Source organism: Epargyreus clarus, unplaced genomic scaffold (assembly GCF_041222505.1).
Source record: "Epargyreus clarus isolate Ecla_fem2 unplaced genomic scaffold, WU_Ecla_fem_2.2 ptg000014l, whole genome shotgun sequence".
NCBI lineage: Eukaryota > Metazoa > Arthropoda > Insecta > Lepidoptera > Hesperiidae > Epargyreus > Epargyreus clarus.
The window spans coordinates 2,415,268-2,486,068 of NW_027332222.1; the positions used below are offsets into that span (position 1 = coordinate 2,415,268).

The window sequence follows — 70,801 nt, forward strand, 5'->3', positions numbered from 1 at the left end:
TACATAGTATTTACAAATCAAACCCAGAGGCTCCAGCAATCGGTGTCGCTTCATTTTTTGGACGTGCCTTATTAGTAAAGGACCTCACCAATGTCCAATATGTCCTTGCGACTGATTTTAATTCCTTCAGTCATCGTGGGATTGAAATAAACGAAGGCGACCTCCTAGCTGACAGTGTAATATTTAACAATGGAAAGCGATGGAAGCTAATGAGACAGCACCTCACCCCGTTATTCACATCGAGTAAACTCAAAAGTATGTACTACATTATGGACAAGAGTGCTCAAGACTTCATTGATTATTTGAAGAAGAACCCCCAATACTTGAAGGGCAATGCTTTTGAAACTCTATCAACATTCTGCAGCGCCGCTATTGGAGCATCTGTATTTGGAGTGGGAACAGAGTCCATATTCGATTCACCATTTCTGAAAATGGCACAAAAAGCTTCACAATCCACACTAAAGACTAATATATTTTTCGCCATATCGAACGTGAGTCCAAAAATTTCAAAATTCTTTGGTGTCAAAATATTCAAGGAACATGAAAGTTTCTTTATTGGTGCCATTAAACAAATTATACGTGCACGAGAACGTGATAATGTCAAGCGACATGATTTCGCAGATATATGTGTGAGTTTGCAGAAAAACGACGTTTTAAAGGATAACGATACAGGGTTAGAGATGAAACCAACCGACGAGTTTCTCGCCGCACAAGCGTTTTTCTTCTTCATAGCCGGAGTTGAGCCCAGTGCGACAACTATGCATATAACTCTTATTGAGTTGGGCAGACATCCTGAAGTGCTAGCGAAAGTGCACGAGGAAATCGACAATGCATTCGAGAAACATGAAAACATAACACACGATGTTCTCTGTGAAATGGAATACCTCGATATGGCGATAAATGAAGCTATGCGTCTTCATCCGCCTATCGGATTCCTTTCGAGGCAATGTGTAAAGGACACCGTCCTACCAGTTGGTAACATAAAGATTGAGAAAGGTACCAATATGTTTATTGCTACATACGGCATGCATCGTGATGAAAAATATTTCCCAGACCCTAATGCATTCAAACCTGAGAGATTTTCTAAAGAAAAGAAACATAATTTCATGGATGCAGCGTATATGCCTTTTGGCAAGGGGAATAGGATTTGCATCGGTATGAGGTACGCACAGCTGCAAGTGAAGGCCGGACTAGTGCACCTGCTACGTAATTACACAATAAGGACTATCCTCGATGGTAGCGAAGTGAAGTACAAGAGAGAATTAGGGCAACTACGAGTAAGCAATGCTGATTTGGAATTTATTCCCCGAATTTAAGGTCTCGGGAGGAACTGACAAATGGAATTTATGTAAGAAATATTAAAGTAGGTAAAAGATTTTTGTGTTAAAATTACAATAAATACATATAATGGTATCAACAATTTTCTGATAATTAATGAAGTTAAAAGTTTAATTACGATTAATAATATAAGTACTTGTACAATGTTTACAATTATAAGGTTTATTTCAAGCAACTTTGTCCCATCACTAATACATATTATATTCATTAAAACTTTTTGCGGTGCATATTTTGATTTATAATAATGAGCTCGCTTATACCATTATAAGTAGTCATCTTATTTGTTATCTTCATTTTTATATAGATAAATTTGATATGAGTATCAAAAATGTAGAGTTTGAAATGTCTATACATTAAATAATAAAAAACGAATATTCACAAACCAGTAAAAACATTGAAATCCTTAATTAATTTAATGTTTATAGTATCAAATCTATATTTTTTTTTGTGTTAAAATTAACCATATTATACACCATTAAAGGCACCAATGACCAATGACGACCAATTACCAGACAGCATGTGTATTCAACTGCGTAATAAAAATAATTGACTTGTATATACTTAATCTTGTATAAATAATTATTATTTAAACTGGCAAAATTTCTTTGTTAAACGAAGTATCGAAGCGAAATCACTTATAAAGAGTTACAATCTAATTATTTTTAAGTGGTGCGAAGTTCACATTAAATCTAGTAAAAAAATAAATTAAATTAAGGTGCGAGTACGACTTACACTTTGCCAATTATTTTCCTATTCCAAACTGTACCCTTACCATGAGTTTTCAAAACATCCAACAATGTTACGTTACGTTGACTCAATCCATTATTCTGTTCCGTTTGCTTCAGTAGACTGAGTAAACGTAACAATAAGTAAATGCTCAAGTCTTTTTGTCTGCCTCACATGTTCGCAAAATATGAGAGACAAAACATAAAGCGCCATTTTGTCAATTGACACTGGGCAAATATGTAAACAAATACTAAAACAGTTATATTTATCAAAACGTAAAATCCCATGGTGAGGGTACTGTAGATCTTTTACTTTCTGAGACCAAAAAAAGTCTATATTTATCTTTTGCTAAAATTCTTTAGACTTTAAGAATAGCAGTTTCTCAACAAGGACCTTAGCTACAAACAAATGCATTTGAAAGATAAAAATATAAATAATGAAGAAATAAAATAACAATTATAATAATATATAAATTTATGTTTAGAGAATCCTTATTCTAAATTACTAAATTATTAAAGAATTAAAACCCCCAAGTGCTAAAAAATAATTAATTAAAAAGAGAAAACAAAACAACTACACTAATGAAATAAGTATGTTAAAATAAAAATTTGAATTGTTAAAATAAAAATTTGAAAATATTAGGTACTGCCATATATCCCCGCAAATGTAACTTAAGTATGTAATTTTTTAGCAAAATTCAGTTATTTCACTTTAGACGTCATTCAAACAGTAGGTTAGGAACATATTAATCGAAAATGGTGGTATTACTTAAATTAATTATATATTATTTACATATACATCCCAGGGATATCAATTTGTATGTATCTTTTTATTATATGTAATTTAAAATATTGTTATAATATATCATTTTTCTTTTTTATATTGTTTCAATTATTATTATTGTAAGGTTTTGCTTTGTAATTATTACTATAACATAAATTAAAAAAATACACACATACATACACACATGCACACATTTATACACATTAATACAGGACCTACTGGTGGTTAGTTATACATTAGAAATATAAAGTAATTAGTGTTAGCAAGTGATCGTACTTCATTTTTTTTTTTGAAATATAAATGTAAATCCTTAATTGGCTGTAGGTAGATTAAGCATGAAAATTGTGTTATACTTTGAGAGCTGTGGATTTAAATAAATAGAAATAAATATTTTTTTGTAGATAACCGACTCTCTGAAGGGTAGCGATTATCTATTCATTGTTGGCCCCCTACGATTAGAATTGCGGTTAAGGTCGGCCACAGATTCTAAATTAAATTAGATCTCTACTTTACCATAAATTTCAAACTAGGACACACCAACATTTAGTACTAAGTATAAAGTATTAATGTATAAGAGAAGTCTTCTCTTATATAATAAAAAATATACCAATATCTTAATATCAAGGTCAAACAAGTGATTTCAATAAAATATCAATGAATAATAACAAACATATTATATAAAATAATTGTATATTGATTAGAGAACATCGACATCTGAATGTTATGCGAGTATTTATGTAACAACATTAAAAATATTTGATAACCAGTCCCGCCGACAAGATTGTAAATGACTACGCTATTTATATACACCAACACGCGAAATGATTTATTCCGTGCAAAGATCTTGAATCGAATTGACGACAATAAATATTATTTTTGCACAAAATGATTGTGCTTATTTTATTAATACTAGTGGCGGTGTTGTGTTTTTTATACTTGAATGGAACCTACAATGAAAACTACTGGAAGAAGCGTGGCATACCATTCTACTCAAAAAACAAATATTTGGGACCACTGTTTGAATTTCTCTACGCAAAACAACCGGGATTTCAAATTATGCAAAGCATTTACAAAACACACCCAGAGGCTCCCGCAGTCGGTGTCGTTTCATTATTTGGACGTGCCTTATTAATCAAGGACCTCACCAATGTCCAATATGTTCTTGCGACTGATTTTAATTCCTTCAGCCATCGAGGGATGGAAATAAACGAAGGCGATATCCTAGCTGATAGCATAATATTCAACAATGGAAAACGATGGAAGCTTATGAGACAACACATCACACCGTTATTTACATCGAGTAAACTCAAAAGTATGTACTATATTATAGACAAGAGTGCTCAAGACTTCATTGATTATTTGAAGAAGAACCCCCAATACTTGAAGGGCAACGCTTTTGAAACTCTATCAACATTCTGCAGCGCCGCTATTGGAGGATCTGTATTTGGAGTGGGAACAGAATCCATTTTCGATTCACCATTTCTGAAAATGGCACAGAAAGCTTCACAATTCACTCTAAAGATGAACTTTTTCTTCGCTATTGCAAACGCGAGTCCAAAAATTTCAAACTTTTTCGGTATCAAATTATTTAAAGAACATGAAGGTTTCTTTATTGATGCTATTAAACAAATTATACGTGCACGAGAACGTGAGAATGTAAAACGACATGATTTCGCAGATATATGTGTGAGTTTACAGAAAAACGATGTTCTAAAGGATCACGATACGGGGTTAGAGTTGAAACCAACCGACGAGTTTCTCGCCGCACAAGCGTTTTTCTTCTTCATAGCCGGAGTTGAGCCCAGTGCCACAACTATGTATATAACTCTTATTGAGTTGGGCAGACATCCTGAAGTGCTAGCGAAAGTGCATGAGGAAATCGACAATACATTCGAGAAACATGAAAACATAACGCACGATGTTCTCTGTGAAATGGAATACCTCGATATGGCGATAAATGAAGCTATGCGTCTACATCCGCCTATCGGATTTGTTTCGAGGCAGTGTGTGCAGGACACAGTCCTACCAGTTGGTAATATAAAGATTGAAAAAGGTACCACTATGTTTATTGCTACATACGGCATGCATCACGATGAAACGTATTTCCCAGAACCCAATGCATTCAAGCCGGAGAGATTTTCTAAAGAAAACAAACATAATTTTATGGACGCTGCGTATATGCCGTTTGGTAAGGGAAATAGGATTTGCATCGGTGTGAGATACGCACAACTGCAAGTGAAGGCTGGACTAGTGCACCTGCTACGTAATTACACGATAAGGACAATCCTTCATGACAATGAAGATGAAGTGAAGTACAAGAGAGAATTAGTGCAACTAAGAGTTAGTAATGCTGATGTGGAATTTATTCCTCGCCTGTAAGACCGCGGATGCAACAGGAAAATAGGATTTATGTAAAAAGTTTTAAACAAGGTACATGTGTTTTATGTTCAAGTAACGAACAAAACATGGAATGGAATCAACAAATTTCTGATAAGTTATCATGTAATTAAAAAGATAATTTCTTTTAATCACGTCACAAGTGCAATGTTTACGATTTAAATTTAAGCAACGTTGTCTCATTGCTCATAATATTATGTTCATTAAAATTTTCCACACTGTGTATTTAATTCATTTATTAATGTATAATTGTGCTTATTTATACCATTAGGTTTAAATAGACCGTTAAATCTCATTTATACTAATTAAATATGTTTATTATGAAGTAATTATCATTTTATGTGTTATCTTTATTTGTGTTCTCTAGATAGATATTCAGCAACCAACATGTATAGTTTGATACATTTATACATTTAAATAAATAAATTTACTCAAATAAAATTAAAATCCTCAAGTTTTATATTTATAGTAACTTTAATAATATAACTGTCTGACAGCAGACGTGAGTCACCTGAGCGGTTATTTTTTGTTTTTTGTTAATAAGATGATTATGACCTTGCAGTGTTTTGTTATTTATCACCACTTAAAAAAGCGATATTATGTTTTATTTCAACGCTATTGCGTCGTAATCACCTTACTTCGTCGTAATCACTTGTAGATAATTACTATATATTATAGGAGCATTGGCCGTGACTTCGTATATGTGGATGATAAAATAAAATAATAATACATACTTCCACCAACCCCAATTTTAGCATATTCATCATCAACCCATCACTGTCCCACTGCTGGGCACGGGTCTCCTCTCAGAATGAGAAGGATTAGGCCATAGTCCACCGCGCTGGCCAAGTGCGTATTGGTAGACTTCACATACCTTTAAGTTTTTTTTTTGTAAATCTCTCAGGTATGCAGGTTTCCTCACGATGTTTTCCTTCACCGTTTAAGCAAGTGATAATTAATTTCTAATACGCACGTAAATTTGAAAATCAGAGGTGCGTGCCTGGGATTTGAACCTCGGACCCCTCGATCGAGAGGCCGCGTTTCTTAACCACTAGGCTATCACTGCTTCATTAGCATATTAGGGGTTGATATTCTGAAGACGACGAAAAAGGGATTTAGTTATTTCTATACACAAATCAAAATATAAAATTTCATAGTGTTTGCTTCAGAATTTACGGAGTTTCTAACATATTTTCAGTAGATATTTTACCCCTTTAGTGGTGGGATTTCCAAACTGTGATCTTAATTAAAATATTACTTCTGATACTAAATTGTCATAACTTTTAAGAGAATAGACAAATTTAAATGAAATAGGGACTAAGTGTTGTAAGAGGACACGGCATATGAATATGTTGCTAATCCATTGAATCTAATTACTAGTTTTAGTTTGATGAGATTTCAAACATACATACAGACTTGAATTCAAAAAGTCATAGAAATTGCTATAAATACTTAGTCCTCCTACTTTTTTCTAATAATTATATTCCATGTACAGACATGCGTAGTTTACATTATTATAGTATATATATAGGCACGAAAAATCGTAGCTTCAAGCAAGTTTTCGACGAAACAACAGATTCTGTACTATTATAACAAAAAACAATATAACAATCACATTAATTTCATTTTAATATTAAGTGGATGTATCAGAATCAAAAAGAGTTCCGGGTTCGATAACTGGTGAGCCAATAATTATTAATGTAAATAGCTATTCCTAACTTATAACTAATCCCACTTCTACAATAAACTTAAAATATCTGCAAGTTAGCAGTAGGTATGTCCTTTTATAAACTATAGTTTATAGTTATTTTATATTATTATTGATATATTGTAGAAACTTTCTACAACTCGTCGATAGATGGCAGCACTAGTATTGTGTATCACATTATCAACAAAATATGATGTACTGTTATCCCATCCCTAAATATATTCGACGAGCTTTTGCCCGCGGTTTCGCTCGCGTTACGAAGTAATATTATTAACTAAGAAGATTTATACAAATTTTCACCCCCTAGTTTATCCCTTTGGGGATAGAATTGATCAAAATCCTTTCTTAGCGGATGCCTACGTCATAACATCTACCTGCATGCCAAATTTCAGCCCGATCTGTCCAGTGGTTTAGACTGTACGTTGATAGATCACTATGTCAGTCAGTCACCTTTGATTTATATATATTTAGATTACGTACACATCACTGTATATGTAATCTTTTTTATTTATTATTCAAATTAGCAAAAACTTAAAACTTGTAAAACAAACTTCTGACATAATGATTAAATAACATAAAACAAAAAGTAGTTGCCATCGTTACTTTTTAAAGTAAGGTTTGTAGTAGTTCTATTAATAAAGTCAGAGACCAAAAGAAGATAGTCGGGGCGGTACCTCCGTATTTTAACCATGAAAAGTTCTACCATGAGTAAACCGTCTACGCCCTGTACTTATTTTTGAATGAAATCTACTTGTAGGTAATGTAAATGATATTTGAAAAACCTTAAAAGAAGCAAATGATATTTATTGGTGATAATAATTGAAGTAACAACGGTGGTCACACATCAGAATAAATTACTTGTGTTAACAACCTCTAAGTAATAAAAGTAGGTATTTGATAAACAATCACTCTCTCAGTACATGATATTAGACTTGGACGTAATAGTTAGCGACTGGGATCGCTATCTAATCTAGTTCACGGCGCCTAAACGAACTAGTTAGCTCTTTTAGTTCGTTTGTTCCTTACCGAACAGTTGGGATTTGAGAACTGAGAAATAGATGAATTATTGAGCGAAAGATCTGCCTTTCTTGAATCAATTTGTAGATTTGAATTTTATAGATTTTCTAAAGAAAACAAAAATAATTTCATGGATGCAGCGTATATGCCATTTGGCAAGGGGAACAGGATTTGCATCGATTTCCGGGACTAGAATAGGGCTACGATAACTCCTGCCTGTCGTAAGAGGCGACTAAAAGGGGGCTTCCGGGGTTGCGGGCGGCAAGAGTGGGAGCTCTAGCCGTCCAGTAAGCGATCCCGGGAAGGACGGCGGTATGTGTGGTCGCATACCGTCGTGAACACCAGATGGTGCGGGAGAAGCGAAAACTGCTCTCCCAGGGGAGAGCCCGATCGGGGCATCGCGCTTGGAGAACTCCGGTTGCGTTCCGTCGGAGATCCCGGAGTTCTCCAAAAAGCGTTGAGGACGGCCTCCGGGGGGGTTTTAGTGCGGTAAGAATCCCACATAACACGGCGTCGCTACCACGTCGTCGGGTACCTTTTGAAGGATTCCCCCTCGTTAAGAAAAAAAAAAGGATTTGCATCGGTGTAAGGTACGTACAACTGCAAGTGAAGGCTGGACTAGTAGACCTGCTACGTAATTATACAATAAACACTATGCTCCATGCCAATGAGGTCAATTATAAAAAAAGTTTGTGCTATTAAGAGTTAGTAATGCTGATTTGGAATTCATTCCAAGACTTTAAGATCTTGTAACATCAAGAGTCAAGACCTTATGCAAAATATAAACTTTATGTGTACAAATTACAAACTAAACATAGAATGAAATCAATTTCTAATTTGTTATAATCCGCGTCGCCATAGCAAATTGTATGACTACACCTGCTCGCAACAACGTCAGAGCGGACTAGCATTTAGGCGCGGACTATACCATAATGTGTAAGAATATGTTTTAGGTAATTTTACGCCGTCATTCATTATATTATGTTCATGTCCGGTCTTCATAAATTACTAATCTAGTAGTTGATTATTGATTTATTTACTCATAACGTTTGTTTTCATTGAGCATAATAATTACTAACTACTTCAATTATAAATTTAACTTAATTAAGCTTAATTAAACTCTTAAAATGTCATTTAAATTACGCAAATTTGTTTATTACGAATAATTATTTTCTCGTGTTTTATTTTACGTTTAGTCATATTATTTAGATAAATATCTTAATTATTATTATGTCAGCTGTATCTGTGGACCTCCCTCAATGTGGTGTCAAATATAACTACCTACCGAGAAATAATACTTTTACAGATATCTTATTTTAGCAACAAGTCTTTCTGTAATATTTTGTATAAAATAATGCTTTACAGTGCATAATTAATGTCATCTGTTTATAAGAGTATATCTATATTTATATTCGTTTATGTATAAGAAATAACAAATGATTACGTAACCTTGTATTTTTTTTTTTATATTTAACCTAACGATAAGGCAGACGGGCTACCTGATGGAAAGCAGTCACCGTCGCCTATGGACATTTGCAACACCAGAGGAGTCGCCAATGCATCGCCGGCTTTGAAGGAGAGCTCTTTTTACACCCCTCTTGAAGAGCCCCATGTCATAGTCCTGAGGGAATACCTCAGGAGGAAGTTCATTCCACATTTTGCACGTACGCGGCAAAAATGAACGATTAAACCGAACCGTGGAGGACCGCCACGGGTCCAGTTGATAAGGATGGAACTTTATCCTTCGGCGAGTGGTGCGATGAAGGAAAGGCGACGTAGGCACCAGATCAAACAGTTCCTCAGAACACTCACCATTGTAAAGTCGGTAGAACACGCAGAGGGAACCTATGTCCCTCCGCAGGCTTAAGGGTTCTAACCGATCAGAGATCGCTGGGTCATCGACGATTCGCACCGCGCGTTTCTGTACGGAGTCAAGTGGGTTAAGCTGGTATTGTGGTGCCCCTGCCCAGAGATGCGAGCAGTACTCCATGTGGGGCTTTATAAAGCAGAAGGAGTTGCCCCCCAGTGAAGTACTCCTTGGCTCTGTTCAGGACGCCCAGTTTCTTTGAAGCCAACTTGGCTTTAACTTCCAAATGACTCCGATACTGCACGTCACACGAGATGTCAACTCCCAGGATCCCTACACTTTTACTAATGGTGAGCTGGGTCCTTTGGAACTTAGGCGCTATGACGAATGGGGTTTTTTTAGCGGTAAACGCGCAGACTTGTGTCTTCGTGGGGTTGAACTCAACAAGGTTAAGACGACCCCATTCCGAGACCCGCTCCAGAGAGTTCTCGATTTCAGACACAAGTCGGATTCTGCTTTCTTCCACGAGTGTCCGAGAGGTGTGCGCACGGCCTGCGTACACAGCATCTCCCGTGCTATCATCTGCATAGCAATGAATGCTACCGGTTTGTAGCAGCATATCATTGATATGCAGAATAAAAAGCGTGGGAGATAGTACAGACCCTTGGGGCACGCCAGCATTAATGGGCTTCGTGTCTGAGCAGCACCCGTCAACTACAACCTTAATATGCCGCTCAGACAGAAAGCTGGTTGTCCATGTGCATAACCTCTCGGGAAGACAGTAAGATGGTAACTTCGCGAGAAGGGCCCTATGCCAGACCCGGTCAAAGGCCTTAGCGATATCTAGGCTTACAGCCAATGCCTCCCCGTTGCTCTCAATAGCCTGTGCCCATCTGTATAAACATTATATTTAAATTGGTCAAAACTTGTTATACTTACAGATTTAAACAGCACAAAACAAAAACTTTTCATGGTCACTTTACTCATTAAGAACTATAGAACTGCCAGTAAATGCTATATAAGTGTCTAACGTCATATATTATATGCCTATAGAAGCGCCTGATCTTACAAGAAGATCAAAATTGAAGGCACGTTACGGAACATTGCATGGAAGTTGATATTGCATTGACCACTTATGAGGGACTGAGCATCATGATGCACTTCTTAATTATTCTATTTTTATATAATATTACAATAACAGACGAGCATGGAGTCCACCTGATGATCACCTGCCGCCCGTGGACAGCTCTATTCAACCCCAGATAAAGTTAGATTCCTTCTTGAGGTCGGCTATAGGTGTGCTGCTACCCATGAGGACTAAGCTGGAATGCGTCGGAAAAGTTTCTCTTCCGTACCACTCCATGATGTCATGTCATTTTTTATTCAAGAGTTTAATATAGCACAATATCATAACAAGTCCTTAGAAACTGTTTTTTACTGAACACAAAGGTACACTAAGATTTTCGTAATTTACACGCTAATAATTGTGGATCTACTTTAAACCACACATTTTAAGTTATCATTTATTTTTTATAGCGTTCATTTTCCTTCATGACTTTAAAAAATCCTTCGTTATTCGCAAAAACATACATTATACAATCATATAGCGTATATTTGTTAATATCTTTGACCTTCATTTAGTTTCTTTCAATCTGAGCGCCGAATATTTTGCAGAATATTTATTACCTCTCTTTTGTGGTTCACCCGACAAACGCACACTCTATTAGCGAAGCTATTTACCATCTCTTATTGAAGTTTATGTAAATTAGTTTTTGAGCTAAATAAATTAAACAACAATACTTGGTCGTTATGATGACATCACACTTGGCTTTGAAAACTACCTCCTTATGCAAAATGCACAGACAAGGACATTTTTACAAAGCTATTGTGTCTCTAGTTCTGTCTGAGATTCACATAGATTAGTAAAGATTACTCACTCCTAAGAAGAAAATGTAACCAGTTTGGACAATTGAAATTGTCACTGTCATCTATTTTCGTGTTTGAAAAATATTTAAAAAATGTAGTTTTTAGATCATTTACGAATGAAACGATATTTCTGATTTCTGATGTCCATTTACCAATACACGTAGTGCTACCTAAAAATATCGAAAAATAATCTCACGAGATTATATCGATATATTTTTAAATAAATTTTTCTTATCAATATCCTTTTCAGAAAACCATTTCATTTAATACCCACATCTAGGGGATTCATATTTTTCTCCTACATCTTCGGGAGCTTCGCATCGAAGCCAAACGTGTATGAAAAATTTCAGATCAATCGTTTGGGGCTACTTGTTTTTTTTACAATATAGGAGTATCAGACGAGCATGTAGTCCACCTGATCGTAAGTGACTACTGCCGCCCATGGTAAACTGTAATCCACACCAGGTAGGATTAGATATTCTTACCTGAAGTCGATCACAGATGCGCCGCTGCCCATGAGGACCAAGCTGGAATGCCTCGGAAAAGTATGTCTCCCTTACCAAACCGTTCAAACCGGAAGACCACCTTGGGGGTTGTTTAAAATCCAGTTGCAAGATTAAACTGTCACATACATAGGTACCAACTAACGAATCAAGTTAAATCTTATATATATAATTCTCTTTTCATAATGTTAGTTACTCGTATCATACTCCGCCGAAACGGCTTTACAAATTTTCACCAAATTTTATATGCATATTCAGTAGGTCTGAGAATCGGCTACTATCTATTTTTCATACCCCTAAGTGATAAGACCCCCTTAATTTTTTTTTATTTATATGACAACAGAACGTTTGCCGGGTCAGCTAGTAAAATCTAAGTAAGAACCTTCGCTAAGTACTTATAAAAAATTGACTTTACAAAAACAATATTTATTGTTACTGAACTGAGATTCGTCGACATAGCTGCATGTCATATATTCGTCATAGACAAACAGACAGTTATTTTCTTATTAGAGAGATTGATACTTATCTACTCGCTATGATTACAGCGTTCCGGTCTATACGACCCGTGGGAGTGTCAATAGGTGGCTTAGGCGGCTTTCAAACATACGACATTTAATGAAATGTTACATTATAATATATCCTACAAATTGTAGGATATATTATAATGTCGCTCGTTTGTCATCATCACGATCGGCTTAGTTAAAGTAAAAAAAGGATTACGTTGAATTGAATTTTTACACTATTCAAGGAATAGAGTCTATATAAACATTACAATTCTTACCATTACCGGGTAAATGGATTGATCACACAAACAAACAGTATTTCCCATTCACAAAAACAATAAGGAAAATGAGATAAACAGTGGGCATTTATTAAATAAATATTCTTGGTGTCATTATCAATTACTTGTCTTCCATCCTCATGCAGAAATACACTTATCATGTCACTTACGAGCCCATTTAACATGGTAACTACACATTTGTACCGTGCTACTACTGTCAACACGATTTATCCTCAAGATAAAGTAGTAATCAAATAGACTCTTAATATTTAAACTATTTTACAAATGTCAGACCGTGAACCGACCGTACATACTCGTATGTTAGACATTTGAATTGGGATTGGGAACCGTAATCAAATAACTTCCGCCTGGGAAGTTATTTGATTACGGTTCTATTTCTCGATTTTTCTATTTCTCGACGTATCTATTTCTCGAGACGTGATCCTCCCAAAATGTATAAACCATATAACGTTTTAATATTGCATCTCAGTCGCAATTTGTGGCGGCCTAAACGAGCCTCGAAATCGGCTTGCTTTGAATTTAGCAAGGCGTAAAGGCTGGTGGTACATTCATGTGGTGTAAATTCAACTAGTTCTGTTGATAGCATCGCTGCTATAGTGTCACACACAGTTCGTGATTGACTGCAAGGAAGCGAGACGTGTTCAGCGTGAGTATTTTTAACCAGTGTTAATTCTAGCATACTATGTAACCTTTAATATAAATAAGCAAGCTTTTGTTTTATGTTACATATAAACTGGTGATCTATATTTAAATTGAATAATTTTAAATTTAAAATATCTTTATTTTTCTGGGAAATCATGGTCGAAACCACTTACCTATATTACCTTACCCATGTAAGATAATTGTTAAGTTTAACTTCGATAATGCACATAGATACAGATTCATTAAATTAAATTAAAATAATTAAGTAATCTTTCAATGAAATGTTAGGTTTTGCAGGGTATGTTTATTATGATTTTTATTGAATTTCCTTGATTTAAACCGAATAACTAAATGAGGTCACTGAGGTGTCACGTGAAATAAGCGTTATGTTATTATGCGTATATAACCTTCTCTCTGTATCTCTCGTAGTTACTTATATGTTTGTTTACTTACCATTGTTTGTGTGTGCGAGTAGTGAAACTGAGGAACATTATTAGGGGCGGTTGTATAACTTCGACACTGAAGGTACTTTTAGCAAACTGCAACCGTGCATTTTATCTTATACAGGGCACTGGGGTCCCCGACCCCATATTTATTTAATTCTAGAGATAAGTATAAAATAATCTCATTTCTTATAAAGTAATGCGCTTGAGTGACCTTGTGCGTTGCATTCAGGTCACAGGCCAGCATAGTAACATATTAAAAACTGGTTTGTCTTTAGAAATCATTATAATCACATTAAGAATCTTTTATATAATAAATTAACTTAGACTTTCATCCTAAATGCATATTTATGAGACATGTCGATTTCTTATTTATTTATTCAATTGATCACATTCATTTTTTATTAGTGTTTCTACCGCCGGGGGAAGTTAAACCGGCTAGTGTAAACAATCTCTGTTTTACGATAAACTTCAAGGTAGAGTATAAGAGTGTTACTGCCATACCAGTCAAAGCGGCCCATGTTAATAAATATAGGTACATTGTCGAGATAGCTTCCACATAGTAACATTGCTATGCGATTTGGTTGTGACGTGTGAACAGCATTAAGGATTCTGCTATCTTAACAAGCCATATAAAAAATACGCTATTTAGATAAATAAACAAAACTTGATCTATTTGCTCATAATTAAAACCACTTCAGGTCTTTTTATCTCAAAGTGTAGTAAAAAATCAGCAAATGCGTCAACTTTAATCCCTATTTAAACACAGCATAAGTTTGATGCTTAAATAGTAATATTTAGATACTTCATTTCTGTTGTAAAAACTTTATCTTAATCTAGGTTGAGCTTTATACGCGTTGAATAATCGAGATAAATGCGGTCATGATGACTCCTACGGCCAACGACATTTCTCTTTAGATTTTTCTGTAAGTAGGTACCTATGTAGCGAATTTTGATGCTCAATATCTAAATACGACTAAAAATTAACTTAATACGACGCTAACTGACTTTAAACTTTTGACTTAAGTCATGCTTATTGGAAATTAATGACCATTTTCTCAAATGTACCTATGTAAATGACGAATATTTATAGTATTTTTAGGCCAGCGACAGATATGTATAAATCTTTTCATAAATAAGCCTAACAATAGAAGAGACGATTAGAATATTAAAAATATTTTTCAGGGAAAATGCCATTCAAAAGGCAATGGGATGCCAGCTGCCCGAAGACCTGGGACCAGTTCGAGAGAGACGGCAAGACCTACATCATCCAGGATTTGGCGCCTGAAGACGATGAGCAGGCGTTGGAGATTCTCATCAACTATATGTGTGCTGATGAGGCCCTTTGTGGGCTGAGTGGTATGTTCAGGAAAGACGCTTTGTACACCCACAGTCCCACAATAGGATTCCCTGGGTCGAGAGTGCCATGGTCACGTAGATCCGTAACAGAAATGTAAATTCATCATTTAGATATCTGTCTGGCCGGGGATCGAACCTAGAATCCTCAGGGATCAGACCAGTTTGGTGACCGCTGAATGAAATTGGTTAAATAAATGTGATCTTAGAGTAAATACATTAAAGTGTATTAAAGTGCTATGAGCACATCCTATTAACTAGAAGTACTAGAACACACAATGATTCATACTACCTGCATAGAATAAGCCTTCAAGATGGATGGATGGATGGACTAGAACACATAATGATTCATACTACCTGCATAGAACAAGGCTTCAAGTTTAACATTTTCCACGTCTCCTTTAGCAATGCTGACATCCGTAATTCGACTAAACGACGCAAAACAATTATCCTTTTCCTCTAGGTGCCCTCCGTCCAATCTCAAAGTTCTAGCCTTTAAATCTTATATATAAAATTGTCAACAATGTTAGTTACCGTACTCCTCCGAAACGGCTTTACCGATTTTCACCAAATGTTATATGCATATTCAGTAGTACTGAAAATCGGCTACACAACGTTTGCCAGGTCAGCTAGTAGGTAAAGTATAAATCCAAACACTTGTAATTATAACCTAATACTTAATCAGATAAACAGCAAAACTATTTAGTATAATATATCTTCATACAAACTAAGTACAATTTAAATCAGCAAACAAACCTCTAACTACTTACTACGTTATCAATTTCGAGTAGTTAGTTTAGATAAATATAGTTTTCGCTATCAATTGACACAAGCTAATGAGAAACGATGTTCCAATTTGATTACTTACTAGTCTACTCTCTGTATCCCTTTACACCCGAGATGATATGAGCGTGAGTTTCACTTTTAAAAAAATCCCACGTGATAGCTTCTTATTTTTCGAAACGCAACCGATGCCGATCGATCGTGAGGAGAGTATCGCACGCGCTACCGGCTAAGTGAGCGGGGTGCAGGCGGTCAGTTGAGCTAGGGACTCGTCCAAAGATGGCAGATTTTTTCGACCCGCGCACTGTCACAGGTATATAATTGTTTTTGGTATTAAATGTTTAGTATCTATCATTAATTATAGCTAATTTGAAAGCTAAAAGAACACTAAATACGTGGAATTTAGTAGTTTATTCGATTAACTTGCAATTTAGATACAATTAGGTTGCAAATTTCAACTGTTACGATCGTGTGCCTACGGTTGTTGGTGCAGAATAACGTTTGATGAAAATGCTTTTATTGCTATTACCAGTTATGTGTAAGTTTCGTCAATATCAATTTTGTTTGTTACAATTTTAGGGGTACATTTAAATGACGATCAGATTTTGCCCGTGCGGGGTGAGGAGAAATGTATCGGACATTGAAGATCTTCATGAAAGTGAAGAGCTTCAACCAAATAGATTAGAAGAGTTTCAATTTGAAGAATTGTGCCCTGAAACAGATCCAGAAGCACATGCAAACCCTCAAATAGAAACTGACCTAGAATTGGATCTGCAACTTGAGCCTAAACCTCAATCATCTACTTTAAAATCATCCCTAGAAATTTCGTCGCCGCCGAGCATCTTCACGTCCAACACATCGAAAAAAAGCTTGGAAAAGAATACGTTTTCTGTCTTGAAAAGGTCTATACGTCCCTACCAACAACTCCAGTAAAGTTTCCAAAGAAATTTTTTTCTTAATATTTTACTTATGAGGCTCTTGATATGTAACCAGATGCACAAATTTATATTATCTAAGAAGAACCGGTCGAAAAGTTAATTTAATTGCAATAGATATGGCTAAAGTTTTCTCCATCTGCATTATCATTGGATGTATTCCCTAGCCAAGAATACCTACGCCTTGGAGACCTGGATTGAAGACGGAGGCAATAACGGAAGAAAGAAGAATGTTGATTTTCATAGAATTACGTAGTTTAGGTTTCATTGCCAAGACAGATTTTTTATAAAGACTAATGAAAATAAAGACAGTGATGTTAAATATCTCCAAATTGTTTTAATTTTCTAATATTTTTTGATAAAAAACTATTTTTTTTTGCAATTTTCACGATCGTGAGTGTGACAGTTCCCACCGGAGACTCACGATCGTGCGGGTCGATTTCTGGATTAAGTATAAACTCTGGATTTTTTTCGTATTTTTTGTGGATCCCTTAAGCTATATAAAAAGCCGTAATAAACGTTTTGAATCGGAAATTGCGAAAGAAAATCTTCGGGTGTAAAGGGGTATAGATAGAATTTGTACCTTCTTATAGTTATTTGTCAGGTATGCGTATTCTTTGGTGACAGGAACCGTCTAATTTCACAGAACAAACACACCAACACCAGTAGTGTGAAGCGTTGTTATGTTTAGATTTGAAAGTTATGGTAAGACAGAGATTTACATTACAATGTATGCCATCGTGGTGGACTATGTGTTGGATTGGCTGGATGTTCCTGGGTGGCACTATCCACTTATGTACTACCGACAACTGGGATTAATGTAACATTATATGGTCATACCTACAATCCCTCCTTACCCGGGCAAATCATTACAAGATATAAATGAGAATAAAATACTTTACAGACTTCCGAAATGATGAGAAGAGCCTAACAAGCATCAGAGGGTTCTGGGCGGAGTGTTTGTCTCAACGCATGAGTCTGGCTTGCTACACCGATGTAGACGGGAAGAAGACACTTGTTGCAATGAATGTGTGTGTTGTTGACTCTGTGCATGAGAGTTTCCCTTTGACACCAGTGAGTATTGACGATGAATATTAGGAGTAAGCTGTGGTCAAAATTGGTCAGTTAAAAAAATATAGTCCGCGCCAAACTTCTAGTCCGCTTTGAAGTTGTTGCGTGCAGGTTTAGTTAGCATAAACTCCGTAACTTAAGGACACACCAAGCAGTTATGTACTCGTGAGCGAGAGCGGACAGCGGAGGGTGCCGGGGGGTTCCGCACTGTCATCGTCCCACTAATATCTACAATTTGCTATTGCGACGCGACTCGTTTATATTTTCGGGGCAGACTAGCAATTTGGCGCGGACTATACCTGTATGAGAAAATCACGTCACTCTCACTTGAATTCCGCTGCACGTATGGCGATGAAACACAAATTCTACAAACATGCATTTTATTACGACAATGTATCGTCACAATACGTGAAAAGATCACACTAAAACGACACGGAAACCCACTGCGTATTAATATCTAGATATTTTTTTTACAAGATTGAAGCAGCAAACTAGCATGCAATCCACCTGATGGTGAGTGGTTACTGTCGCCAATAAAACCAGACCAGCTCGTTAAAACAGCTCCTTTTTTTTGTTGACGAGGGGGAAACCTTCAACAGGTACCCGACACCATGGGAGTGACGCCGGGTTATGTAGGATTTTTACCGCACTAAAACCCGCCAGGTGGCCGTCTTCAGCGTTTGGTGGAGAACTCCGGGATCTCCAACGGAACACAAACGCAGTCCTCCTAACGCGATGCCCTTCTATCGGGCTCTGCCCTGAGGGGAACAATTTACGCACCTCTCACATTCCCTGGTGATTACAGCGATATGCGACCACACAGACCGCTGTCCTTCCCGGGGCATATAAAACAGCTCCAATGCGAAAGATACGTGTTTTCCCCTGACAACTAAATTGGAACGCGTGTAATTTATGCTTTATACGCAGAACACAGCACCGTAAACTACTGAATATGGCAGAAATATTCACCTCAGTCGCACCATGAAAGATTCTGCATTTACAATTTGTAGGATTATTAAATGAACAATTTTTCCAACATTTTTTTACTAACTAACCTACCGTTTGTACAAATTTATTTAATTTAAAACCATTTCCAGATTGAAGGCAGGGCATGGAAGAACGTGTACCACGCGATGGCGACACTAGAGGTCAAATGCAGTCCATTTAAACACTTAAACTTAGAGACGCTGTTACATGCGTACGGTCTATTCGTGTTGAGAGAGTTTAGAGGCGCTAAACTTGGAGCAAATCTATTATTAGCGAGGTTAGTTCTGTTTATTACTTTATCCGGATCGACGAAAAGCGTACGAGATAGGACATCTCTATCATTGCTTTCTCCATCCGTCCACAAAGCCAAGAATGTTCGCCTAGTCTCAGAAAGTAGGCGAAAAATATTAAAATACAAAAGTAGAAAACGAACATGCTGTCCACCTGGTGGATAATGGCAACTGCAGCTCGTGGACGTCTATAATCTACTCAGATAACATGAGAGGTCGGCCGCAGATGCGTTGCTAGTGCTACCCCCGAGGACTAAGTTGGAACGCCTCGGATAAGTATGTCAACCTTACCACACTCTTCGAACTAGAACACCTGGTGTTACCTCCTCTAGCGGCTTAAGGGGGGTGGGACGGAACAGGTGGTCCGCCCCGGGCCTCCAAACAGTTGCTAAAAGAAGGTCATCAGAACCAAACAATCTATAAAATGTATATCAGTCAGCTAAAAAAAGGTCACCGAATCAGAGGCGAACTTTTTTACACTGGGAGCCTCCATTCAACTTTCCGCCCCGGGCCTCCTTAATTCGCCACTGGGTACCTCCTTAGGACCACAAAGGGTCATTCTTTCATACCGGTATATATTTCTGTTTTAGGGAACCACTCGCCCTATTCCACGGTATCAAGGGCACGAGCACCGTATTCACGGGTCCTGCATCCCAGAAGCTGGCGGCGAAATGCGGCTTCGTCACCATCTACGAAATGACCTTAAAAGAGATAGCCGAGTGCGGCCTCACCTACCCAAAGACCGACCACGTTATCAAATTAATGGTCAAAAAATACGGCGACTAAAGAATTATATTGGTTGAATTGTAATTAATAGGGGACGTTCGAAAATATGTGTTGAAGGCTTTTTTGTAAATAATATTATAATTGCGATATAATTAAACATTACAAAAAAGTTTTCAAACGTATGTGAAGTGTACCAATACGCACTTGGAAATATTTCCAATTCTGAGAGGAGACCCGTGCCCAACAGTGGACACTATTGAGTTCACGACGATGTTTGATTAATAGATTTTTTAATAGATTATTTTCTAATTTAATTAGAGTTTAATTTGATTTTATTTATACTTTATCTTAATTTTCTTCAATTTTGTAAGTTGTATGTAAGTTAATTTATTCGAATTTCGTTTATTTTAATGCAACGATTCATTAATAATGTATAATTAATTAATTTGTTATTAAACTATATTAACGTAATAGGAAATCCGGTTGAATATTGTAAAGAAATAAATCAACTTACATACGTGAAATAAAACTTGTAGGCGAATTGTTTTATTAATAAAGATTTCAATTGAAACATGGTTTTCGGAGATGATTCTCGTTCACACAGTAAAGAGAATAACAACGCCATTTTGAATTAGGATATTTATAGAATAAGCTGCAACTGTAGGCTAAGACAATGAATATATTCCAAAATTGATTAAATAAAATATTTATAATATGTACTAAATATCTAAATATCTAGCAATACTAATAAGATAATGTTAAAAACAATGTTCCAAAAATTATGGCTATATTTAAATATTGCTGTAGGATAATTAAAACAAATATTTTTGTAATAAAAACTTTTATTAATCATTTACATTATTGTCATTATAGAAAATAGTCGATTCAACCAAATCAATCAATATGGAAGATGAAGAAGACATGTTGTGGATGGCACGAATGTTTGTTTTATCTTATACAAGTAAACCAATACGTACAATATATTATGTAAGTACAAATATTAAGTAATTATTGGCGCAGTATAAATGTACCGCTCCCTAAAAAATACGGCATCCTGGCGTGCAGATGAAGTTATATAAATTGCATCATCTCAGTTTTACACATCTTCTAAACTATCATACATCAACAATACACTAGTGCTTTAACGCAGAAATAGATGTATGTTCGACTTCGAAATAAGATTATAATAAGACAAATATTTGGGTACATAAAGCACAGATACCATCTACAAACAACTCGTCAAATTCCATTGACCAAACATTTGACAACTAAAAATAACATGGGTACATATATATAATTATTATTTAATTAACTACCTAATGGCCTCTATTACTTTACAACTAACAATTAATTTGATAACAAGGGGCGTTAGCGAGGCACAGCTCGTTGTAATAAAAAATATACCTCGTAGTCGTCTACAAACATAAAACCCTGTAGAAATCGGTCCAGTCGTTATAGCACTAACTAACTGTAGAAGCAGACACATATTTTAAAACAGATATTTAGTATTCTAGTGTAGTGTGATAATTATTATGAGATAAATATGTAGTTACCCTTGGCTATAACTATCGTTGACCACAGTGGACAGTATTGTTGACAACCTCGTTGGTAAACCCTACAGCCAATCCTCTACATGTGAACTTTATTTCTTTGGTACGCCCTAGTCCAACTTGACAGATATTAACATATGATATGACGTTGGACTCGCCTAAATTGTGAGAGCGACATAGGCTATACTTTTAGGCGGTTGGGTTTTTGTTTTTATAATAATTACTAATTAGTACTTTTTTTCGTAAGCTGAAGCGCAAACTCGTTTTCCATTATCTATTTAGTTCAAGTAAGTTAATTAATGATTTAATCATAATGCTCTGTGTATTATAATCTTAGCTCCCTCGACACTACTCAGATCTAAAGCCGAACAAGCGGTCCTATTCGGGATCGCTGTTTACAATCTAACTTATCTCTACTATAACAACACACTCTAAAATACTTTTTGATAGGTCTAACATTTATAGCGCGTTGCCTAACAATGGTTGGGACCCAATTTTTCGATGTATGTTTTATTCAGACATTGTTTCGTGAATTCAGTACTCTTAGCATGAGTTTTGTACGGAACATTTGTTCTATTGAATTAATCGCTCGATCGCACATTTGATTTTATACAGTATCTCTGGTTGATTAGGAATTACAATTTGTCATTGCTACGAAGATCAACTCATATTGAGGGTACTGTTACAATTCTTTTTTAATAATAGTGAAGTAGCGAACGAGCATGCATTCCATCTGATGGTAAACTGAAATTAATCCTAGATATATAACATTAGATTCCTACCTGAGACCAGCCAATGAATGACTGAATGAATTTATTTATTTATTCGGCATACTCTACTGGTTGATCCAAAGATGCGTTACTACCACTGATGACTAAGTTGGAACGCATCACATTCGATTCGAACATAATATTAGTGATATTATATACACCACTACTATCTAAGCGTCAGTACTACTTCGGTCTATACTCGGGCAGGCAGTGTTGTACGGGGTCGGGCGGGGTCTCGTCCGTGAGGTAGGAGCTGAGTAGCACGGGAGGACATATCGGCACCCGCCGGGACACCAACCACGCTGCATCCCGGTCTGATAAGGGACACCGCTTGATGTCCGCGAAGCAGACTGTGACACGCTCGTCTGAGTATGGAGGCCTGTGAAATAAAATTATTTTATCAACATAGATAAGTGTAGATATCTCACCGCCTTGTCATTGAAGAAAGCCATTAAATGGCTGACTATGTGTCAGCCATTTAACGACTTTCATGGTGTTATTTATGCGGAACAATGTCGACATGTGCAGTTAAGTGGTGCAAAAACACGACATTGAACAAAAGTGCGGAGAAATATCGTTTAATTCGTAAAAAAATGCTCTAAAAACTATTTTTTTTTTTATATTTTTCAAACACGAAATTAGATGACAGTGACAATTTCAATTGTCAAAACTGGTTACATTTTCTTGGTAGGAGTCAGTAATCTTTACAAATCTATGGTTATCAATAGGGAAACAAACGTGCACATCACTGGTCATCACGCGTCTGTACGCAGCCATTAATGACCATGCGCATACTATTGACTTCATCAATACAATCTAATCACTGCTTTTATCTAGCGCCTGCGTGTCGCCCGCATTTAGCAAGCGAACAGACAGTATTACATCATAAATACAGTCAACTCATTGATCGCCCGCCCGCTCTGAACAGGCGCCCACACATCGGGTGTGTGACATCTTTAGTACGAGGTATCCAGTACAGTCAGTAGTTCAAGTTCAATAATTCACTGGTCGTCGAGCGCGTGTCCGCAACCACCCGAAACACGTGCGGTGCGCGGCGGGCACGTGCAGTAGCGTCGCGAAGGGCGTGCGCACGTGGTCAATATCACAGTGGTGGGCGTTAGTAGTTCACAATCAACTCACTGGTCATCCATGTTGGAACAGATGCCCACACAGGTGTAACGTCATTTCGAGGTATTTAATACAGTCAGTACTTAGCAATCAAGTCGTCGTCAAACACCTGCCCCTGCCCACGTTAGGCGGACGCACACGTACATATCACACATGTACACATACATCACGAGGTATCCATTTGAAGTGTGTAAACTGCTTTAAACTAATATAAGAAGCCTAAATCTAAGTTGTTTTCATATACAAACCCTCAACATCACACAGTACAGTCAGTAATCTACTCATTGGTCGTCCAACGCCCGTCCGCCACCCGCGTGCAGCAGCCTGGCGAGCAGCGTGCGGCGCGCGTACACAAATGTGACGTCATCAATACGAGGTATGCAGCAGTCTACAATGTACTCACTGGTCGTCCAACGCTCGTCCGCCGCCCGCGTGCAGCAGCCTGGCGAGCAACGTGCGGCGCGCGTACACAAATGTGACGTCATCAATACGAGGTATGCAGCAGTCTACAATGTACTCACTGGTCGTCCAACGCACGTCCGCCGCCCGCGTGCAGCAGCCTGGCGAGCAGCGTGCGGCGCGCGTACACAAATGTGACGTCATCAATACGAGGTATGCAGCAGTCTACAATGTACTCACTGGTCGTCCAACGCACGTCCGCCGCCCGCGTGCAGCAGCCTGGCGAGCAGCGTGCGGCGCGCGTACACAAATGTGACGTCATCAATACGAGGTATGCAGCAGTCTACAATGTACTCACTGGTCGTCCAACGCACGTCCGCCGCCCGCGTGCAGCAGCCTGGCGAGCAGCGTGCGGCGCGCGTACACAAATGTGACGTCATCAATACGAGGTATGCAGCAGTCTACAATGTACTCACTGGTCGTCCAACGCACGTCCGCCGCCCGCGTGCAGCAGCCTGGCGAGCAGCGTGCGGCGCGCGGCGGGCACGTGCAGCAGCGCGGCGAGGCCGGCGAAGGGCGCGCGCGCGGCGCGGGCGGCCCGCCAGCGGTGCGCCGCCGCCGCCAGCGCGCGCTCGCCGCCCGCCAACGGGGGGAGACATGACGCGCGAGGGTTGCCCCACTCGTACTCCTCCTCCTGGGAACATAATACATACACAGGGTAATTTAATTTAACTTACAGTGAAAATAGTAAACCTTTGGCGTTTTAACACCGGCGGCTTCACCGCCACACTGATTTCTGCCTAATAACAGCAATTAAGCCCTAGTCGTCCTGAGATAGGAATCTTTTATTATCAAAGATGGAATACGGAAGACACCAGCACTGATAGCAATACACGTCCACTCGGTCCGACGGTCGCACACAGACTGACTTATAGCTGGCAATCACCTTATGACAGCAACGACGTATACCCTCGAATCATATGCTCTACCATACCCACAAACATTACACACGCGTACTATTTTTGATAGGAACATCTAATGAGTTGCACACTCACCGACAGAAAGCTGCCGACGGCGCGACTCCTCGCCACGTACGCGGGGTGCAGCACCCACTTGCCGGCCGCGATGGAGCCGAGCATCTTCTCGCTGCGGCCGGGCGCCGAGCACAGCAAGTGGGTGGCATCCACGTCCAGCTCCGCGCCCTCGCACACCACGCCGCCCAGGTACCGGATCATCTCGATTATCTCTTCGCGATTCTGTAGAAATAACCCGCGATGACAAACTAAGATAATGATATATAATGATAGTTATAATATCTTCCAGTAAACTTTGGGTGATGGTGACATTATAAGGTGTAACTGGTTTATTAACTTTTTTACATAAGTAAAATATTTACATAAGAAATTGAGCCTATATTCACGTAAAATACCGTCAGTGTAGATTTGTCATTTTTTTTTAAGAACTGTGAGGCGTACAGGTTATCTGTATTTTTATCTTTACCAAAGTGATGATTAATTTCTAATGCGCACATAATAAAATACGTAGTACATGGATGCGTAGTACATGGCAATACAGGCAATTTTTTTTAAGAACTTTGTGGTGTGCAGGTATCTGTATTTTTATCTTTACCAAAGTGATGATTATTTTTTATTGCGCACATAATAAAATACATAGTACATGGATGCGTTGTATATGGCAATATAGGCTACTCACATCAACATTGGAAGACAGCATGAATTTCTTCACTTGGTTGTCGTCCCAGCCCACCGTGTTAGGTTGAGATTCCGGCGCTACTGGCTCTGGTTCCGGCACTGAAATATTAAATACAACTATTTTTATAGTCATGTAACGACATCCCGCATAAGAGATGACGCGAGGCGAAACCTAAATCACGCTATCAAAGTTTCATAAATATTTTTTAAATACGTCTGACTTTAAACTTGCCCGTCGCTTACAAAGTACTTTATGTAATGGGGTCGTCGGATGTAGTGTAAATTTATTTAGAACCTTAAATTGATTAACACTGTTCCACCCGCGAGGACCTATGGCGCTGATAATACTATTTTTCAATTAAAAAAAACACGTGAAAAGAAACGGTACGCGTCAGATTTGGCTGACAATCTTACACGTACCGTTTAATATTGACTTAGTAAGTTAGTATAGATTTAGGGTTGTCACTAACCAGGTTGCGGCGTAGCGTCCCTCGTGCGCCTCGTCCGCTGCGCGCTGAGGCGGCCGCTGAGCACCGCGCTGAGCCGCTGCAGCTGCGCGTCCACTACGGCGGGTACGCTCGAAGCGTTCGAAGCATGCGAAGCGCTCACGTGCGAAGCGCTCGCATGCGAAGCGTTACCATGCGCGGTGCTTGCAACGCTTCGCACGCTTGTGTTCGGCTCGTCCGCGGTGATTATGCTTCGCGGTGTGCTCTGTTCAAATTTAATACTGTTGTGAAATCTGATTATGTACTCGAGTATAACATAATTATAATACACTAAATTTAGAAACTGAAATGACACTCCACAAAGAAGGCCAACAAATCTTGTAAGTGTAAATAGTTACTATACCTAACTAACTCTTATTTAGTACCATATATGATTTAAGATACACACCTAACTACTCTGCTACGAGTATTTAAGAAGCAATATTCAAATTGTATTTAATAAAAATGTAAACTCACCTGTTCGTCTGATGTTTTAGATCTTTTAGCTGGCGGTGTTTCGATTTGTTCCTGCAATAACAAAACTATTAGTGCGTAACATGTACAAAACATACATATGAACAAGTGAGCATAAAATATAATTTCAAAACACATAAATTGCTATTGCTATGCATGGAGTCGCTGGCTGTTTATAGATTGCTGTTAAAAACAAAAATCGAAAACGACGGTTTTACGTGTCCTGATGGACAGAAGCGTACACCAAAAACCATCTATCTCAAGCCATATAATTGACGGGGCCACCTCCGTACATGTAAATCAGTAACAAAGCTATACTCATGTTGAATGTTAATGTATTGATACCTGTAATTGTAATTTTCGAGGCGCTACGGGATGTTCAGCTGGCGGTGTAGGTGCATCCGTATTGAATTGCGCCAGGAAACGGTTGCGAATTTCTGATAATGGCTGGAAAATAAAAAAAGCATTAAAACGAAACTTCATAATTTTAAAATACAATTGACATGTTTTATTAAATATTAAACAGGATTAAAAAGACATTATTGAAGGTGGTAGAACCCCTTATGGTTCGACTCTAGCGGCACCGCCGCCACACCAATTTCTGCCTTATAACAGTAGTGTCAAGCGCTGCTGTGTTTTGGTTTGAAGGGCCACACCCTTCAGGGAGACATACTTTCCGAGGCGTTACAGCTTAGTCCTCAGGAGTAGTGGCGCATCTGTGGCCGATCTTAGGTAGGAATGTCTAATCCTATCTGGGGTTGATTACACGGGCGGCAGTAGCCACTTATCAGGTGGACTGCATGCTCGTCTGCTACTCCTAAAAAAAATATATTAACTACAATTGTCTTGAGTAACCGACGAGTGCCGCTGTCCGACGCCGCACCGAGCACAGACAGCACAGACAGCACAGGCACAGACACAGACACTCACGGTATGGCTCTCCCTGGGCGGCGGCGCCTGCTTGCCGGGCAGGCGGTGCACCAGCTGCCACAGCCGCTTGCGCGCGCCCGGCGACAGCCGCCCGCCCGGCCGCAGCGCCGCACCGAACGCGCTGTCCGGCGTTGCGGGAGAACAATCGACTGAGAAACAGGCATACAATATTAATACTACAATGACATTGATAATTATGGCAATAAGAAGATACGAAATTTTTAACACTAGGCCACTCTGAAGGCGTAATTTACACGCGACAAGACGTAAGAGTAGACCACATAGAACGTGTAATTTACACACATTTAGGAGTTAAAGTAATATAAGTAAAAGCTGACGCCGCGCTGTAACGCCGAGTTGTATTGTACTCAGTTGGTAGTGAGCGGTCACATAGAACGCGTACGGCTGTCGCGGCGTTCTTGTCGCTGAGCTTTTTAGTTTTTACAGATTTGCGTACTAGCGTCATTATGAGTTAAAAGTAAGCGTACGAGTACGCGCGTACGCACATTTGATTAATTTATTATTTAATATCTCACTCAAATGTATGATAAAAACACGAGTTTATTGTACAAAAACAAAACATACTTGCTGAAATCAAAATTTAAAAAATTGTACTGTCAATCACTTATAATATAATAGTACAGCCTATTTATTTTAATTACATGGATCCGTTGGAGTGCGTATAGGGTCCGAGGGCATTTCCCCTCTCCTAACGGCTTGCAGTCGTCTCCGCGTCGTAGGACTGAGGCCCGCTAGGTTCGGCGTAGATAGCGCGTCGTCTAGTGGTGGTGTTCGGACGGGGTCATCTGCTAATTAATAAATAGTTTAGGTACACATTTATGGTATTCTTATGATTTATCGAAAGTAACTGTGAAAAGTAAGTCAGTTAAAATATTCATAATAAAGAATTATTTTCTTTAAAAACATTTAAACCCACGAAATGGGAAACGTTTCACTTAATTAACGACTTAAATCAAATTAATTACTATGCCATGCGCCGCGATCCCGGAGGACTAAGCCGGTATGCCTCGGAAAAATATGTCTACCTTACCACATCCTTTAAACCACAACACTTTTGAAATAGGTCTAATAAAACATAAATCGTTTTTTAAATACACAATTTATATAATTTCGCCGATACAATTATATTACCTTGTTTAGCGTCATCCTTCAGCTCCTGAAGGCGTTTCGGTGTCTCCTGGGAGTCGCAGCCGAGCAAACCTTGTCGCGCCATCGCTATGTATCGAGACGCCGGCGACATATCATCGTCTGAAATACGATCAATAGTATTGTAATATAAGTATGTATGTTGCAGATAATCAAATTATGTATATGTTTAGTACTAATTGGCTCGACACGTACTGCAGATATATTTGTGATAATAAAAATATTTATATGAAATTGATCCTCGTTTTTTTTTGTGAAAATCCCGTTTATTAAAGCACTGTTTATCCGCGAAATAATTTCATTTAGATGATCTAAATTCTAAACACAGTGATAAATGATACCTAAACCCCTTACTATGTCGTGCAGTAGACTTTTAGTTAATGGATAGATATTAGATATTACTTACCATTATTCCCTTTAACTTTAGGTGTTTGTTCCCGACTAGGCGCGGAGCCCCGGCGCGGAGCACCAGCGCCGAGCGGCGGTAACATCGCATTCTCCTTGTCTTTATCTTTTGTGATATCGTCTAGGTTTACTGCCATTTCTGGTTCGTCGGCTTGTATGGGCTCCTCTTGGATTGGTTCCGGTTCAGGGATCGGCTGCTCGGGGGATGGGGGCGCTGGGGAAAATAAACAATGTGAAATAGAAGCAGTCGTTTCTTAAAGTATACTTGAATGAATCTTGAAAACTTGGAGTATGTCATTGAAACCAATGAGCATTGATTAATAAAGTCTAATAAATTTTAAGAAAAGTATTTTCTTAAAAATTACCGTTTTCCTTTAGTTTGTCACTTAAAAAATAAACTCCGTAAAAAAATCACAACCCATACCGTTAGTGTCCCCGACGAGATGCTCCCTCTCGCTCACTCTGGTCTCCGTCTCGATGCAACGCCGAAGTACCTACTTGTCGTCGGTGGCCGTGGGGCGGATTAAATGCGTCGAGGCGAGCGCGTTCCCTGTGTTGCGCCGACAGAAGCGGAGCTGTGTACTGGTGGAAACACATACCCTTGGTATCCCCGACGAGATGTTCCCTCTCGCTCACTCTGGTCCCCGTCTCAGCACACTGCAGTAGCCAGGAGGCGCGCACTGCGGGCAGACCCCACTTCAGTGCGCCGAAGTACTTATCACCCGTGGCCGTCGGACAGATCAAATGTGTGGAGGCTAGTGCGTTCGCTGTATTGCGACGACAGAAACGGAGCTGGGTGCTGTTGGGATGAGTTTTTTCAATTAAGTTTGCCCAACTATTTGCCAAATGTAGTTATAATAAATTCTCCAACATTATAAGTCTATTTTATTACAGTTTATAATTTTGTATCTAAAGAAGAAAGTAAAGCTATAATATAAATAAACTTTTACTATGTTAACGTTCACCTCATATTGACTAACATACATATGCGTGGTAACACCAAAATATATGGGAGGTAATACCTACCTAATAGTACCTACCATATATTTTAGTAATACCACACAGATTGGTATAGACCAATCTGAAGTTACGATCTTGTGGAGTTGAAGAAATTGGACTGAGATTTGAATGTTAATGTACTGTTTATTATAATTTCAGCTTTAACATCGTTTTAGCTAGTTCCTTTTAAATAGATGAACTTACGTAGCGCCAAGCAGTTTCGCGAGTTCATCGAGAAAGGCCCTCTCGACTCCGCTATACGTGCTCAAGCTGGCCACGACTCCATGTAAAGGGCCATTGCCCTCCCACTGCGGTAGCTTCACTGGCCGGTGGTAGTACTGTATCGGCAGCAACTCTTGTTGCGAGAGGCAGTCTTTCTGTAACATAAAGATAGATTCACTTTGGATAACTGTTCTGATGGTGATTACAATATCCGTAGACAGCATTTTGCATCAGAGATCATTTTTTATAACATAGGTAAGTATAAAATTATAAAAACGTAGATTTTAGCTATACATTAAAATAAGCGATTTTGTTTTGTTGCTATTCTTATTCCAGTCGAGTCCAGACCATTGCTGACGGTCCCTGACTGTCGTCAGCTGCAATCTCCGCGCTACGAGCGCCCGCCCCGCCCCGCCCCTGCCCGCCCACAGCGCGACACTCACTATCCAGAGCACGGTGACGGGCTCGACGCCGCGCCGCAGCAGCTCGGCCGCGTCCCAGTCGAGCGGCACGACCGCGCCCCCGCCCCCGCCCCCGCCCGCCCACAGCGCGACACTCACTATCCAGAGCACGGTGACGGGCTCGACGCCGCGCCGCAGCAGCTCGGCCGCGTCCCAGTCGAGCGGCACGAGCGCGTGCGCCGCGCCCGCCCCGCCCCCGCCCCCGCCCGCCCACAGCGCGACACTCACTATCCAGAGCACGGTGACGGGCTCGACGCCGCGCCGCAGCAGCTCGGCCGCGTCCCAGTCGAGCGGCACGAGCGCGTGCGCCGCGCCCGCCCCGCCCCCGCCCCCGCCCGCCCACAGCGCGACACTCACTATCCAGAGCACGGTGACGGGCTCGACGCCGCGCCGCAGCAGCTCGGCCGCGTCCCAGTCGAGCGGCACGAGCGCGTGCGCCGCGCCCGCCCCGCCCCCGCCCCCGCCCGCCCACAGCGCGACACTCACTATCCAGAGCACGGTGACGGGCTCCACGCCGCGCCGCAGCAGCTCGGCCGCGTCCCAGTCGAGCGGCACGACCGCAGCCCCGCCCCCGCCCGCCCACAGCGCGACACTCACTATCCAGAGCACGGTGACGGGCTCCACGCCGCGCCGCAGCAGCTCGGCCGCGTCCCAGTCGAGCGGCACGAGCGCGTGCGCCGCGCCCGCCCCGCCCCCGCCCCCGCCCGCCCACAGCGCGACACTCACTATCCAGAGCACGGTGACGGGCTCGACGCCGCGCCGCAGCAGCTCGGCCGCGTCCCAGTCGAGCGGCACGAGCGCGTGCGCCGCGCCCGCCCCGCCCCCGCCCCCGCCCGCCCACAGCGCGACACTCACTATCCAGAGCACGGTGACGGGCTCGACGCCGCGCCGCAGCAGCTCGGCCGCGTCCCAGTCGAGCGGCACGAGCGCGTGCGCCGCGCCCGCCCCGCCCCCGCCCCCGCCCGCCCACAGCGCGACACTCACTATCCAGAGCACGGTGACGGGCTCGACGCCGCGCCGCAGCAGCTCGGCCGCGTCCCAGTCGAGCGGCACGAGCGCGTGCGCCGCGCCCGCCCCGCCCCCGCCCCCGCCCGCCCACAGCGCGACACTCACTATCCAGAGCACGGTGACGGGCTCGACGCCGCGCCGCAGCAGCTCGGCCGCGTCCCAGTCGAGCGGCACGAGCGCGTGCGCCGCGCCCGCCCCGGCGCCCGCCAGCCGCCCGCCCGCCGCCGACACCTCCGCGCCCACCTCGCACACCGCCTCCTCGTCCAACCCCACCACCTCGATCTTCATGCCTGGGGTCATCAACCATTCAATAGTAATAATACATAGATGACAAGCAAATGAAGTCATAGAACAGAATCAGAAAACAAGTTCTACAATTTTATTAACTTGCTTTTCTAAATACGTATAACGTACATGTGCTGCAACTTCCAATATTCAAAGTTTTATTGCAATAATGATAACAAGAAAAACAGCGTATTGTTGAAACAAAATTATTGAGATTACTGTAAATATTCATAAGTGACAGAAAGGGCAAGAATTGCGCACGCGACAGCGCATTCACCCGCTCGAGTGTCGATACGCACACGCACGCGCGCAAACACAGGATACCACTTTTGGATACATGGCAATTTCTGCCAAATCGCGCACCCCACGATATACAACAAAGATGTTACCTCTGAATATCTGCTCAATTTCTTCAGTGGGATCCTCTTCAATGTCCTCCGTCATATCCGGCTGATCCGGTTGTTCCGGATGTTCTGGTTCCGGTTCTGGTTGCGGATCCGGTGCTTTCTCATTAGCTTCTGGCATATTTTCTATAAAAAGTATATTTATTTTTAAGTAAGTCAAAGATTAGGTAAAAATGAGCCAAAAATAATGTCCTTAAAATAATAATATCTTTTATCGCGCCAAATTATAGCATCTACTAGGATTCTCGATTTTTAGGTGCGTGGACTCTCAAAGACGAATTCACAAAAACCAGAACATAAATTGAACAATGAAATTGATACCGTATCACTGTGCCTGATGATTGATCATTAACATACTTTATATGTACTTACGACTCAAGTAATGATTAACTATCTCATCCTGCACCGGCGGTTCGGGCACTTCGGGTGTGGGTGGCGGTAGGTCCAGCGGGCCGCGTCGCAATAGCTGTAGATTGCGTTTGCTCATGGGAGACGCGGGTTCGATGCGCTGCTTGCGAGCGCTCTTCGCTGGCGTGGATGGCTTGGTTTCTATTAGGAACTGCAATATAAGGATATCATTAGAACTTGGCAAATGATACTTGAAGGTGACACTTTAGTAAAAATATTAAAAGTCTTAAATTGACTACATAACCTAGACTTAAACTGATAGGGCGCTTTTAGTACATGTCCTTCGTCCATTGATTGCAATATGATGCGTTCATGCGACTCCCCATACGTATTACTTACTAAGATCTAATGTAGGTACTTATTCCCGTACTACTATACTATGAGACATGTTCTAACCTAAGTTTCCACGCGCTGCACCGCCATAGCAGTCGGGCGATTTCCCGCCATCGCGATATGACACGCTCGTGTGGCTCTTCGTACTTACAAAACATGTATAATGATATAGACAGTATGCACAGCACCTCAGCTTCGTCCAGCGCTCGTCCAGCCGCGGCAATGCGCACGAGCCACAGCGGCGACAGTACGGTACCCGTACTGTCGTCGTACGTACAGCGGGCAACGCGCATTGCACCGTCACAGCAGCTGTTCGCGTACCGGCTACCGCGTGCGTGACGCGCTCGTGCGGCTCTTGGTACATTCGAGACTAGTGTATGCAGATATCTTATAAACCCAGTATGCGTACCTCAGCTTCATCCAGCGCTCTTCCGGCCGCAGCGCTACGCACGAGCCATAGCGGCGACAGTACGGGTACGGCGGGCAATGCGCGTTGCACGGCCATAGCAGCTGTTCGCGTACCAGCCACCGCGTGCGTGACGCGCTCGTGCGGCTCTTCGTACCGGATACCACCTCCGCGTGATACTAGAGCTGACGCACGTTCGCGAGTTGCGCCCTCTAGGCCCGTCACCCATATCTGTTGGATATGACACATTTTAAACTTTAAAACTTATGTTTATGTAATTATATTTATTTGTGTCTTTATGTCTAAGTATTGCATAAGTATTAAGTGTTGAGCATTAATCTTAAGAATAACATCATTATCAAATGATACTGAGGATCTTGTGATAAATATTCATCCATTGCAATAATATCAACAACACATTTTATAAAATGGTGTTGATGCGGCTATGAGGCTTTATTATATTTATAACATATTTCAACTCATTAAAATAGGATTCTTGACCACTTATAAAGTACAGACTACTGAAAGCTTCAACTTTAAAGATAAATGAACCACATAAAGAAACATTACTTACACAAAACCCATCAAAAATAGGTCCTGCTCTTTTCAACAGGCTCATGTCAAACTTCTCGAACTCAGTTGCTACTTCCCTTTCTATAGCCGAGCCCTCGCTGGTCCTCTTGGCCTCTTGAGACAGCTTCATCTTGGTGGACATAGTGGAGATGTCTACCGCCCGCGACTCATCCACATAGTTGCTCGGCGGCTTCAAGTTCGTTATACGGGAGAAATTCAAGCCTGGAAGTAATTATGAAGCTGTCAGTATGATTTAGAAATTTAAAATTAAAAAGAAAACATTTAAACTGGTTTGGTCATACGTATGGCATTTAGCAATATGTCTGTCATAGCAAATTTAACCAATACCAAAAATAAATACCTTGACACTATGAAACTTTCTATACTTGTACTTGGCCAATCATTGATATCCAAGCACACAAGATGAATACTAACTCATGTCCGGCAGTCTGTGCTCAGCGAGCGGCGAGGAGGTGGAAGCGCCAGCGACGCGGAAAGCTGCCAGCGGCAACGCACAGCCACGGGCGGCAGACTGTACCACCCAAGCGGGCAGTACACACGCTTTGCCGTATTCCACTGCTGCCTTATACTTCTCGCTACCCACACCCTCTCTGTTAGAAAATAAACAACCCTTATAAAAATTAGTTTCTGAAGGCAGTAATAGCCTAGTGCTGGAAGTTTAACCTCTCAATGGGGGGAATGCAAATTTCATGCAAATCAGTCTACAATCAGTAGATATGACATATTCATTTACTCCTTATGAAGGACGCCCTTAGTTTTAGGAACACTACTATGTTATATAATTACTATTGTGTTATTTAACCTTACATTAATGGAGCCATTTTACTTCCCAAACTATACAAATTAATTGATTTATTTATAATGAAAAACTATAAAACAATGAAATAAAACATAAATGCCAATACCATAACATAATAAATATAATAATAACTTTTGTCCTAACTTACTTAGTCAAGATGACTATATCAGTGGTCTCACTCTGGAAAGCACCAGAGAACACTCCTCCATTTTCGTTCACTAACTTCATTATATTCTGTTTTTCACGCCTTGTTAGCCCTGAGGTTGTTATCTGTAAGAAAACACGGGATTTCCCAGAACACAGTTAGTTTATTGCTACAGAAACAAAATAATGATATGTCTATGCTTTTTAACGCTTATAGCTTCAATGTCAAAAGGTTATTATTAAAGAAACTAAAGTGTGATCCAATTTCAATATATTTAGACAAGAAAAATTATAGGAAAACACATTACCTTGCATAGAGATCTATCTTGCATACTTAATAAACTGTCCAAAAAATTCTAATCGACTTACCTGTAAGTTAGCAAATGGTGGTAGTTTATGAGCATCAAAGTCTGAAGATGCAGCACTAATATTAAGTTGCAGGGAGGCCTCCCACACCGCCTCAACCCAGCTCTCTGCCATCACTGGTATGTTTGTTTCAACGGATTTCTGAAATTATAGCAGATAATATAATTGGTCACTCTTAAACAAATTATTATACAAGGATTGATAAATCATTATTGTAAAAGAATAAGTAATCTACTGTCTACTTGTCCGGCCCCTATTTTTAACCTTTAATAAGGTGAAATATACTCCATGCTGATTTGCATCAAATCTGTTTTAGTCAACATTATAACTATCCAATACTAAACATTAAGATCACTTACAATGTATTTATCAGATAACACTGTATCAGAGACGAGATGTGTTGTGTCTTCACTCAGAACTGTGTTGTAGAGACCACCCATCCATTGCACTTTCTTTTTTATGTTATCCTGAAATAAGAGGATTTTCTATTTTATTGTGTTAGTCATAAAGGTTAATGATATTGTTTGCTGTCTTTATTTGTGTCTAAATATTTAAGTGTATCTTGTATTACATTCCAATTATTGGATGTATATGTTATAATTCTAATACAATGGGAAACTTAAGATTTTTCAGTGGGGTTCATATTAGAATGCCTCATATGCAAGAACTTAATGGTAACATTACTTAAATGTTATACTGTGATTCATAATTAATTGCTAAGTATGAAAACAAAAAAAAAACAACACATTTTATTCTAAGAAACAATGATGTGTCTCATATTAAATTCCTAGAAAATGTAACAAGTTCAATAGTAGAAAATCAATTGTTAGAATTTTTTATATAAAATTATTTACAAAAATGATTCCAAAACAATTACCTTCTGTTGCTTAGAAAGTCCACTAGCGGTGACCACAAGCCCTCTCATGGCTATAGTATACACAGGCTCAGGTCCCGATGGTATTGGTGTACCTTCAGTTAAACAACAGGAGAGACATCTCGGACCTACTAACCTGGATGAGAATAAAGTTCCTTTAGTAACAGAAATACAATCCTTTTTAATGTGCCTGCTGTGGCTAAAGTAACTTAAATATATTGTTATTGTTTGCAAACTAGTAATCATATATCATACGTTGCATTGTTTTGTAGATTTTTGTGATGAAAATACATTATCCCACTATTATAGTGAAAACAGTTTCTACATAACTTATATGAATGTACGATGCATGATAGGAATAAATCTTTAGCAAAGGTGATTGAAATACACATTAATAAGCCATACTTTATACTTTGAAGAAAACATTATACAGTTGAAGCATTCAAAAGAATTAAAAATGTAGCTATCTTGTGAAGATGGTAGAACCCTTCGTGATTTGACTCCTGCTGCACGCCCACAACATCTATTTTGCCTCATAACAGCAGTGTTAAACACTGCTGCTTTTTGGTTTGAAGGAGACATACTTTCCCAAGGCATTCCAGCTTAGTCCTCAGGGGTAGGGGTACCCCTCAGGCAGGAATCCTAATCCTATCTGGAGTTGATTACGGATGTCCATAGGCAGCAGTAGCCGCTTACCAAGAGATAAGACTGCATGCTCATCTGCTACTCTTAAATTATTAAAAAAATCTTAGCCCTTAGGAGTATCATCTATGACATGCTTAAATCTTATAAGAATGCAATTTACTACTTACAAACATTTAGTAGTCTTCAATCTCTCAAAAAGCTCTCCCTCAAACTGAGACAGTACAAACACATCCTTCTTTGTGAGGCCGTCAAACTTTTTCCATTTGGTCTCATGCACCCATCGGGCATTAAGGCCTCCTCCACAGTGCTGTTCACATGTCTGGAAGTACAACAAGTAGTAATATATAATTTACAGTATTTGTCACACATTTAAGCCTGTATTCCTCTCCTTTGTTGTTATTGTCTCTGTTTATGGCAGATTATTTATAGTCAACTCTTATCTGACTGATACTTTTCACTGTTTACGCTCTTGTAATACCGTTTTTATGTTAGAGCAAAACAAAAAAGGCCGCTTATATTAGAATCACCCCTACTTTTCAACTTCTCGTTTTTTATTTAAGAACATCGTACAATTCATGCGAGAATCAATATTGCCTCCCTATTGAGGTTCAAGTTATACAGCCCTCTTAAAGTAGGATCTAAAAGTTAGTGATCGTGATAATAATAATTCATGCTATCAAAATAAGTCATACATACCGTGTATGCAAGTTTCATGTCTTCAGAACACTCATTTTCAGAGCGATACTCCTTAGGTATAATAAAAGTAACGTTTATATCTTCAGTCATATTTTTAAAACTACTTTAAAAATTCGCCTAACTATAAATAATTAGAGAAACCTAAGCATTTTTAAGATTATAAAACTTATTAAATGAAACGCAATCAAAACGCGCCCGCGCGGTTTGTTTACAACTGTCAGTGTCATAGAATTCAAATTTTGAGTTGTCAGTCGTTGCTGTCAATTTTTTTTTATAATCAACCAACGTATTAAATAATATTATTATCTATTTATTTCTTTTATTTTATTATTGTTACAAATGGAAAACTATATAGATGTCACTACTGTATACTATTTTATTATATTATTGTCTTCGATCACTAATAAGAACATTATTGTGTTTAAAAAATATTTGTAGTTCTAACTTGCACTGGTTTCTTTACTTATCATACTCTTTCAGACATATCTATGCATTCAGAATGCAAATATATAAAACTTATTTTAAAAAATGTAGGATCTATTTTCTCCCTTAAAAAAAAGGAATGGTAAAATACACTTAACTCAGAGTAAAACCTTCGATCACTAATAGGAACTCCAATTAGTGACCTATTAGTGATCGAAGAGTACAACAAAATAATATTTACCAAAATTCAATATAGAGCTTTTCAGAATTAATTCAGAATCTTTCATAAATCGATCGATCTTGATTACGATACTTGCAATAAACCAATATAGGTTACTATACTCTTTGCAAAAAAACAATTAAACTCAGGTTACTCGGAAACCACGGAATCGACTCGGGTCATTTATATATACTCTGTCTATTTTTTCGGGTCGAAACTCGAAAAGTAAATGTCAAATGTCAAGTCATTAGTCAATAAAGAAATAACGTGTTTTAGGTTATGTTATTCTGGCAATTACAATTATTAAAATAAATAAGATGTTCTTTAAGTGACTTGTTATTCGGGTGGGATACATTAAAAATGTTGTACGACGATTTCAAGCCCATCGTAGATTTGGTGCTGAACAACTGGACTGCCCTGCAGCTGGCTGTGGAACATGGAATGGGGGCTCCGGGTGGCGAAAAGGTAGACAAATTATAGACCCTAATAATTAAATCATCAATTTTATGAAATATCGTGATGCTTTCTTATTAATTCGCACATTCACTAAAATGGATAGGTGATATCAAAATTGTATATTTATGTACTCGTATATAATATCGTATATAATTGTATATACTCGTTTTCATATTGTTGAAGGATTCAATGTGGTTGAACCCTATTTGGTTTGACTGCATAGGCACCACTGCCTCGCCTATTTCTCCATAATAATGGTAGTTTTAAAACAAAAGACCAGTAAACAGAATACTTGAATTAGAACGTGGCATCCTTGCTTTCTTAAAAAAAAATTTTGATTGATTATTAGTAACTGCTGGATTAAAGTATTGCATATTAATATTCTTTTTACCCTTTGTTTTAGACAGCACAACTGATGTCCGTATATGTAGCAAGATACTGTGTTGAAAATATTATAGATGTGGAGGATCTCACTGAACTACTTGAAGATCTCATGGATGAGGAGTTTGAGACAGTATGCCATGACAATTCCCCAAAAGGTGATAACATGTACACTTATAAATTTGTAATGGTTACTCACCATTTTGTTCATCATTGATAAACAATGAAGAACTTTTTCTATAATATAATATCTATGTACCAGATAAAAATTAATTGTATGCAAAGATTAAAAGTCTTTTTCGTTTAAATTTTATTAATATTTATAATTTAATTTTGTATTCATTTACAAATTCAGCTAATAATAAGTAGGATGAGGTAACATAATAGTAAATAATTTAGTACTGTTCTGATTTGCAGAAGTAGCATCTCTACTAGTCCTCTATCTTGGTCTTCTGAAAGACGGACACCATGATGAATTACGTGCGCGAATAGAAGCGATGCCCAAATGTCAGAAGTGGCTCAGTGAACCCATACATGATTCTGTGCCACCACAGGTGAGTGTAGTAAGTAAATCATCCTTTAGTTTTCTTTTTTTTTTTAATATCATTTATTAAAAAATAATTGTTAATCTACCACTACATTACATTGTAACTTCATATATCAATCCATATTGCACACGGGTCTGAAGTAAAATTTTAATTTTACTACTCAGTTTTGCAACTGTCACTTTTGAAGAACTTTTCTTTATTATTTTTTTTACACTTTTATTTGGATTCATGGTTTATGCACCATGTTACTATACAAGTATGCAAAATAAACATCGGTAAACTTCTACAAGTCTACAAAAAACAAATACATGACTGAACAAATTTGTATGTGTATTACAGTGTCATGGCAACCCTGATGATGACACCACAAGCAGCAGTGGTGACGAAGACGAGCCTCAGAATGAATTCATGAATGGTGCAGGTGCATCGTCATCAAACCAAAACCCTGAACCTATGGATGAGGATTCCGACCCTGGATGGACTGTAGTACGAACACGCAGGAGGAAATAGATGAATTTAAGAAACTTTGCACTAAGTAGTACACTTTGTAGAGCAGGCAAGAAGAACTAACAAAATCTTTGTTTCAAATTATGTATTGAAATTGTAAATTGGATTGTGCATGTCATAGGTATCTTTCGTTCAGATCTGTTTGAGATATAATTTCAAATTATGTTTTTACGTACTATTAAAACAACCTACGATAAATGAACTGTATAGCCTCATAATAAAGGTTGATTTTTAATGTGAAATAGTTGTGAACTCAGCGTACTATAATCGTAAAAAGGACACCATTTTATTAACACTTTTAGGCATGACTTTCCATTGTATCTATTTGACGGATCAGATACTGAAAAGTATTGTGTTAATAGGCTATTTCATTTCTATGTCTATCTTTGACCTGGACCAATCAATTTATTATGTTGGTATTTTACCATAAAGAATTAATGACATATATCCGAGTTACATATCGATTTAGGATGGTTTTGGGGATATTTATGGTACAAACACATTGTTGACTATTAATTAGACATACAATTCCCTTCTTTTTTCATGGTATTCGATACAATGTACCTAATATTCAAGTTACTATACTTAATAACATTTTGTGTGGCTAACTCATTCTTGAAAATTATGTACCTACTTATGTCAATGTATAAAGATTTAAACATTATCAAATTTTCTTGTAGTCAGCTACTTTTTTGCATTTATAGAAAGAAAATAATAGGTATTACTAGTGAGAGCATTTATTGTAGATTTAAGTGCTCATAATAATATCTCACCTAGAATGTGATCGTTATGTAGTCACAGAGGTAATAGAAAATAGGTATAAATATTGTAGATAAATTAAATAGTTCATTAAATTCTGTTCATCTTTTTCGAAATACTTTTTAATGTTAAAAAATAGATCTATATTGTGTGTGCATAAATAATAAATAAACGTAGTCACTTGACACATTGAAATTAAACAATTAGATATTAGGCTATGTTATGCAATTGATAGTTATTCTTGCTTGCAAAGCAGTTTTCTATGTCATTAATGTTAGCTAAGTGACATTCCCACTGAAGTTATGTTTTGTAGAAGTTTATCATGTCATGTACACAATACGTGTAAAGTCCTACTCGTCTTGTAGGCAATTATTTTTGTTGGGCTATGGACAAATTTCGTGGTAATTTCCTGCCAATTATTTAGATTTTTGGCAATTTAATTACATGGATCATATTTCAACCATATTATTGTATCTTAACGAAGTTTACGCTAACTGGGTTTGTATGTATTAAAAATTGTATTGTTGGCAATATTGTGGTCGCGAAAGGTTTTCACGTGAATATTATGATATGACAATTTTGCAATTGCAAAACCGTTTATTAATGCATTTCAGAGCTGTCATTGTACCGGACACGCAGAAGATTTTGTATCCGATCTCCGCCGTGATACATACTTAAATGATGAATTTTGAATTCTATGTCCGGGTGCTTGTGTGATTATATTGTTATAATATAATATGTGTAAAACCACACCACAATTTATTTCTAACAATGACGATGATGTAAAATCTGTAACGAAATTACCGCTAAATTTGTCACAAGAATCTAAGCCTTAAAGGGAATTTCAGTAAGATTAAAGTAATTGTGAAGTGATATTCTATTTTTATTTATTTATAATAAATGTGCAGTATGTTATTGTATTGTTTTATTTTTAAAGTCTTGATCCGATTGGGAGTTGAATGGATGAGATCGGTATTGATTAAATTTTACACGCGTTTCCGTGCTTTGGAAGACAAATTAAGCTTCTTGAACCTTATAGCCAGTTTACAAAATATCCCCCCAATGTCCCCCATTACCACTATCCCACGCCTTAATATCGAAATTCTGTTTTGCACGTAAATATTTACGGTGTCAGTTATTAGCCCAATCAATTATTATTAGTAAGTTATACTTTTGCTTTTGTTTGTTCTATTCCAAGATACTAGTAACCTGTACATGTACTACTTTACTTGCTGTTTAAAACAATTTTATAAACTCCAATTAAGTTATATAGGCTGTCTATGTAGAATCTTTTGCAATTTGCAATACCGTAGCTGTCAGCGCAGTGTTGCCAGATGCACTGCAACTACAGTGGATTTACTGTAACTTTACTTTATTTTACTGCATTTACTGTATAATGTATTAAAATTGTATAGTGTATTTGACTAAAACCACTGTATTTGACTTTATGATTCGCTATATTTTCTTGCCGATCTACTGTAATATTTTCATCAGTGCACTGTAATATTACAAATCTGACCTGACAACACTGTCAGCGTGTCAATACTGTCAGCAGTGTCAGCCACTGGGTAGCTAAAATGTCATAGCGGTATTTACATGAAGGGGTTTAATTTAAAAAATAATTAAAATAATATAAGACATCACCAGGTCATTATAGGAATTGAATATAATCCACAGAAAAATGCCGCTAACAGTACGGCAAAGGACTATGCAAGGTAAAAGGGCTGTAAACAAACGGAAAACCAGCAAAGGGTACGTACAGCTTGGTTTGATTTTAGTAATTATGTTATTTAGAGAACTTTAGTTCATGTTGTTTTATCATTTCTATTTCTTAGGGCTTATTTTACTAAATTTGCATCTTCTGATCTTTACTGAACATGAATTGTCTAGGTCTTGATAACAAATAAAATGCATTTAAATAGATAAAAAGCGTGTAAAAGTACTGTTATAATCGGTATTATACTTATTAATATTAATGTAATATGTAAGCCCTCCCGCAATTTGTAGTGTGGAATACGCCCCACCCAGGTTAGTAATGGAGAGAGAGACTGATACTCTATAAAGGGCTTTAAAAGAGCTATATGAAACCAGTTGGAGTTTATTTATATATTGCAAATCGATAAACATTATGTTATGAGTATATTTATTTCAGAGAATATATAGTAACTAGTGCACCATCAGACCTACGCAATATATCATATCCTGGGGGTGCAGTGGCTTTGGGGCTACTTCTGTCAGCTCGTCTGCTGTCTGCTTACTGGAACCACATAGAGGACTGTGATGAAACTTATAACTATTGGGAGCCATTGCATTATTTGTGTAAGTATGGAAAGCATATTTAATTACAAAATATAACTGATATTACTTTTGAGACTGCCTACTTAATATAAAAAAAAGTATAAATGGCCCATTTCTTAATTCTGTGGTAGAAAAACCAATACTTTCTAAAACATTTTTCTACCAAAATTGTTATGTGAATTAAATTCTTAATGGCTTAAGTTTATCCGGCAAAAAGAAACAAAAATGAATTTCTAAATTAAATCCTCATTTAGACTTTCATAACTTTCATAATTACCTTGTTAAGCCAAACCTAAGTCATTCTATAATATTTCACACTAACCTGTACAATTGGGTCAAAATGAAAAATGTCAAAGCAGTAACTAATTAACAATTTTTTTATTGCAACATCTCTAAACACTAGTAACTATTCGGTTATCTCTTGGTTTGTACTACTAGGTTATTGTAGCTTGCCACTTTTTTGTCTTATTCCAGTGTACGGCAGTGGTTTCCAAACATGGGAGTACAGTCCTGTGTATGCATTGCGATCGTACGCCTCCTTATGGGTGTTTGCGATCCCAGCCAAGATTATGTCATTTGTGATGCCACCGGTGTCTGTTTTCTACACTATGCGCGCTCTGCTGGCCGTGTTGACTGCTTGTGCTGAGCTGATGTTTTATAAGTGAGTTTATTTTTAGATAACTTGAAGCATCAAATGATTTCATAGTTCACCTGATTGCTAGTGGCACATGTAGATCTGTACTTGAACTTAAATAGGATTCGGGTCATATATAAGTTTGGCTCTAGAGCAGTTTTTATTCCTGAGACCTAATTTAGAAGACATTCTGTTAATTTTTCACTTTATTACCTTCAAATCAAAACAAAGCAGTTCTTAAATTTTTTGAAACTACTGTAACAACTCTTACATAGATGTTATGGACTTATAGCTATGTTATAACCTCAGCCAATATTCTGTAGATGTACCTACTAAGTTTGCATATTCTACATTACTGTTTTTTTAAAACGTTAAATTCAACAAGGAATCACAATAATTTTTTAATGTCCAGGCTCTTTTCGCAAAATCATAGACTTATTCTGCAAATGCAGGGCTGGGCACTGTTCTGAAATTACAGACTCATATTTTATAAAATATATATACAACTAAACATAAAATATCTCTATCCCCAGAGCCGTGTGCCAAGAGTTCGGCGTGCACGTGGGTCGCGTGTGGTTGTGTTTCGCGCTCCCGGCGGCGGGCTGCTTCGCCAGTGCGTCCGCGATGCTGCCGTCGTCGTGGAGCGCTGCGTTATGCACCGCCGCTATCGCCTGCTGGTGGAAGCGCCGGTACCCGCTCGCTGTCGTGCTGATCGCTGTTAGTGCGCTGTTTAGTGAGTGTTCATGATGAAACTATCTTTTAAGTATTGATTTGTCTAAAGGTTTTAATGTTTAGTATTCGTTTAAGGTAAAAGTTATATGATACAATTTGAAAATATCTAGCTAGAGTTAGTTTGTAGGTCTATAATGTACCTATGTCATACCTTGATTGTAATGAGTCATTTTTTCAAAAGATTGACATGAAAAGTAACTTATTTAAGCATCCTATAATCTTCAAGCACCTATGTATTATATGGTTTCTATACTATGTTTTCCAATTCACTTAAGCAGATTTAGGGCTTTGTATCAGGGCAAGGCCCAAAATTCAAACCATGTAGGTACTTACAAACCATCATATTCTTGATCCTGATGATGATCATTGCAAAATAATTTTAAATTTCAACTTGACAATTACACTTATAATATAATTTTCATACAATTCAGTACTCTTTTCGTTTCCAGGTTGGCCTTTCACCGCAATGATCGGACTCCCCATAGCAATAGACATGCTCATCCTCAAGAGGGAATTTTGGGAGTTTATCAAATGGTCAGCCATCAGTCTCATTGCCATCATGCTGCCAATGGTTGCGGTGGACTCATGGCACTACGGTCGCTTGGTGATAGCGCCACTGAACATAGTCAAGTACAATGTATTTACAGAACATGGACCCAGTTTGTATGGAGTGGAACCCTGGACGTACTACTTCGTGAATTTGTTCTTAAACTTCAATATTGTTTGGGTGAGTGTGGATTTTGTTGTTCAATATTATTTTTGGTTTAAATAGTCTTAGATGGAATTAAAATTTTGGAATTACCACTGGGGCACCATTGTAATCATATTTTTCAATGCTTTCGACGTTAGTGAATGTTTTGAGGAGGCTTTTATTAAGAGGCACTTCAATTTTCTTCTCACCACATCTTGTAAAATTCTAATTGATTGATTGACTGATTACAAATTATTACTGATAATCGAGGTTACAGCCAGAACAGAATATTATTTACCTGGCAATGACAATTTATAGTCAAATAGATTGGTAGGTCATCTGTTACATTTCTCTATGTTGGTGAAGTGTAGCACATGTTTGGCCGACAGTGACTACCTACGCGTACTCGCTCTGTGTGACCGCTTACTACTAACTCAGTACAATACAAATCAGCGGTGCGGCGTCAGGATTTGCTTCTAGCGCTAACGCCCTAGCGCGGCGCAATAGAATACGTGTTCTGTGTGGCCAGGCCTTAAAGTCGGCTACAGACTCACGCGAGAAATCTTGCCGAGAAAATGCGCGAGACTCGAGAAGGCATCTACACTCACGCGACCTTCTTATTCGTATTTTCGACCGTTATTCAGAACAGTCGACAGTTTAGCGACTCTACATACAATAACATACAATGTCATGGTCGCACTGAGACCGAAGAAGAATGTAATACGTGCTCTTTTCTCGCCCGAGAAACCCTTTGAAGCGGGCAAAAAATACCGACACCGATCGGAGAACTGGCGAGCGCGAGAACGAGAAGGCAAGAAAAAAAACCGCTTTCTACACTCACAGCCCCACACTAGGATTCCCTGTGTCGTGGGTGCCATGGACACACATATAGACAAATACACAAACACCCAGACCCAGAAATCTAAATTCATCATTTAGTCGTCTGTCTGGTCGGGGATCGAACCCGGGACCCTCTGCTCGTCAGACCGGTATGGTGGTACGTGGTGGTACCGCTCCGCCACGCGGGTCGTCACATTCATGCTTTTCGGGTGTTCTCGGGCGTTCTCGTGAGTCTGTAGCCGGTGTTAAAGTGTGATACCCGCAGGTGCTAGCGGCGGTGTGCCCGGCGCTGTACGCGGCGTGCGGCGCGCTGGCCCCGCGCTCGACGGCGCGCGCGGCCTTCTGCGCGCCCGCCGCGCTCGACCTGCTGCCGCTGCCGCTGTGGCTGCTCGTGCTGCTGCTGCAGCCGCACAAGGAGGAGAGGTCAGTGCTCATAGTCCCGCCAAACTTCTAGGCCGCTCTGAAGCTGAAGCTGAAGGTGGTAGAACCCTCCGTGGTTCGACTCCAACGGCACCACCGCCACACCTACTTCTGCCTCATAACAGTAGTGTTAAGCGCTACTGTGTTCTGGTTTGAAGGGTGTGGTAAGGAAGACTTATTTTTCCCAGGTGTTCCAGCTTAGTCCTCAGGGGTAGCGGCGCGTCTGCGGCCGACCTCAGATAGGAATATCTAATCGTATCTGGGGATGATACAGATGTCCATGGGCGGCAGTAGCCACATACCATCTGCTCGTCTGCTACTCCTATATTATAAAAAAAATGACATTGTTAAAAATTTTGTCCAAAATATATTGTATAAAATAATTGACATAAATATAATTAATAATTGTAATACTAACCATAATTTTATATTTGCGGGCTTTTTAACAAAATAAGAGATCATTGTATTAATTGAACACCTATTGTATAACCTTATTTGCAAATAAAGACTGACTGGTTTGATTAGATTTGAACGTTTATCGACAGGTTCCTCTACCCAGTGTACAGTATGATCTTGGTGGCCGGCGCCATATCAGTCGACTGCGCGCTGAAGATATGGTATGCCATATTTAACGAGATGTTCAAGCTTGCGAGGGAAAAACGATACAGGCACTACCTTACACAAACGGGCGATATGTTCGTCTTCTTCGTGATTGTCGCTGGGCTTTTGAGTGAGTTGGTTCGATTTTACGACATAATTATAAATAGTCACGAAATAGCAATTTATGTGCGAATATATTGGTATACGACATAGTGTTATACAACATAGTATAAAACATATATAAAGGTGAACAACTTGAAATACAATAGGTAGTCTTATCTTTGACAGCTTAAAAATCAGTCTTAATTTAATAAATGATATACGAGTAACTCATACATATATTCAATAACTACCATTTTTAACATTCTTTCCACAAGTATCGCTGTATAAATACATATTCCAAAGTATACAGGGTGAATTTTTAAAACGGGCCTTCAGGGCCAAATCGGAAACTATAAGGATTAGCGAAAAATGCTGAAAGGAGTTACGAGGCCGATTTTGATAAAAACTAAAACTGCATCATTACTTTTTTAAAATAACTTTTTACCTAGCCGGGAATCGAACGAGTTCATTTTGAAAAAAAATGCACCCTCTATATTATTCCACTATCTGATAGTGTTGCTTATAAGGATCAAAATCTGGGAAGTAATGATAAATGACAAACTAAAAGAAAAGCCTCAATTTTAAGAAAATACATATTTTTTCATAATAATTTGGCAGTTAAGTTCCCGCCATTCATCAATTTAAACATTTCGTGTATTAACATTTTTTTTGGCTCAATGTTTCTAATCATTCGAAATGGACGTTTTGTTTTCCAATAATTTATATTTTTATGTCCGACTTAGCTAAGGTTACTTTTAGGACCATTAAAATAGATTTACTTGCTATGGGCGGAGTATCGTTTAATACAGATGTAAAGTTGACAATTAGCGAGAATTACTTTTTAGAGTCAAATCCGAGTGATTACTAAAAAAAGAGATATAGAAAATCATATTTAACGTTGAAACGAAGTTGTAATCAACAAACAATAAGAATTTACTATTTAATTAGTTATCTATTTTCATTAAAAAATCAATCCTAAAAACGGCGGTAACTTATTTGCCAAACTATTACTTTCTCATACTAAGCCGTATGTCATAGTCATTAGTCATAACATCGAATAATTAGTTGATTAACCAACAAATTCTTCAATGGTATGACTTATGTCTGTTTCTAAAGAATTATACATAAATCATTTGTTATGTATAATCCTTAAGGATTAGTATGCCAATGTATGGAAAAATACGTATTTTCTTCAAAATTTTCCTTTTCCTTTAATTTGTCACATAACATTACTTCCCAGAATTTGATCCTTATAAGCAACACTATCAGATAGTGGAATAATATAGAGGTGTCATTTTTTTTTCAAAATGAACTCGCTCGATTCCCGGCTAAGGAAAAAATATTTAAAAAAAGTAATGATGCAGTTTTAGTTTTTATCAAAATCGGCCTCGTAACTCCTTTCAGCATTTTTCGCTGATCCTTATAGTTTCGGATTTGGCCCTGAAGGCCCGTTTTAAAAATTCACCCTGTATATTAAGCACGTCGTGTGTTCCCTTAAGTCTTTAATTAATTAAAGAACCGTCATAATACAATTCAAGCATGAGATTTAAACCTTAACTTCTATTTTAACTGTCTTTTCTGTCCAACTTTTTCTAATAACGATTTTTGTTTTCCTACATACCCAAAAATGGTCCTACAAGCCGGATCCCTAACAAAACCTTTCGCCACAGGTGTGGCCCGTATAGTCCAACTGTACAACAACTACCACGGGACGATGACCATCCTTACCCACTTGCCTGAGAGGAGCGATGGTATCAGCTATGTGTGTTATGGCAAAGACTGGTACAGATCGCCGTCCAGCTTCCACGTGACCGATGCATATAGGATAAGATTTATACAGAGCGAGTTTAAAGGACAGATGCCGGCGCCGTATGATGAGGAGAATGGTAAGTTTATATTTATTACACCATACTACTGTTATAATTGATTTCATTGTCCATTTAACATTGTTTAGTGCGAGAAACCGAAGTAATTTTGTATGTACCTAAGACCTGACCTTACCATGAGATCACAACAAACTCTCTTTAAACAAGAACAATTTATTTTATACAACTTCTTTTAAATATATATCACAATTAAATTAAAAATATACTAACTACGCCAATTACATTAGAGAACTGATCTACTTTTAACGATTCCACAGATTTACAACTATAAATAGCTAAGCACCCGCCTAATTCAGCCAGTCCACAAGCATAATAAAAGTCTTTAAAAAATTATTTATCCCTTTGAGAGCTTTGGTTCCACTGTCAAAAAAACTTCCCGTTTTAGGCAAAATATAACTACGCCCTGTTTAAAAAACATAAGTGTCGAATTATCTCAATGTATTGGAAATCCGAAACTGACAGATTACAACCAGTAGTATTTTTTTTGACCTCGAAGTGTAGTATGTAACCTTGATGCTGTACTTAATATCCAACCACTAGCACACGCATAATGAAAATCTTATTAAATTGCAGATACCCGCGCCGTACACCCCTACTTCAACGGACGGAACAAAGGTGACAGCCGCACTTACCTCAAACCGTCCCAATGCCACTACCTCGTCGACTCCGACGTAGGCGAGCCCACTGACCTAGAACCACACTACCACAAGAACACTAAAAAATGGGAAACAATCGCCTCAGTACCAATACTCGACGCGAAGAAATCGGAGACGATGCTCAGAGCGTTTTATGTACCGTTCGTGTCGAAGAAACCAGTTGTGTACGCGAATTTATACCTTCTTAAGAACAAACTTTTAAATGCGTAGGTTCCACAGTGCAACGTTACATATGTATGAAGACTAAGCTAGTCGGCAACGTAGGTAAGTTAATACTTAATACACGGATTTAGTCATTTTAGTACAAGGAAAGGAAAATATATGTTAAGGATTGACGTAACAACTGCCATCAGTTCAGGGCTGTCCATACTTCAGGGCTGCACTCCAAAACGTCCAATTTGTTGCTACAAAATGGTTAGTGCTACAACGATGTACCATTTGTAATTAGTCAGAGAAATGGAGCAAATATCAATAAAGGCTCCATATAAACTTAATACTATACTATAATAATAAGTTTCAAATAAAAATGTTTTACTGGCTATGATTTTATTATGAGAAACTTTGTTACCGAATTTACTATTATTATATTATTTATGTCAAGTTTATTGAGGAACAAAGCCGTTAATACAGTTTTTTCTGTGTACAATAAATTATTATTCAAATATATATTTTTTCGACACGAATAAGGGAAAAGATAAATGGAATTTAACAAAAACGGTAAATACTTCAAGTCATCTTGATTTGGAAGTCGAGTTATACTTATCGTCAAATGTCGATCTTTGGTAGGCAAAACAATCGATAGATCGATTATTACGGACGCTACAATGGAACGTTAAAATTCCCTGTTTAATTAATTTATTATTTATTATATTTATTTTAATGATTAAATTTATACTAATATAATTATAATCAGTAATTCAACTTTGTAATTGCACCTTAAAACTGCCTTTTATGAATAGACAAATAATCACAACGCAATGGTTGTAAATAGTACTTAAATATACATACTTTATACGAATGTATAATTGTATAAATTAAGATTATACATAGCGTCACCATAGATTCGTAAGTTTGTATTTACACTCGTGTTATTCACTTTAGTGTTTTAACAAAGTACAATTATATGCAATAATAATTATAAAATAGTCTTTTTGCAACGAAAGTTTTGACGAAACTTTGTAAATGATGTACGAGTAATATAGTCATTTCCGTCTTTTTTACTTTTAATACTTTTGTATACATGCCTAAAACTGCATATTATAAAAGGTTTTTTTGATACTAATAAGAAATTTAAACTGGAAGTTTTCATAAAGTTATTACCATTACAAAGTCATTGCTGTGTTAAGACAGTAGATAGCTATTGCTGTTGAGTTGTTTCGAAAGGTTACCATATTTATCACTTGTCATTACATTAAAATGGAAGTGGCTAAAGTAAATACAACATAACACTAGTTTATTTAATAAACGTCAGGTGTCTGAATATATAAACACAAAAGATATATCGATACCTTAATTCGCAAATCAGCCAACTCCACTTTTTGTGAAAATGTTTTTTTTTTTTTTATTTTGATTTTGTTCAACGCCATTTATTATCAAAATAAATAAATAAAATATTTAGGTATCGATATCTGATATTTTATTTTGTCCGTCAATAGATGAATAATACAGACATGTGCATTTTATAAGAATCACTATTTATTTAAGTTCAATGTAAATTATAATAAAGTTAATTTTAAATATTAACGCACTCTTCATTGAATGTCACTATTTATTAGATTTGTACTGCCTAAGTATTAATGATATCAATTCACTATACGTATCAATTTTTTACATAATATGTTTGTGCGTTTATAGCAATAAATGCTTCCAATCACCAAAGAAGGAAGATGCAGTTTGCAAGCATTTTTGTATATTATTGTAACTTAGTTAAGAGTTTTAATAAATAAATTATTTGTTAAACTTGATGTTTATTTATTAATATTTCCATTATTTTCAACAGCTTTATCTTTTTATTCCTCTGTACAAGCGCGAAGAATGTGAGTTAGAAATAAAACAGTTGCCGGTCTAATATGGCATGGATGATCGACGATCATGGCCTTATGCAAGTGACCCTAGACTAGTTATTTCCGATTAATATTACACTTACCCATTTAATTTATTAATTATGTATACCTTACTATTATCTCTAAATCTAAAACTGAGAAAGAACATACGGATGATACACATACATATTGAAGGTGGTTGAATTATTTGTCAGACACCTATTTCTGTCTAATAACAGTATTAAGCGTTGCTGTATCGCTTTCAAGCGTGTGGTAGGGGATTTATCTGTTTATTGAAATCATTCCAGCTTAGTCCTCAAGGGTAGCAACGCATTTGTGCCCAAAATTCAGTAATCTAATCTCATCTCAGGTTGATTACAGATATCCATGAACTGCAGTAGACACTAACCATCACATAAACTGCATGCTCGTTTGCTACTATAATATTACTAGCTGACCCGGCAAACGTTGTGTTGCCATATAAATAAAAAAATGTTAAGGGTGAACAACCCTTATCACTTACGGGTATGAAAAATAGTAGCCGATTCTCAGTCCTACTGAATATACATATAAAATTTGGTGAAAATAAAGCCGTTTTGGAGGAGTACGGTAACTAACATTGTGACACGAGAATTTTATATATAAGATAACAAAATACGCTGACCTTTGAAATAAGAATACATAACCATCTAAAATTGCATCAAGATGGCTTCAACTATTTCGATGTTAATGTAGGATAGGTAGTTATAGCTAAATGTAATAAGATAGTCTTTTAATTGTTTTTACCTTTATTTCTTAAGATTTTTAATTATTTATTTGTATTTTGTAAATTCTCTGTCGATTTACAATGAGGGAAATAGTTCACGTTCAAGTTGGGAGGTGTGGTAATCAGATTGGGTCGAAGGTAAGTTCTATCTGTAAAGGTATGGTAAAAGTTCCTGTGGTCAGTTTTCAAGACCTATGTATAATGTGACCCTAAGCCCTTCATAAAAAGACAGATTTCTTTCCTAATAACTCAGTATGGTTTAACTTAAGGTCAAACTGATGTTCTATTTAAAGGTTAGATGTCTGTGTATTCTCTATGCATTTCTCTATCTCTCTATCAAATAAAAGAACTGTTTAATAATATATGATGGTGAAAGCTATAATTATTTAATTGGATACTATCTTGCTCTCCCAACTTGGTTGAGAGGGAGACTAGTTTTATAACTAAGGTCATCTAAGATAACTTTTTTTAATTATTATTCTATTTTCAGTTCTGGGAAGTGATATCTGATGAGCATGGCATCGACCCTCAAGGTTGTTACGTAGGAGACTCCGATCTCCAACTTGAGCGCATTAATGTTTACTACAACGAAGGCCCGGGATCAAAATTCGTTCCACGCGCTGTATTAGTTGATCTTGAACCCGGCACAATGGATTCCATACGAGCTGGTCCATTTGGCAGAATCTTTCGTCCTGACAACATCGTGTACGGAGCCACAGGTGCAGGGAACAACTGGGCTAAAGGACACTTTACAGAAGGTGCTGATCTCCTCGAATCCGTTTTGGATGTTGTCAGAAAAGAAGCTGAGGGTTGTGATTGTCTCCAAGGCTTCCAACTTGTCCATTCTACTGGAGGGGGCACAGGATCTGGACTTGGAACATTGTTGCTATCAAATCTACGCGAAGAATACCCAGATAGAATCCTTCTTACATTTTCAGTAGTGCCAAGTCCTAAAGTATCGGACACAGTCGTAGAACCTTACAATGCTACGCTGTCAGTGAACCAACTTATAGAGAACTCTGATCAATCATTCTGCATCGATAATGAGGCCTTGTACGATATATGCTTCAGAACTTTAAGGTTGGCAATGCCAACTTATGGGGATCTAAATCACTTGGTATCTGCAACGATGTCGGGAGTCACAACTTGCTTACGCTTTCCAGGGCAGTTGAATGCTGATCTTCGTAAGCTAGCGGTAAATATGGTGCCGTTCCCACGCCTCCACTTCTTCATGCCTGGTTTCGCGCCTCTGACGTCTAGAGGTTGTCAACAGTATCGAGCTTTGACAGTACCCGAGCTCACACAGCAAATGTTCGATGCGAAGAACATGATGGCAGCGTGCGATCCACGGCATGGTCGGTACTTGACGGTCGCTGCAGTATTCCGCGGGCGCATGTCGATGAAGGAAGTTGATGAGCAGATGTTCAATATTCAAACAAAGAACAAGGACTACTTTGTGGAATGGATTCCTAATAACGTCAAAACTGCTGTGTGCGACATACCGCCTCGGGGCCTCAAAATGTCCGCTACTTTCATTGGTAACTCAACAGCGATTCAAGAGTTATTTAAGAGGATTTCTGAGCAATTCGCATCTATGTTTAGAAGGAAAGCTTTCCTGCATTGGTACACTGGGGAGGGAATGGACGAAACAGACTTCACTGAAGCGGACAATAATATGCACGATTTAATATCGGAGTACCAGCAGTACCAAGATGCAACGATTGATGACCAGGAGTTTGAAGAAGAGGAGGAAGCTGCTGGAAATGATGAGAGTGATGAGTAGATTTTGTGTCTGTTTATGTTAATTATTTATTGAATAAATTATTCGTATATTATCTTTTTGAGATGTAAGTTACTACCGTATGGCGAGCGACTGAGTTTGCAGTGCAAAAGAATATGCTCATTAAATCCACAATCGTGACACGGATGCGTGGATAGCAAGCCATCTACATAATTTAGATTCTACTCGTATTTGTACATACAACATAAGGCACATACTCGTAGGCAATTTACTTTAAATCGATTATTTTAGAATTATCTAGTAATTGTACCTACACACGTTACACAGATGCAATTTTTAAGCCCGCTCCCTTCGATCACTAATAGGAACTAGTGATCGAAGCCCGCTCCACATTCTCGCGAGAACGCGAGGAAAGCACGAGAAACGAAAACGTGGATCCGATACGAACCGGGTTTTTTTCGCGTCCTCGCGAGATTCTCGCGAGAATGTGGAGTGGGCTTTGAAGTCTTATGCCAGATGGCGATTACCAAAGAGGGCGATTACGTACATCGTTTCCTATGTATAATTTACGAGAATAATAAAGTGTTTTAACTCGGGTGTACTCGTATAGTTTAGTACATATTAAAATATTTATATTATGCAATATTTCAATAAGTAACTAAAAATTAAATAAAATAATTTATTCCACCGACTGGCAAATAAAATAAAAAAGAAAACCAAGTCAAATTTGAATTATGAATGAAATTTTCTTCAGCGGGCGAAAATAGAATGTAGTGTCATTATTCTTTAGGAAAATTTCGTTGTGAACACATGTCGTAATTTTACTCGTATTTTTTTTTACAATATTTTTTATGATTATTTTATCGAAGTGAAATTCTAACTATCTATATTTTAGGCTCAAAATTATTTGTGAATAACTAAAATGAGGGAAATCGTCCATATCCAAGCCGGGCAATGTGGAAACCAGATCGGAGCGAAGGTAAAATTAGGAGTTCTTATTTCTGCAAAAGAAAAATAGTCTCCATCATCCTTTGTCGTAAAAATAGCGTTTTGTAAGAAAACAAACCCTATACACACCACTTAGATACGTACTCAGATGTTTATACTTGTTTTAGTTCTGGGAGGTGATCTCCGATGAGCACGGCATCGACCCCACGGGCGCCTACCAGGGTGATTCCGATCTACAGTTAGACCGCATCAACGTCTACTACAATGAAGCGACAGGAGGCAAGTACGTGCCTCGAGCTGTCCTCGTGGACCTGGAGCCCGGCACCATGGACTCCGTGCGGTCAGGACCATTTGGACAGATATTCCGGCCCGACAACTTTGTCTTCGGACAATCTGGCGCTGGCAACAACTGGGCAAAAGGCCATTATACGGAGGGCGCGGAACTAGTAGATTCTGTCCTAGATGTCGTGAGAAAGGAAGCGGAGGGCTGCGACTGTCTCCAGGGATTCCAGCTGACGCATTCCTTAGGCGGTGGCACTGGATCTGGTATGGGAACTCTACTGATATCTAAGATCCGAGAAGAATATCCCGATAGGATAATGAACACATTTTCAGTGGTGCCCAGTCCGAAGGTATCCGATACGGTTGTGGAGCCTTATAACGCTACGCTGTCAGTTCATCAGCTAGTAGAAAACACGGATGAAACGTATTGCATAGACAATGAGGCGTTATATGACATTTGCTTCCGTACTTTGAAATTGACAACACCGACATATGGAGATCTGAACCACTTGGTGTCTGCGACCATGTCCGGTGTCACGACATGCCTAAGATTTCCAGGGCAGTTGAATGCAGATCTACGTAAGCTAGCGGTGAATATGGTGCCCTTCCCGCGATTGCATTTCTTCATGCCTGGTTTTGCGCCCCTGACTTCTAGAGGCAGTCAACAGTACCGGGCACTCTCTGTGCCTGAACTAACCCAGCAGATGTTTGACGCGAAGAACATGATGGCAGCGTGTGATCCACGACACGGCCGCTACCTCACCGTCGCCGCAGTGTTCCGCGGCCGCATGTCCATGAAGGAAGTGGACGAGCAGATGCTAAATATTCAAAACAAAAATAGCACTTATTTCGTCGAGTGGATCCCGAATAACGTAAAAACGGCTGTGTGCGATATTCCGCCCCGTGGATTGAAGATGTCTGCTACCTTTATTGGGAACACGACGGCGATCCAGGAGTTGTTTAAACGGATATCTGAGCAGTTCACGGCTATGTTTAGGAGGAAGGCGTTCCTTCACTGGTATACTGGTGAGGGAATGGATGAGATGGAGTTTACCGAAGCCGAGAGTAATATGAACGACTTGGTGTCAGAATACCAGCAGTACCAAGACGCCACGGCTGACGACGAAGGGGAGTTTGACGAAGAAGTAGAGGAAGAGTGAGTGTATTGTCCCAGTGTTTTGTGATGTCCAATTACGTGTTTGTCATTCGTTTAGTGTTAGGCGTAACAGATTTTGATGTTATTATATTTGTTGATACCTTTTCGTCAATAAATAACAAATAGAAGTATTTTTTTCGTTTGAATGACACCGCAATAAGCCCGTGTACGCAAGTCTCCTATGTACATGCGTAGGTAGGCATGTTACTACGGTCTGTTGGTGTGGGAAGCCATACCACACATGGGAAACCGTGGGAACATTGGAAACTAGCTTATTACGTAGTCTAACGGCATACTATAGGTACTATTGAAACTGAGTACACTCCGTGTAGTAGCATGTTAAATGTAGCCGTGGCTAGTGATGCCACGCGATATGCTACTATCGATAGTATATGGTATACTAGCGATACTCACTATTGCCGCACTTGATAAGACTATCGATATCGTTTTGCATTCAACTATAGTCTGATTCATAATTAGGTGTCCAAAATGTAAACAAAGGTGTTGACCTATCAAGACAATATCTTTGAAATGGTAGTTTCTTATTTTTGTCGATATTAAAGTAATACAACAATAATAAAATAATAATGTAAATAAATTAAGATTAATTATTTTTGACTAATATTTATATCACCTCAATTTCATTTCATACAGTAATAATGATAAAAAACAAAGGATCCAATAGTACATTACAATACGAGAACGAAAAATTTTTTTCTGACAAGTGTGAGTTTGCAGGCCGAGCCGCAGGCGAGGACTGCAATCACACGAGTCAGAAAAACATTTTTCGTCCGCGTGTTGTATAAAATTTTATATTACGGGGTCGGAAATGGGGGTTTTGCGCACGCGAAGCGTGCGTAAAACGTCCATTTACGCACGCCGTGATATAAAACATTTCTCGTGTTTTAAGGTTTTTAGCTGATATTATTCATTTTCGTGATTGTGATCGAACTCAAATGTTTTCTTGTTTACATAACGCGTTTTTAAAATTATGTATATTTGTTAAAGTTTCGTTTTTTGTTGAGTTTGTTGAAGTTTTTGTTTCTTGTTAATTTTGACAGTGACATTTCTTTGTTTACATTTTGGACACCTAATTATGAATCGGACTATATCGATAGTGAACCATCGATTGTTTGGCATCACTAGCCGTGGCTCGAAGTCGAGCTGTAGGCTGTTTTTACTGAAATGCCTAGCAGTACACCCTTTTAATTTGTATGTAGATCCTACACGTTGAAAAAATTTAAATGCTGTGTGATTCGTTAATTATACAAATAATTAATCTGACTCCTAGAATAGCCAATGTAAAAACAATTATGTGATATTGATTTATTTCCAGGACATACACAAACATACAATAAATATTTATATATTTTACTCTTCTAATCCTTCCTCACCTTCCCCCTCTTCGTCAAACTCCCCTTCATCATCAGCTGTTGCATCCTGGTACTGCTGGTATTCTGATATTAAGTCGTTCATATTGCTCTCTGCTTCTGTGAACTCCATCTCATCCATACCTTCGCCAGTGTACCAGTGAAGGAACGCTTTCCGCCTGAACATCGCTACAAACTGCTCAGCGACCCTCTTGAATACGCTCTGAATAGCCGTAGTGTTTCCAATGAATGTGGACGCCATTTTCAACCCTCGTGGCGGAATGTCGCACACTGCTATCTTGCAGTTATTCGGTATCCATTCCACGAAGTACGTGGAGTTTTTATTCTGAATGTTGACTAACTGTTCGTCCACCTCTTTCATCGACATTCGGCCTCTGAATATGGTGGCCACTGTCAAGTACCTGCCGTGCCGAGGATCGCACGCAACCATCATGTTCTTCGCATCAAACATTTGCAACGTCAGTTCTGGTACCGTTAACGCTCTGTACTGCTGAGCACCTCTCGATGTTAGCGGCGCAAATCCAGGCGTATAGAAATGCAGACGAGGGAAGGGTACCATGTTCACAGCTAATTTTCTTAGATCAGCATTTAGTTGTCCCGGGAATCGTAGACACGTCGTGATGCCCGACATGGTCGCACAAACAAGGTGATTGAGATCCCCATAGGTAGGCGTGGTTAACTTTAATGTACGGAAACATATGTCATACAACGCCTCGTTGTCCAAGCTGAACGTGTGGTCAGTGTTCTCCACCAGTTGATTGACAGCGAGCGTTGTGTTGTAAGGTTCCACGACACAGTCCGACACTCGTGCGCTCGGGAACACTGAGAAGCTCAAGATAATTCTGTCGGGATATTCTTCCCTTATTCGGTTTATGAGTAACGTGCCAAGTCCCGATCCTGTGCCGCCTCCAAGAGAATGTGTCATTTGGAAGCCTTGGAGACAGTCGCAGCCTTCCGCCTCCCTTCGGATAACATCGAGCGCGGATTCTAAAATCTCCACACCCTCCGTGTAGTGTCCTCGTGCCCAGTTGTTGGCGGCACCGGCTTGACCGTAAACGAAGTTATCCGGACGGTAGAGACATCCGAAGGGGCCGGACCGAACCGCGTCCATCGTGGCAGGCTTCAGGTCGATCAGCACGGTTCTCGGTACGTATTTTCCTCCGGATGCTTCGTTATAATAGACGTTTATCCGCTCCAGTTGAAGATCAGAGTCGCCATGGTAGCAGCCACTTGGGTCAATGCCGTGCTCGTCCGATATCACCTCCCAGAACTGGAAAGATTTAGAACAATTATATTTTCATCAAAATCGAATATGAAAAATAGTACTTCTAGCTTTTGAATATTTACAAAATGTACGTTTACAGTTTTATCTCAATTACTTTGGCTGTAAAAATCGTTAAATACGTTGGCGTATCTGGTATATATAAGGAGACAAATCATTCGTCTACGGTTCTTCTACGTGAACTTACCTTTCCTCCAATTTGGTTCCCGCACGAGCCGACTTGTAAATTAATGATCTCCCTCATCTTGATAATTTATCCAAATCCTTATAAATATACTTGTGAATTTCTCAAAAATATATCAAAAAGCCCTCAATATTGAAGCTTAACATTAACTTAAAAACTAATAAAAAAAATATAAAAAAATCAGAGACAATTCACACTGTGCGCATCTTACGTCGGATTTCAGGTAAATGACCCAAATTTTAGATTGTCACCTGATCAGAAATTTCAAATATGTTCTAGAATAAATTTAGATTTTTATCAAGAAGAAACGATATTATGCCAGTATTTATTAAATAATACATTACATAATATACATTTCAACCACTAAGCTTTTTAAAAACTTGTACTCAGAGAAATAAGTAAAAGTACGAAAATAGATTTCCTCAAAGCTCCAACACGCCATCGCCCTCTAGGCGGAGCTTTCATGCCACTGAACTTTCACGCGAGCTTTCCGAACAAAAAGTTCAACGACATTCGCAGAGATGTCGCTAGCTTTCAGGCTTGTTTTGTTTTCAGCAGTTGTCACAATGGCTATGGCGCTCGGTAGAAATGTCACTCAGGTAGCGAGGGGTTACACGAGGTGAATTAGTTTATCCTGTATGATGTAGTCGTGTTTAATGTGTTGTGTGTGTGTCCGAGCGCCCGCGGCGCGATGTCAGTGGCCGAGGGGAGTGCGTGCGGAGGAACGAAGCCAGTGTACTGCGAGGACAGCACGGACAGCGACAATGACACGGAGAAGAAGGCCTTGCTTCGCAGGATATCCACCAGCAAGTGCGTTGGACGGCTGGTGAGTGACTTGTAACAGGGCGTGCCAAGTGTGGCAGGCGAGCGCGCCGCGCGGGGCCCTGCCCGGGATCCGACGACCCCGGGATCAATTTAAACATTTACACTTAAACACAACCCTACTATAATGAGTACCCGGGCTCCGAGACATTAATGCAACCGTAAAATGGGTCAGAGACCGCTTTGTTTATGTATATTTTTAACCGAGTTTTGGATATAAAATTTTAGCGCTTTACGATTTGGTTGCGTTACTTCAGTTTGGGAGCGTAAACAGCGCGGTTTACTGTAATTATATGAGAATGCTTAATAAAAGAGATGTTGTAAATTAAAAAATTGTTAATATTTTCGTGAGCGTACACTATTTTCAAAATAGTTTTGTTGTACTAAGCTCTGTTATTGAATTATTGATTAGGTACTTTAATTTTATATTGTATTTAAACATACCTCCTAGGCTGCCTATCTAGGCAGGAATGTAAACATTTAAAAATAATTTTAGTTACATTTTTTCACATCGTCTTTGATAAATAATTGCGTTTAAACAATGATCCACCCTCAATTCACCCTTCAATGGTTGATTTTTGACTAAGTTAGTTACCCTTCGTTCATCTTCACCTATGCTTGCAATCTTCAAAATCGGTTCAGCAGTTTAGCTGTGAAAGCGTGACAAACAAACATATTTACATATTTATAGCATTTGTGTGGTCATTTATTCTAATTGAAGTACGGTTTGACTTTGACCTTTTGTGGACACAAGTCATGCAGATTATGGTAACCGTCTCGGAGAAATGTCACTTAACAGGTCATTGTATTTTAAAGAGGAATTTTTAATTTATTTGACAAAAAACGGGAATGTCAAAACCGTTTTTAGGAAAATTAGGAGCTAAAATAGCCACGGTCAGACAAAGGCACTTAATATCAAGTCATCCCCTCCTAAAGACCTCCCCTTATCATTAATTCTTTACCTTTCTTAAGCTGCTTCTTCATAACGAATCCTTCCGAAGTAGTGATATCTAATTTACATTCATAAAGACTTTAATAGGGATAAAAATAATTGTCATATTTGTTAATAAAAAAAAATGTGAGCCGTCACGGGACGCCTGGCAGATGTGAAACATCGACATTATTTTGTAAAAGTAATATGCAGAAAAGAACATATTGTGATAGGAAATAAATATGTCATAATGATAAAATAAAATATTACGATTTTTTTCCAGATAACGATGACTTTTTATTGAATTCGATTGCGCATGGCGTACACACTGCTGCATATAGACTGTATATAAACTCCTTTGCAAAAAAAACGGGCACCTTACACACACACTTTACCTTAGCTTTTCTATGGGTAAATATTATTATATTTTTAGTATGTCATTAGCTTGGATGACTAGAAATTTCTTATTATCAATGAGAATCTAGTTTTTTAACACTTTTATCCTGGTATCGGTGTTTTAGTCAATGTAAACAGAGAGCCGTGTTAAAATGGACATTTTTATGGGTATAATGAAATTAAGACTACGAGTATTTTTATGGTATTTTAATAAAAGAGACATTAAAAAATAAAAATTAATAACGAGTATGACCTCCTCTTGCAGCGATTACGGCATGTAATCGTCTTGGCATGCTTCCCACCAGGCTTTTGATGGTGTCCTGTGGAATGTGTTCCCACTCAGTCGAGATTACACGTTTAAGCTCTCTGATGTTTTGTGGAGGTGGTTGGACAGATCGTACTCGCCTTTTTAGGAGGTCCCAAACATGCTCAATGGGGTTAAGGTCGGGGCTCCGCGCTGGCCAATCCAAACGACGAATACCGACCTCTTGCATATAAGCATCTACGTCGCCAGAACGGTGGGCCCGAGCATTATCGTCCATGTAAATGGCATCTTCACCAATTACAGTCAGTGCGGGTTGTGCATTTTGAGAAAGGATTTCTGTTATGTACCTATGCGCATTTAGTGAGCCATTTTCTATGAATACTATCTCGGTACGATAGTTGGAAGTTACGCCCGCCCAAAACATAACGGACCCTCCACCATAAGGGGTGATTTCTTCAAAACACACATCGGCATAGCGTTCCCCTGGTCTTCGTAACACTCGCCGACGTCGGTCCTCACCATGCAGACAAATTCGAGCCTCATCGGAGAAGAGTACGCTACTCCAGTTACCTGGTGTCCAAGATAGGCAATTTCTAGCGAACCTCAACCGCGCAATCCGGTGCTCACGGAGTAACTTGGGGGCCCGCGCTGGTCGTCGACTACGTATATCAGCAGCTAAAAGTCTTCTCCTCACAGTCCATAGGCTAACTTGTGCTCCTCGTACCTCTTCAAGGTTTCTTTTGAGGTCTATGTAACTGCATTTGCGGTTCCTCAGCGCCTGAGTCACTAAAAAGCGATCGTCTCGCGGCTGTGTGCAACGTTTTCTCCCAGAACCTTGCCTTCTCTGAACGGAACCTGTCTCTTGGTATCGAGTCCAGGTTCTTTGTACGGTTGAACGACTCACGTTTAACCGCTGTGAGACGTAACATTGGCTACACCCCTCTTCCAGCAGCGCTATAATTTTACTAGCTCTCATTGCTTTTTCTGCCATTACGATAGACACAAAGATATCTGTTTTAAGTCACAATAAGGCAGAATTATGCGATAAACATAAATTGTTGTACTAAAAATAACGAAAAGTTACTTTTAGTTGCTTGATAACCTTTTAACCGCAAACCCGCGAAAAGTGTCACAAAATGAAAAAGGGATTAATAATTTAAAAAACAAAAGTTTTGAATTTGGAATGAACTTTTTTTCATACCCAGACTCTTTATTAAGTGCCAGTAACATAGTTTGGCTATTAAAACCTCTGAAGAACTAAATTATTACCAATAATGTTAAAAAATCAAACCCGCCCGTTTTTTTTGCAAAGGAGTGTATATACCATCGTATAGCGTGGTAGCGTACGGCATGCGTCGCCACGCCAGAAATCGGTTTTACGTGCGGCTATAGATGTTTCACATCAAAAAGCAGAACATTTGATACTAACCCTAAAAACCTATTAAATGTTTCATAAATATTCTGTATCTAACATAATACTACATGAATAATAAAAGTATAATTAATGTACACATGCTATTCGATCGACTAATCCAACTGCTGCCGGAAATAATTCGGAAGTACCGGAAATTGGTCGTTCGGTCCATTTTTGGTAATCACCTCTTATGACTGCTGACGCCTACCTATTTTGCTTTCATAACTACATTTTAAGTTTTACATAACTTTACTTACTTCATAAAATTGTAACACTGGGCTTAAACCGATGATTTTTGACCGATGACTAAAGAAGGAGGAGGGAGAAAAATAAGATCTAAAAAAGGAATTTTGGAATGACCTAATTTATTTTTAAGAAATTATAATGATAAAAACTTAAGGAAATATTAATTTTTGAGGAATTTTGAAATTACTTGTGGAATACAAGGGTGTAAGATAAATAAAATAAAATATCTATTTCTGGACGTATAAGGGGCAAAGCATCGGAAATGTGTTTTAAGTTACACGTCATTCCTAATTGAATTTAACTTTAAATTTTACTTTCATACAAAATTATTTATCTTTATTTAAAATTTAAAAAAGATAACTTACTAGTCGCAAAATCCCTTTAGGTTAGAACCTGGCACCCTTTTCCCAGCATATAATATTAACTAATATTTGTTGTACATCGATAAAAAGCACAGCTAACTACGTAATCAACAACTTTTGATGACGCTAAAAGCAATTAAATGGAACTTACCACAAAACCGCAGCGCAGCGAGTAGCCCGGATTACAAAGGAGCCACCGATGCATTCTAATTTAAAGGTTATTATTAAAAGGTTATAAAATACTCATGTTCTGTAAAACTTTACAAATGTTGAACAAAAGTTAGGTATTTGGTGATTTTTGAGTGTGCATGCTGAGTCTGTGCCGGTTGTTATTATATGGTTAAAATTTGATGGAGGGCTTGAAACTTCCGAAGGGTGCTTACACACCATCCACGGATGAAAAATCGATGTTATCGATCGAGAGTCAACGTCCAATGGAACATTCAAAATCGATCGCACGTTTTGACCACATCAATCGATTGATCCCATGCATTGATAACGTGCGACGATATTCGACGAACAGCCACCATCAATCGAAGAAGAGCAACTATCGATGTTCGATCGTTTAGGGTGTAGGGAGTTAGGGACCGATCGGCGCTAAGTATCTTCTAGGTAACATTTATTCCATAAAATCTGGTTGTTCTCTATCCTAGAAACTGGTTAGATAGCTCCATGATTAAATGATTAAAAAAATAATTCATTACTGTATTGACAAAAAATACATTAATTTTAAAATTACACGTCAGCATTATTATTACGTTAAGCAGTAGTATTTACATTTATGTTGATGTTGATGTTGATGATGAACACAGAACACACAGAAACATTGTATAATAAAATAAAATGTAACATTGTAAAATGTAAACAGTAAATATTTCCTATATTTACATCGTGTGTAACAATCTTCGGGAAACATGAGACTAGGCAAACACATTGTTATTGTTGCAAAGTAGACACAACTTACAAAGTAAACATTTGCAAGTTCTATAAATGTACTAGATGTTTCCGAATTTGTTTTAGTTTGTAGACGATATTATATTGATATATTGGAAGGTTGGTATACCACAAGATATTATGAGCGCTACACTGTGGTTATGAGAAATAAATAAAATAAAATAAATTATTAATACAACCTGTATTAATAATTTCTTAGGGCATTATTTCTTATGTACCGGTGGCACCAAATGCACTCGTATTTATACCTTATACCTAATAGCAGATTTAAGCGTTCCTGCAATTGAAGAGTGCGGTTCGGATAAGGTAGATAAAGAAAGCATTCTACCTTAGTCCCTAAGTGTAGAAGTTTACCTGGTTCACTTCAATCATAATTAGATTAGACATCATTGGGCGGCAGTGGCACTTACTATTAGATGAACAATGAATATGCCTGTTGCTACTTCTATTTCATAAAAAAGTAATAGATAAATACTAAGGGCTCGTAATACTTCAGATTGATCGCATAACAATATTGAGTAGACAGGGTTACAACTGGCAATGGTTTCACGCTGCGAGCTCCAAATGGATGGGGTACATGTACGCTGTAACATAATGACAATGTTTTCATTATCCGCTAGAATACGGCACGGCAACAACTACAAAATAAAAACTTATGAGTAGCTACAGAGGTGAGTAGAGTATAAATAAATGCTATGAATAGCTTTGCATATTAGTGGTGTGGTATATTGGCACTATTATTATTGTAACCCAGCCGTGGGACAGTAATGGGTTGAAGACGAATGTTGCAAATTATTTACACCGCTTTTTTTAATGACTATAACCGATAACCTAATAAATAAATAAAAAGTTTTAGGAAGCGCGAAAAAGTTATAAGTAGATACTCTCATATTACACACACAGTTTCCATAAAAAAATGAGTAAACAAAACATACTTTGGTCTGTTGAAATATGAATTTTTAATATGTCATTGAAACGGCTACCGAGCTTTAGCTAGCAACTATCAATATCTGTACATACTCTACTTCATCTAAACATCATCTATAGTACAACAAATTTATTCACGACCGATGCTGTTGCGAAAATAATATAGTTCAATGGACACAAACACATACGGTCTTGTAGGTAAATGTTGTGTCGCTATGTGTATAACGTTCACATCGATCATATTACGATTTGCAAACGGTGTTTGTAACTAATATTATGTTTGATATACATAAGTTCAGACTAACATGTTCGTAGTGGAAATATTTTGATGTGAATAGTCATTCTATTTAACTCGAATAAAGTTAGTTTTAATATCTTAATAGTCAACAATATATTTTTACACTTTTTTCAATATGAAATCTTTGGAAAATGCGCTTTATGGATTATATTTTTTTTTTTTTTTTTATAATATGAGAGTAGCAGACGAGCATGCAGTCCACCTGATGGTAAGTGGCTACTGCCGCCCATGGACATCTGTAATCAACCCCAGATAGGATTAGATATTCCTACCTGAGGTCGGCCACAGATGCACCGCTACCCCTGAGGACTAAGCTGGAACGCCTCGGAAAAGTCTATCTCCCTTACCACACCCTTCAAACCGGAACACAGCAGCGCCTAACACTGCTGTTATTAGGTAGAAATAGGTGTGGCGGTGGTGCCGCGGGAGTCGAACCACAAAGGGTTCTACCACCTTCAAAATATTTTTAAATACACATTATTTTGGCATGAATATTTTCCAAAATAAAACGGAGGGTTGCTTTTAAACTTTCTTTTTCAGCAGGCAAAGGCATTACCACGTCTAAGGCCACCCCAGGCGGATGTAAATTCCGGTATTAATAGCCATTATAAGTAGTTGAAAAGTGGAAAAAAGAAAAGGTAGTTTAGCGCTGCGTTCGCTAATTAGTGATTTAATTCAGCTCTCAGCGCTTGGATCGTTGATGATACTGCGAAATGGCTGTGAAATTTAAAAATTCACTTTATGAAGTTCATCCCAAATTGAAGTAATATTTTTCGGAATTATATTGCATTTTCTGAATTATATTATTAAGATAGAGTAGTTCAAAATAATGAAGAAAATTCGTTTCTAGTACAGAACAATGGTTAATTGTTAATATTTAATATTTATTTTCTTTTAATTAATTATTCATTAAGGTTCGATATTCGCTATAATCATGCATTTTGTTTTTGTTCTTTTTTCAACCGAATACCGTTACGGTTTAAAGATATCCTTTAAAGGTGCGACACATGAACAGAGGAACGGATAGCTTAGATATGGATAGCTTAGTAATAAAGTTTCAATATGGTTTCACCGTGGAGGTAACACTGCCACAGCTATTTTTGGCGTGAAACAGTCCTGCATTTTGCTACCTGACTTATTATTTTTTTAATTAAATTGGAGTAGCAGACGAGCATGCAATCCACCTGATGGTAAGTAGCTACTGCCGCCCATGGACATCTGTAATAAACCCCAGATAGGATTAGATATTCCTACCTAAGGTTGGCCCCAGAAGCGTCGCTCCCGCCGAGGACTAAGCCGGAACGCCTCGGAAAAGTCTGTCTCCCTTACCACGCCCTTCAAAACGGAACACAGCAGCGCCTAATACTGCTATTATTAGGTAGAAATAGGTGTGTGTTAAATACGAGGGGAACGTCTTATTCTCAGGAGTAGCAACGCATTGATGTCAGTTTCAGGTAGAATCACTGAACTAAATGAAGCTGGTTGCAGTCCATGGGCGGAAGTGATCACATACCATCAGGTACATCCTATCTGGACTCGTTTCCTATTTCAATCTTATATAAAACTGCCAAAAGATTATGTATCAATATACTAACTAGCCGTTACACATTAAACAACACAAAAAGTCGGCCCACTCAAAAACTATGTCTAGTTTACAATCACAACATTCACAACACACAATCGGACGCCTTTATCTAATCTGCCGGATCGGAGATTTGCAATAAAACGATCCCAGTTTCCGTCGGGCTGCCGATATAGGTATCAACGATTTCCTATCGCGAGTGATCGGTTATAGTTTTATTAGCGTTTATAAGTGGTATTAAAATGTTTATTACAATGGATATATTTATGAATTCTTATATAATATAATATTCTTATTGTATTTACAGTTTTAATTTCAATGTGATGTAGGTAGTTGGTGGTTATAGTTACCGCTTCGCCTACCGAAGAATATCTGTACAATTTAATACGCAGAGAGCCTTGAATTGTTTTGTAATTAACATAAAGTGCAATAATAAATCATGTATTTTTTGCCAGGGTTTTAATAAAACAATAACCTTTTAATCGTTTTCTAATGGAACAGATAATGAAAGAAAAAGTTCTTTGGTTATTTTTGTTTGTGTTATTTCGGCCAGTGTGATTTGTTTAAGATAGGAATTAGTAAGTAATAAAATACACAATATTAATCATCTTTATTCAACCAATTGTATATGGAAATTTAATATGTAGATACAATTGGGTTACTACTAAAACCAACTTGAGAGAAACTGTTTATCTACTAATTGTATTGGTTCCGCTCGAGTATATTGGTTATGCAATCTGTGTATACCTATGCGGGTTAGTTCAGTTGTAAAGGTTAAATTCTAAATGCGTTCTATTTTTTTCAATAACCCTTTGTTTGGTTAGGTTACATTTCAAACAGTGGAATTGCTTTTATACATTGTATTTTTATTTCAAGAACTACGTCGGTGCAAATACTTGCAATGTTATTTTAAAACATGTGAGTGAAAAAATTATAAAGTCACCGAGATTTGTTAAATATTAAATTATTTTTTAAAGTTTAACTCCACTTCGAACTCGACTCGAAGATAAATATGCTTTTTCGCGTATTTGAAAATTAATAAAGCAATCGGATATTTTTTATTTAAAACTCTATTTGAATAAAAAATATTCTTGTTGAAATAATTGCATCAATTTTTATAATGGACACGTAACCAAATGTATGCAATTCTCGTAGCTTTTAATAAAGTTGAAACAAATCTATTAATTATACAAATGAACTGAAATATTTGGAGCAGTAATTCTCTTGGGATATTATAGTAATGAGTTAGTTGCCGCATGCATTAAAAAATAAAATATACACCTCACGTACAAAGTCTCACCTTTATGTTTGAAGTCTCTAAAAATAAACTCATGGAAAAAGAAACATTTTCAAAATCAGATTTTATGTTTCAGCATTCCAAAAATAATGTGAACTTAACAGTATAAAATTCTAGCCATTAAAAGTTACATTGAAATTACTTATACTTCGATTTTTATTTTATTTTATAGAAACGAGAAGGTAGTTACTGGCGGATTATTTTTCATCGTTTGTAGGTTGTTAAATTTGCAACATGAATATTCTCCAAATAAACGGCAGTGTTAATAATATCGTAAATTTTATAGTGAACAATTTGCATGTTTCACACCGGACTAAGTCGTACAAAGATGTTGATTGGAGTGCCAGTATTACTGGATTAGAACAAGTAAGTTAATTAAATTATAAGTAAATTATTATTATAAGTGATAATAAGAACCTCTCGTGGTTCATTTAGAACAACACCGTCATACCTACTTGTGATGTATAAAAACTACATAAAAATTATGTGTTTTAGTTAAAAATGTCGACTTAGCATTAATGTCTTTGCTTAGTAGGTGTACTCTCCTATTTAAGAACAGTTGATGTTCTGTTCGGTGTTCATCGGCGGTAGTGAAAAAAATACACGAAGGCTCCGGCCCAGAACAAAAATATGAATTTTCATTCAAAAATCTGCTTGGCCGGGAATTGAATCTAAAATCGTTTGCCCCTATACCAGTTATCAACAACAGTCCTGATATATTATTATTGAAATTTGAAAATTAATCAAAATAAAAGTACCTACTTATGAATAAAAGCATAATTTTGTATTAAACAAATTTAATAAAGCAATGACCATGAAATTTAATGTTCAATTCATAAAATGTTTAACTTTATCTGAATGAATATGTACATTTATTTGCAATGCGATTGCAGAATTTCAGATCCAGTTGTTAAACATGGCTTCGTTAATTAATTTTCAAGTAGGTATTTCAATGACTCGTTGGTTGAGTAACCGAGTGGCACGTTAATTAGGCGAACAGAACTTTAGTGCTTTAGTCAATCCTACTTTTAATATTATAAATCCGAAAGTAACTCTGTATGTCTGTCTGTCTGTTTGTCTCTTCTTCACGCCTAAACCATTGAACGATTTTAATGAAATTTCGTACACAAATAGTCTGAGACTAGAAAAGGTCATAGGATACTTTTTTATCCCGGAAATACCCCGGGAACTAGGTATAGCGATCTAAGATCGATTAATCGGAGAATCGATCTTTTGGACCAAAAAGTGGATTATTTTAATCAATATTAGTAACGATTAAATCGTAAACTTCGCATTTGATGATCTTTAGCAAAGTTGTTGTCCATGAGCCCACGAAGATTTCGCCAGATGGCGCCGCTTTCCTTCCAACGAAGGTACGAATTTTCAGTTTTATGTATGTTAGTATGTCATATTATTTTCTTTTAAACGCGGGCGAAGCTGCGGGCAAAAACTAATTTA

The 70,801-nt window shown here is 38.2% G+C and overlaps 10 protein-coding genes across 12 annotated transcripts in view; 8 read left to right on the forward strand and 2 right to left on the reverse strand.

Moving 5' to 3' along the window:
* LOC140747164 (cytochrome P450 6j1-like) overlaps positions 1-1,375 on the forward strand; it is a 1,635-nt gene extending 260 nt beyond the window's left edge. Inside the window, exon 1 of the mRNA XM_073079439.1 lies at positions 1-1,375. This exon is cut by the window's left edge and continues 260 nt beyond it. Coding sequence (XP_072935540.1) covers positions 1-1,316 — 1,316 coding nt within the window. The 3' untranslated portion in view covers positions 1,317-1,375.
* Positions 1,376-3,534: 2,159 nt separating this feature from the next.
* Positions 3,535-5,820, forward strand: LOC140747163 (cytochrome P450 6j1-like). Its single transcript, XM_073079438.1, has one exon. It carries the CDS (start codon positions 3,733-3,735, stop codon positions 5,224-5,226), a length of 1,494 nt encoding a protein of 497 aa, XP_072935539.1. The 5' UTR covers positions 3,535-3,732; the 3' UTR covers positions 5,227-5,820.
* Positions 5,821-13,512: 7,692 nt separating this feature from the next.
* LOC140747166 (uncharacterized) lies at positions 13,513-20,811 on the forward strand. Of its 2 annotated transcripts, none has more exons than XM_073079442.1 (5): positions 13,513-13,653; positions 15,278-15,451; positions 18,071-18,240; positions 19,335-19,501; positions 20,105-20,811. In XM_073079442.1, the coding sequence occupies exons 2-5, from the start codon at positions 15,283-15,285 to the stop codon at positions 20,298-20,300; spliced, it is 702 nt and encodes a 233-aa protein (XP_072935543.1). In that variant the 5' UTR covers positions 13,513-13,653; positions 15,278-15,282; the 3' UTR covers positions 20,301-20,811. The 2 variants fall into 2 exon arrangements, with proteins under 2 accessions (XP_072935543.1, XP_072935544.1); XM_073079443.1 differs by lacking the exon at positions 13,513-13,653 and adding an exon at positions 14,132-14,174.
* Positions 20,812-21,073: 262 nt separating this feature from the next.
* Positions 21,074-38,142, reverse strand: mus101 (mutagen-sensitive 101). The gene is made up of 25 exons (XM_073079444.1): positions 37,905-38,142; positions 37,376-37,527; positions 36,567-36,699; positions 36,049-36,156; positions 35,693-35,830; positions 35,328-35,449; positions 34,795-34,970; positions 34,361-34,581; positions 33,790-34,017; positions 33,012-33,198; positions 32,625-32,765; positions 32,056-32,240; positions 30,464-30,636; positions 29,860-30,059; positions 29,262-29,474; positions 28,841-28,957; positions 28,351-28,497; positions 27,689-27,837; positions 27,104-27,205; positions 26,762-26,812; positions 26,270-26,510; positions 25,801-25,898; positions 25,143-25,343; positions 24,564-24,781; positions 21,074-22,939 (listed from the first exon to the last, which is right to left on the reverse strand). The coding sequence occupies exons 1-25, from the start codon at positions 37,992-37,994 to the stop codon at positions 22,744-22,746; spliced, it is 3,987 nt and encodes a 1,328-aa protein (XP_072935545.1). The 5' UTR covers positions 37,995-38,142; the 3' UTR covers positions 21,074-22,743.
* A 628-nt stretch (positions 38,143-38,770) lies between these two features.
* Positions 38,771-42,113, forward strand: LOC140747168 (pre-rRNA-processing protein TSR2 homolog). Of its 2 annotated transcripts, none has more exons than XM_073079445.1 (4): positions 38,771-39,012; positions 39,407-39,542; positions 39,802-39,947; positions 40,272-42,113. In XM_073079445.1, the coding sequence occupies exons 1-4, from the start codon at positions 38,908-38,910 to the stop codon at positions 40,440-40,442; spliced, it is 558 nt and encodes a 185-aa protein (XP_072935546.1). In that variant the 5' UTR covers positions 38,771-38,907; the 3' UTR covers positions 40,443-42,113. The 2 variants fall into 2 exon arrangements, with proteins under 2 accessions (XP_072935546.1, XP_072935547.1); XM_073079446.1 differs by having other exon boundaries at positions 38,772-39,012; positions 39,802-39,938.
* Positions 42,114-42,749: 636 nt separating this feature from the next.
* Alg9 (alpha-1,2-mannosyltransferase Alg9) lies at positions 42,750-51,623 on the forward strand. Its single transcript, XM_073079447.1, has 9 exons — positions 42,750-42,950; positions 43,351-43,517; positions 43,971-44,157; positions 44,664-44,863; positions 45,312-45,589; positions 46,659-46,816; positions 47,359-47,543; positions 49,186-49,401; positions 49,975-51,623. Exons 1-9 carry the CDS (start codon positions 42,880-42,882, stop codon positions 50,265-50,267), a joined length of 1,755 nt encoding a protein of 584 aa, XP_072935548.1. The 5' UTR covers positions 42,750-42,879; the 3' UTR covers positions 50,268-51,623.
* A 1,735-nt stretch (positions 51,624-53,358) lies between these two features.
* On the forward strand, positions 53,359-54,704 carry LOC140747172 (tubulin beta chain-like). Its single transcript, XM_073079449.1, has one exon. The coding sequence runs from the start codon at positions 53,515-53,517 to the stop codon at positions 54,646-54,648; it is 1,134 nt and encodes a 377-aa protein (XP_072935550.1). The 5' UTR covers positions 53,359-53,514; the 3' UTR covers positions 54,649-54,704.
* A 675-nt stretch (positions 54,705-55,379) lies between these two features.
* Tub4 (beta-tubulin) lies at positions 55,380-57,123 on the forward strand. Its single transcript, XM_073079448.1, has 2 exons — positions 55,380-55,585; positions 55,722-57,123. Exons 1-2 carry the CDS (start codon positions 55,529-55,531, stop codon positions 56,994-56,996), a joined length of 1,332 nt encoding a protein of 443 aa, XP_072935549.1. The 5' UTR covers positions 55,380-55,528; the 3' UTR covers positions 56,997-57,123.
* A 1,180-nt stretch (positions 57,124-58,303) lies between these two features.
* Positions 58,304-60,078, reverse strand: LOC140747173 (tubulin beta chain-like). Its single transcript, XM_073079450.1, has 2 exons — positions 59,853-60,078; positions 58,304-59,653 (listed from the first exon to the last, which is right to left on the reverse strand). Exons 1-2 carry the CDS (start codon positions 59,907-59,909, stop codon positions 58,364-58,366), a joined length of 1,347 nt encoding a protein of 448 aa, XP_072935551.1. The 5' UTR covers positions 59,910-60,078; the 3' UTR covers positions 58,304-58,363.
* A 337-nt stretch (positions 60,079-60,415) lies between these two features.
* LOC140747174 (diacylglycerol kinase eta-like) overlaps positions 60,416-70,801 on the forward strand; it is a 19,309-nt gene continuing 8,923 nt past the window's right edge. The window contains exon 1 of the mRNA XM_073079452.1: positions 60,416-60,675. Within this exon, the coding sequence (XP_072935553.1) occupies positions 60,541-60,675 (135 nt within the window). The 5' untranslated portion in view covers positions 60,416-60,540. The remainder of the gene's footprint in view (positions 60,676-70,801) is intronic.

Excerpts from the sequence above, each read along its gene's own strand:
- LOC140747163 (XM_073079438.1), top strand. The coding sequence starts at position 3,733 with ATGATTGTGCTTATTTTATTAATACTAGTGGCGGTGTTGTGTTTTTTA.
- LOC140747166 (XM_073079442.1), top strand. The coding sequence starts at position 15,283 with ATGCCATTCAAAAGGCAATGGGATGCCAGCTGCCCGAAGACCTGGGAC. Across the intron at positions 15,452-18,070 it reads GGCCCTTTGTGGGCTGAGTG|ACTTCCGAAATGATGAGAAG; the intron begins GTATGTTCAGGA and ends AATACTTTACAG. Across the intron at positions 19,502-20,104 it reads GCAAATCTATTATTAGCGAG|GGAACCACTCGCCCTATTCC; the intron begins GTTAGTTCTGTT and ends TTTCTGTTTTAG.
- mus101 (XM_073079444.1), bottom strand. The coding sequence starts at position 37,994 with ATGACTGAAGATATAAACGTTACTTTTATTATACCTAAGGAGTATCGC. Across the intron at positions 34,971-35,327 it reads GATATAGTCATCTTGACTAA|AGAGGGTGTGGGTAGCGAGA; the intron begins GTAAGTTAGGAC and ends ATTTTCTAACAG. Across the intron at positions 34,582-34,794 it reads GCACAGACTGCCGGACATGA|GCTTGAATTTCTCCCGTATA; the intron begins GTTAGTATTCAT and ends AATTACTTCCAG.
- LOC140747168 (XM_073079445.1), top strand. The coding sequence starts at position 38,908 with ATGTTGTACGACGATTTCAAGCCCATCGTAGATTTGGTGCTGAACAAC. Across the intron at positions 39,013-39,406 it reads GGGCTCCGGGTGGCGAAAAG|ACAGCACAACTGATGTCCGT; the intron begins GTAGACAAATTA and ends CCTTTGTTTTAG. Across the intron at positions 39,543-39,801 it reads CCATGACAATTCCCCAAAAG|AAGTAGCATCTCTACTAGTC; the intron begins GTGATAACATGT and ends TCTGATTTGCAG.
- Alg9 (XM_073079447.1), top strand. The coding sequence starts at position 42,880 with ATGCCGCTAACAGTACGGCAAAGGACTATGCAAGGTAAAAGGGCTGTA. Across the intron at positions 44,864-45,311 it reads CGCTGTTAGTGCGCTGTTTA|GTTGGCCTTTCACCGCAATG; the intron begins GTGAGTGTTCAT and ends TTTCGTTTCCAG. Across the intron at positions 47,544-49,185 it reads GATTGTCGCTGGGCTTTTGA|GTGTGGCCCGTATAGTCCAA; the intron begins GTGAGTTGGTTC and ends CTTTCGCCACAG.
- LOC140747172 (XM_073079449.1), top strand. The coding sequence starts at position 53,515 with ATGGATTCCATACGAGCTGGTCCATTTGGCAGAATCTTTCGTCCTGAC.
- Tub4 (XM_073079448.1), top strand. The coding sequence starts at position 55,529 with ATGAGGGAAATCGTCCATATCCAAGCCGGGCAATGTGGAAACCAGATC. Across the intron at positions 55,586-55,721 it reads GAAACCAGATCGGAGCGAAG|TTCTGGGAGGTGATCTCCGA; the intron begins GTAAAATTAGGA and ends TACTTGTTTTAG.
- LOC140747173 (XM_073079450.1), bottom strand. The coding sequence starts at position 59,909 with ATGAGGGAGATCATTAATTTACAAGTCGGCTCGTGCGGGAACCAAATT. Across the intron at positions 59,654-59,852 it reads GGAACCAAATTGGAGGAAAG|TTCTGGGAGGTGATATCGGA; the intron begins GTAAGTTCACGT and ends AAATCTTTCCAG.